Below are 72089 nucleotides of genomic sequence, written 5' to 3'. Positions count from 1 at the left end.
GCATTCATCCAGTTCTTTTAATGAACCTTCATCACACTTCTCAATGAAAAACTTGAAATATCTGTTTCAATTCGTTAGATGTTTTCCAATTCCTTGTAGACTTAGGTAGGGTATGCAGTATCTCTTTTGGGGCACATAAAAGTTCTTGGATGATTACTATCAGTCATTCTAAGATACCAAAATGGACTAGTTTAATTATGTAGAAGTTAATTTGTAGATATCATGTTGCAGTGACAGGAATAAAAAATAATCTCTGTCCATAGAAACCAAATACAACAAGGAAATTCTAACTGTATCACATGTGTTACATGGACATGAGCCACATTGGTTTGATCAGGGATGTTTATTTTCCATCACTTTTGTAAAAATAAAGTATCACATTACAGTGAAATTCCAAAGGTGTTTCTTCCCTGTGAATCAAAAATAAGTAAAATTCATTTTTCTATAGAAACTACTCTGGACTTCTAGACAAACATGTCAAGTTGAAGACACAGGTTTATTATTGCCTCAGCTGAAAGTCCCACACTATGCTATCCTTGAGGGAATACGAAAAAGCATAAAGCAATGAGGATAAAAAGAAGATAAGAGGGGATTCAAATAGATGAGAGATATTGTAGATACTGTAGATGGTTCTGATTTCTCGAGATCAAAAGCCTTGACATTATCCATGACTGTTCTCTCTCTGTAACACTAATGTCCATTCCATTAGGAAGTCCTGTTAGACCCACCCCCAAAATGATTCAGAATTGAGCCATTTCACATCACTTCCACTACTATCACTTCCGCCATATCAGTAGTCATGACCACCATCATCTCTTGCCTAGATTATTGCATCAGTCTCTTTCTTGGCCTCCACTGATCCACTACCGTCCATTCTCAGCATAGCTGCCAAATCACTTCTTATAACAATGTCATGTCTCTTTAAAAAAAAAAATTCTTGTCCGGGCATAGTGGCTCAGGCCTGTAATCCCAGCACTTTGCGAGGCTGAGGCGGGTGGATATCTTGAGGTCAGGAGTTTAAGACCAGCCTGGCCAACGTGCTGAAACACTGTCTCTACCAAAAATACAAAATAGCCAAGTGTGGTGGCGCACGCCTGTAATCCCAGCTACTTGGGAGGATGAGGTAAGAGAATCACTTGAACCCAGGAGGCAGAGGTTGCAGCGAGCTGAGATTACACCACTGCACTCCAGCCTGGGTGACAGAGCAAGACTCTGTAAAAAAAAATAATTCTTAATACTTATTAGAATTCTAAAATATGCTGTTCAGCAATATATATTTATATAATATGGATAACCAAATGGAGACATATAAGAATAAAATGGAAAATGTTTTACTTAAAGGACATATAAGAATAAATTTTCATTGCTCCATGTTGTTGAAGCTGAGGTTATACAAATATAAATTATAGGGTTTACAACTTTTTTAAACAATTATTTTAAGTACAGGGGTACATGTGCAGGTTTGTCTTTTAACAATATCTGTCATATTTAAATACTACCCTTGTGCCTCATTCAAAGAAGCCTAACTTTCACAACAGCCCCCAATGCTCCCTACCTTGTCTGCATTCCTGTTCCCATCCTGAGCTCATCTTACCGTTCCTGCCCTTGCTAATCCACTGGGACCACTAACTGCACTCCTGCCATGAGCACACTAGCTGCATTTCTCCCTCTGGTTACACATGCTGCTCCTTCTTCCTAGAAAACACTTCCCCCACAAACTTATTCAACTAAAGTAGCTGCTGTAATTTCACTCTCACTTTGACATTCTTTCTAACACATCTAAAGAAAAATTCCACTCCATATATATCTGATACTCATTTGCTTACTTCATTTCTTTTTGATAGCATTTATCACTCTCCAACATACTATATGATTTACCTATTATGTGTAATAGCTTGCCCGGTCAAATGTAAGCTCCTGACAGCAGGGATTTTTTAACAATTTTTATCTCCACTGTAGTACCTATACCTGCAACAACAGCTAATCCAATAGACACTCATAATAAGGTTGTCAGATAAAATACAGGAAGGCTAATTAGCTTTGAATTTCAGATAAAGAGTGGACAAATTTTTAGTATAAATATGTTCCACAGTATGTCCCATGCAATATTTGGACCATACTTGTACTAAAAAAAAAAACTATTTGTTGTTTACCTGGAATTCAAATTTAACTGGTGTCGTGTAATTTTACTTGCTAAATCTGTCAATCCTAACTCAAAAACATTTGTCAAATGAATGAATAAAAATTTTGGAGGGTGGAAAGCAGAAGGAATAACGGTAAATAATATGGCAAGTTATAGAAATTAAATACTGATTGTCAACAGAGCTGGGGTAAAGGAGAAGAGGAATGAGGAAGCCAAAAAGGAAAGAGCTGATTCATGACATGGACCGTCAAAACTATCAAGAGTTAAAAGCATTGGCCGTGAGCAGTGGCTCACGCCTGTAATCCCAGCACTTTTGGAGGCCAAGGTGGGCGAATCATGAGGTCAGGAGATCGACACCATCCCAGCCAATATGATGAAACCCCATCTCTACTAAAAATGCAAAAAATTAGCTGGGCTTGGTGGTGCATGCTTGTAATCCCAGCTTACTTGGGAGTCTGAGGCAGGAGCATCGCTTGAATCAGGGAGTTGGAGAGTGCAGTGAACGGAGATCATACCACTTCACTCCAATCTGGCAGCAGACCAAGACTCTGTCTGGGAAAAAAAAAAAAAAAAGGCATCAAATACTCAGAAGTGGCAGTACAAAAATGCATGGGGGCGGGGACCTGGTGCAGCGGCTCCTATGATCCGAGCACCTTGGGAGGCCAAGGCAGGCAGATCACTGGAGTCAGGAGTTCCAGATCAGCCTAGGCAACATGGAGAAACCCCATCTTTACAAAAAATACAGAAACTAGTTGGGCATGGTAGCACACACCTGTAGTCCCAGCTACTCTGGAGGCTGAAGTGGGAGGGTGGCTTGAGCCCAGGAGTCAAGGTTGTGGTGAGCCATGGTAATGTCACTGCATCTCAGCCTGGGCAACAGAGCCAGACCCTGTCTCAAAAAAAAAAAAAATGCATGGGGACGGGGTGTGAGGAATTATAAACAGGAAGATTAGATACAAGTCTTTAAAGGAAATAGTTAGACTAGACAGACATTTAAAACCATCCCCATGTTGACCAGACAGATGACTGCTCCACCTTACTCCAGCACAAGACTACAGTTGTACCATTTGGGTGTAAGGAACAGTAAAGGTACAAAAGACAAAACAATTGAGCAGAAATTTTGATAACATGTAACCACCATCCATTATAAAAGCTCTAAGCAAACTAGCAATAAATGAGGACTTCCTTAAACTGGAAATACTTGTCTAAGAAAAAACCTACAGCAAACATAATGCTTACTGGTGAAACGTTGAAAGCTTACCCCAGATTTTGGAAACAAAACTAAGATGTTTTCTAAAACCAACTATACTCACTACCTTGTTAGTTAATGAAAGGAAACAGAATAAAACACATAAGAACTAGAAAATATGATTGTGAATGTAAAAAATCCAAATATTTACAGATAAAATGATAGAATTAATAAGTGGATTTAACAAAGTTGCAGGATATAAAAATCGTTTGTATTTATATATGCTAGCAAAGCCAGTTGAAAATGTAATTTTAAAAAGATAACATTTATAAGAAATAAAATTGAATACACAAGAATAAATCTAAAAAACATGTATGAGACCTCCATACAATACTACAAAACATTTCTGGGAGAAATTTAAAAGATTTCGATAAATCCTTATGGATTGGAAGAATTGATACTGCAAAAGTTTCAATATCCTTAAATTAATTTACAAATTCAGTAAACTCTTAATAAATAAGTTTGACCTGTGAAAGGAAAATAAGTCTTGGGGCTCCAAAATCACTAAGCTAAAGTGAAAAGTCAAGCTGGGAACGCCTTAGGGCAAACCTGCCTCCCATTTTATTCAGTCATCCCTCTGCTCACTGAGATAGATGCGTATCTGATTGCCTCCTTTGGAAAGGCTAATCAGACACTCAAAATAATGCAACCATTTGTCTGTCACTACCTGTGACCCGGAAGCCCCCTTCCTACTTCAAATTGTCCTGCCTTTCTGGTTGATATGAATGTATATCTTACATATATTGATTGATGTCTTATGTCTCCCTAAAATGTATAAAACCAAGCTATGCCCTGACCATCTTAGCCACATGTCATCAGGACCCCCTGAGGCTGTGTCATGAGCGCCTGTTCTCAACATCAGCAAAATAAACTTTCTAAATTAACTGAGCCCTGTCCCAGATATTCGGGATTCACATGCCCAAAATGAAAATCTGGTACTAAATTTACGTGAAACCACAAAGGGCCAAGAATAGTTAAATAATTCTTGAAGAATAACAAAATAGGAAAACCCAAAATGCCAGATTTCAAGATTTATCTTGAGGTTACAGTAAATAAGACAGTGTGATATTGATGCAGGACCAAGTAGAAACAATGGAACAGAGAGAGAATGTTGAAACAAGTCGGCCAAATATATGATCTCCTGATTTACAACAGTACAGAAAAATCAATTCCATGTGAACTGTGATGTGTAAATACAAAAGGCAAACCAATAATATTCAAGAAGATAACATGAAAGAATACTTTCATAAATTGGGAAGGGACAGATTTCTTAAACAGGACAAAAAAAGCAGTCATCATGAAGAAAAACAATTAAAAAAATAAAACTTCTTTAAAATTAAACTTCATTTATCAATGTACCATTCAAACAGTGAAAAGTCACAGCATGAGAGAAGATACTGGCAATATTTGTTGAAGACCTCACAGCCAGAATAGAAAAAGAACTCCTAAAAAATAAAAAGATAACTCAAATAAGTTTTCTCACTAAACTAGTTATCCTCCACTAAAGAGGATAGTCAAATAGGCAATAAACATAAAGGTACAAAATAACCAATAGGGAGATGCCAATTAAACAGTAAGTTGCCACTGCTCACTCATCAGAATGGCTAATAGTAAAACAAATAAGCAAACACAATGGATAATAAAAAATGTTGATAAGGATGTGGAACAACTCCAGCTTTCCCACATTGTTTATGGGAATTTAAATTAGGACAACTACTATGAAAAACTGCCAAAGATTATATTTATACCCTAGCATTTCCAGTAATAGCTATATACCAAACGGAAACGAATACATAGATTCACTAAGAGACATGATGGAAATGTTCACATTATTTGTGAAAGCCCCAAATTAGAAATAACCCAGTAGTCCACCAACAAATAGAATGGATAAATAAATTATAGTATGTTCATAAAATACAAAGAAAAAAAACCATTACCAAGCACAAAACCATGGCTAAATTTCATAAATAAATGTGATGCCGTGCAGAAAAAAAGTTTGTATTTTGTATATTTTTTCTCTATTTGAATTATATTTAAGTAAACAGTTTCCAATGGAAAAAGAAAGTAAAAAGGAAAATAAGTCTCCAGAGTCCAAGAAGGAAGCAGTTAACAGAAGGATACATGAGGATTGAAATTAAATCTGCCCTGAGGGTATTTTCTGATCCCTGGAACCTAGAGAACTGAGTTTTAACTTAGATACTTGCGAGATGGTGAGTTAAAATGGAGATCTTGTGGATAAAGTTGAATCCTCCAGGACAGGAGGCAGGAGAGAGCATCTAGAAAATATGTAGCTCTTAGAAAAGAGAAGTATCAAGAAAACTTTTTAGTCTTTATTTATCTGGATTTGGGGAGAAGGTATTCAAGGCTACAGGTTTTAAGATCAAACTTTAGATGACCTGTGGAGTCTGAGAAAGCCCAAGATAAGGAATTAAATCATTAGTAGATAAATAATGCCTCAGGATGCTTGCCTGAAACAAACAATATCCTACCTGGAGGAATACACACTCCCAGTTCAGTTGTCACAAAATTATCACAGATTAAGTTCTGAAGACGAGCTCAAAATACAAAATTGCAAAAAATCACAAAGAAACAAGCTACCATAGACTCTCAATGTCATTTTTTTCTACTTAGAATAAACTTTAAGTGAAGAAAATTTGTCTGTGGCTCATGCCTGTAATCCTAGCACTTTGGGAGGCTGAGGCCGGAGGATCATGAGGTCAGGAGATCGAGACCATCTTGGCTAACATGGTGAAACCTAATCTCTACTAAAAATACAAAAAATTAGCTGGGCATGGTGGCAGGCACCTGTAGTCCCAGCTACTCTGGAGGCTGAGGCAGGAGAATGGCATGAACCCGGGAGACAGAGCTTTCAGTGAGCCGAGATCACGCCACTGCACTTCAGCCTGGGTGACAGAGCAAGACTGTCTCAAAATAAAATAAAACAAAATAAAATAAAATAAAATAAAAATAAAATAAAATAAAATAAAATATAAAGTAAATTCCAACTATTGATATACAAATCTTTAGTGATGTAGGTGGTAATTATTGCATGGTATGCTTTTAAGTGATTTATGGGAAATGAATTTCTTTTCATAGCTAGACATGAAAAAGATGAATAAAATATAAAGGAAATTGACACAGTCATAACTGAGAAATTCTAATATATGGATCCTATTTATTAGGTGTGTGAAGTTTGGAAGACCTTGATATGCTATAGCTGACAAGACCAATACCTGGCCAAATGAAAAGGCAAGTTCATTAGGAAAGTGACCCATAAAAGGTAAAACCATGCATTCTTGGTTCCCATAAACATCTTAACTCTGTAGACTATTATAAAGACTTATAAAGGACTTATAAACATAATAAATAATTGTGAATGTCTGTGCAATATCAGTACTCAATATGGAAAGCCACTCTGCATAAGCCTTTTCCCTGTTTTATGCAAATAGGCTTGCAAATATCTGAACTAACAGAATGTAAAAACAAAAAAAAGTACCAGTCAAGTTGCTTAGATGCTAGAAATAAACATATATAAACTGTTCTCTGTTCAGCATGAATAACCATAGATACACACAGTGCAACACACAAAGCTAAAACTGTGCATTATAAAGATAGCAGGACTTTTGAAAAGGTCGAACAGCTGTGAAGTACACTTAGCCACGGGTCAGAGCCTATTTTATACTGGGAGGTCTTCATGTTTTTGTTCCACTAATAATTCAAGACTGGACTTGTCCTATACCCATACTTTGTGTTGTATTAGTAACACATAAAACATAACCAAAAGTAACTCATTCTAAATAAAACAAATGACAATTTTTTTTATTTTCCAAAATTTGAAGATGTTTGAGGCAAAAACTTTCAACTTAGGAATATTATTGGTTTCTATCTAAACTCAAAATTATTCCTGAAAACTCTAATTTCCTTTTGTTTCCAACTTGTAAGTCTTTTCAATGCTTTTAAGTCTATACCAAAAGATTTTATACATAGCAAAGAATATGATATTTAATGCAAAAGTAGGATGAAGGAATTTCTCTTGAAATTCTAATTCTTAAAAACTAAAACTGAAAGTTCATTAAAAAATCCGTTTTCAGGAACTGTCAAACCCAATTCAAACCTTCTCTACTTTGACTTAGTACTAGATTAAGATTATTACATTTTAAGATCAGGTGGCCTCTGCCAAGTTCTTACCCACTGCTTTACAGATTAATGTTAATTTCGTAATTGTAAGACTGGGTAAGTCATGAAGAATTCTATTTCTGGGAATTACTCCAGCAAGACCTGGGGAACATCCACACATTCATGTAGACAAATTATTTTATACTACTTTTTTAGAGACAGTGCACTATTATCTAGGTATATGGACATAATATACAATTGATATATAGATATATATCTTTTGTTTGCTCTCTTATTGGGCCAGAACTCTAACAACCCTCTGCCATCACTATCCAGCCCTGTAGAAGGAGATCCCAGGTAGGTCTCATGCAATCTTGTCCTACACAAGCCAAGCTAATCCCAAACCAAAGATGCATGGTGAATCCTCACACAGAGTTTTGGTGTATGCCCTCCATACAGCTTCCTCTTCTCTGGTACCCTGCTTTGCAAATTCCAGCTACTTCAGGCAGCCTGAATCTCTGATCTCTGCCTCAAAAGTTCATCAAGACTAGGACTCTATTTGGACTTTCCACCCTTGAAAAGGGTTCAAAAATCTGCCCTGGCAGGAGGCAGGTGGAAACTAGGGAAACAGTAGACTTTTGAATGAACTTACCTTTTCGTGGTGTTGCTCTTCTATATTGAGTCTTCTACTCTTATTATTTTCTGTTCTTATCTTTATTGTTTCCTTCATTCTTTATACTTTTGGTTAGTTTTCTGTTTTGCAAGACTATATATAATTCTTAGCAGTTCAGGGTCATTTCTTTGGCTGTATTTGATTGTTTATGTGAAAAGTCATATTGACACCAATTGGATATACTATGCCTTGAATGACAGCAGTGACAACACCTATTTATTTTTGTATTTTTAGTGCCTAACAAGTGCCTAGTACATAAGCCCCCAAATAATGTTTGTGTTTTTAAGGATTTAGAAAAGTACATTTCAGTATGATTAATCTTTGGAAAAATGCAAAGCATTTCGTTCATGTTGCAAAATCTACATACAATATAGTCTTTAAAAAATCACTGGGCACTGGGAGTGGTGGCTTATGCATATAATCCCAGCACTTTGAGAGGCTAAGGCTAGAGGATTGCTTGAAGCCAGGAATTCAAGACCAGCCTGGGCAACGTAGCAAGATCTCATCTCTACAAAATTAAAATTAGAATAAAAAATAAAATTAAGCAATCACCAGGGTTGTCCAAAGGCATGTATGAAATAGAATAAGCATCAGTTTTAGTCAACTTGCAAATCATTGCCCATATCAATAGATAAAAGCAGCAATGTTAAATTTTTCTTTTACAATATCTCCAATTTTCTCTGAAGTATCTGTAGAGTTCTTAAAAAACAAAACAGCTACACAGTGCATTTTAGATATTTTTTTTTCCTCCTAGCCTTCCTCCTGATTTCACTTGGATCTATGGACAATATCTGATAAATTGGCTCTCACAAGTAACTTTAATATCAAGAAATGAAATAGTTTATTTTATAAATAGGTCATTAAATATCTGCCATCATAATAATGTATTATTAAATATTACTAACAACTAGATTTTTATTTTTACAAGAAGCCTTCTGTAAATTTACCCCAAATGTTATCTGTCTATGGCTCAGGTCATCCTTACATAAAGTACAATGTAAAAATAAAATTATTCCATTTTAATTTTTAAAATACTCTGAAGGGAGAAAATTGAAAACATAGACCACAGACCCTAGGTCTCAAATATCTTTTCTTGACAATTTCATTTCCAAGTCCTTTCATCCTTTACCTCTTAATGAACTTTTGGATATCCATGTATGGAGAGGAGTAATCATATGGAGCATTCAAAGTTCTGAATGCTTTGAGAACTGTAAACACTTAAGAGGCAAAGATACAGCTCTTTATTCAACATTCAAGTTAATACATGAGTATTTAGATCTCAATTTTACCTTCCACTTATGTTGTGATTGAAATATACCTGGACTGAATTAAAATCAGTCTGCATTAATTAAATGACAACAAAATGTTGAGGGCCTTTGTCTTGGTGACAGGCATTGTATAGATGCATTTCCTTAAGCACCCAGAATCATGCCTGGTGGCAGACACAAATCATTCTAGGGTCCGTTTACATTTACACAGATTACTCACAAAGAATACAATGCATACATACTTTGGATCAAATAACCTACAGGACTAAAGATGCGTGATTTCAAACTGTATTAGGAAGGGCCACCATGAGGGATCATCAAGTGTGAGTTAAACGTGATTGGTCTTTGGATCTCTTCTGAAGTCTGTAATAAGATTTCACTGATGCTGAAATAATGTTTTAAACCTCATGTTCCACTCAATATAGTTTTCTTGGAAAAGCATTGTAAAAATACCACCTTCCAGTCTTACTTGCTTCTGTGTTTTAAGTAAACTGTTTTTATCCCAGTTTGTAACCAAGGCTGCACATAAAAGAAAGAAGGAACTCCAATATGAGTCTGAAACAGGCAATTCTACATGTGTTCTAAATCATCCAACGGTAGAAACAGCCATATCGTTACTGAGCAGCTACCACGGTAGCCCTGGGAGTGAACAAACATCTCTCTGGGGCCCCGATGCCTCACAGAAGAGACTTAGAGCAGCTCAGAGACGAGTTGCTGAAATTTGAAGATGTAATTGGGTCGTTGTTTTTTTTTTTTTAATTTAGTGGGTTTTAATTTGGTCTGACAAATGTTTCTTTTCCAATGATGAATATGGAATTTGATGAACAAAAGCTCAAGCCAGGTGCGGTGTCTCACGTCTATAATCCCAGCACTTTGGGAGGCCGAGGTAGGCAAATCATGAGGTTGAGAGATCGAGACCATCCTGGCCAATATGGTGAAACCCTGTCTCTACTAAAAATTCAATAGTTAGCTGGGCATGGTGGTGTGTGCCTGTAATCCTAGCTACTCGGGAGGCTGAGGCAGGAGAATCGCTTGAACCTGGGAGGCGGAGGTTGCAGTGAGCTGAGATCACGCCACTGCACTCCAGCCTGGCGACAGAGTGAGACTCCATCAAAAAAAAAAAAAATTATAAATCTTTGTTCAAATATGGTGTTTTTTTATTCTATGATTTTGCTCTTTAAAAATATGTATTTATACGTTTAAATTATAATATTAATATGAAATTGAATAAGGATATAGAAAAATATCCAGTAAAATACTGCTACAGTAGGATTAGCTAATGTAGAAAACAATATTCTTCACAAAGCAAAACAGGTTAAAGATAAAAGAACAATGATCTGAACAGGAATATTAAGTGTTTTTTAAATTAATTTTTTCATCATTCTTTTCTAGATCACCTATAAACAGCATGTATAAACAACACTTAAAAGATTCTAATTAAAATATGATGATCTAGCCCTATTTCCCCTCTAAATTTAGAAAGAAATATTCCACATGACAGCAGCTACCACCAATCAGTCGTCTTCCATCTTTGCAATCCTACCACCCCACCATACAGCAATTTTATAACTTGCGCATGTGACTCCCCTTCAATACCCTTACGCATTCTGTTCCCTACAACTAGATCAGTCATAAATCTCACCTTTCCATCAAGGTCCACCTCAGGTTTGACGTCTCAGTAAGCTCTTATTTCATCTCGGCCTCCCACTCACCAAAACCAAGTGGTAAGTCATTTTCCCATCTAGAAACTCCATGAGCCTTTGTTCTCATCTCTCATCTAGTGTGTTGTGCTTTGCTTTTAAGCAAAGAATGAATTTGACCAAGAAACACAGAAGCTCTACAGGGGTGAATAAGACTACACTAACTCAAGGGTCTACATAAAAAGATCTGGGCTACACTGTCTATGGAAGACCCATATTGACATACAGGTCACTATAAGGAAGGATGGTATAAGGAAGATGGTCAGCTGTTGCCACAATAATTAAGTAGGCTCTGTCTACTATTTTCTATTAAACACTTCACCTCAGCAAAAGCAGCAAGATTGAAGCCTTATTTCTAAATAAGATTAGTTCTAGGCAAAAAAAAAAAAAAAAAAAAAAAAAAAAACAGTGGTCAAAATCGTGGCCTTCTGCCATTTTTTGGTCTGTGTCTCCTTTCTCCAGTCAACCCTTCACCATAATCACACCACCACAAAGGACTCTCACTGGGTACCCCTTGAAGATCATCATATCCAGCCAGGAGTCCACTTCCCCAAACCTTTCCTGCATCCTCCCTACACTCGCTGAACTCTAAACCACTCCCTCATGGGCGACTTGTTTGTTAATTTGATAAAAAGAACTTCAGGTGAACGCTTGCTAAAGATGAGCTCATGTTTTGTCCATTCATAATAACATACCATACCCATTCCCAAGGTGTAACCCAGATGAGTGACTCATTGTATGTGGGCTTCAAATTACATGATAAGAACATGTAGTTTTAGCAATTTAAAGTCTTACTGTAGCATGATCCATAGTTTCTATAATTCAGTCCTTTTAAACAAAAGCCTAAAGGCCATTACTGTTCCTTCTGCTGCTCTCCAAGGAGCAGGAGCATTTAGTATAAAAGGGAGACTTGTTTAGGCTCTACCTACTCAGATGTGGGATAAAGATCAGAACCATAGAGAATGGCTACACAAAGATTTTGCCAATACTTCAGGAAGTGAAAAAATGACAAGGGAAAAAATTGTTAAATCCCAACTCAGTAAGATCTAAAATCTTTAAAATGAGTCTGCAAAACTTCTGTGCAACACATGGAATAATCTATTTCAGAAGACTTCTAGAACAATTAAGAAGGACGGTCAGAAAAAGATTACCTATTGGAGCAACTTTTTAATACCAATAAATTTAGTTTGCCTTAGTAGCAGATGCCTTCACGACCTTAAACGAATTGTGATATTTAAATGAACAAACATACACACCATTTTTATTGCTGTTCCTACAAACTTCTATTTTGTTTAAGCTCTCAGTCTTACCATCTGTAGTTTTATACACCACAGTCCTTTTCACAAGCATGCCACAGCCACACAGGTTTAGGGAAGATTACTTATTTCCAGACAGGTCTACATCCCAGCCCTACCTAGTCACTCCACTCAGCAAATACCTGGACTGACTACGTGAAGTCTAGACGGGCTTCCAAGGCGCAGCTGAGAAAATGCAAAATTGCTCTCAGTTAGCATGCTGCAACTAAACCCACCATCTTCCTCCCTGGCTTATGAAAAAAATGCCCTTTCTCCAACTGTATACCATTCTTTACTCTTAAAATACTTTGTTTTTGGTAAGTAGGAGAAGAAATACAACCTGTTCTTAATAATTAAATGTGAGTATTGTGCTATTACGTTTTCGAGGCAGATCTACAAACATTCCACCCTTTCATTTTTCTGAACAACACTATTAAGTTAGATATTATTCTTATTTTATAAGTGAGCCTTCCATCCCGCAGCTAGAGTTGAGGTTAGGGTCGGGCCTTCGGATTCAGTGCCTTTTCCATTATGTTCTTCCGCTCTCCCTTATTCAAATGTTTGTTGCTCTCTACATATTTTGCTATATGAGTTTTAATTATAACATCTGAATAGTAGGAAGGCACTCTGTTTCTTTTTTGACAGCACATAGCATAGTTTTAACTAATATTTCTAAATAAAATGTGTATTTGCCAAAATCAGTGACATGATATTTCTTTTAGATAAGAAATATTTCTATAGATTAGCCAGTGAAATTCATTAACAAGTTTTCAAGCAAAGGAAGCAAAAAAGGAAGTGGATCTATTCATTGCTATCCAGAGGCAAGGACATGTCTGTCTTAACTCTTTCGATTTTCATGGTAACACCATGAGTGGGTTATTATATTTTATACATGAGAAACCTGAGTTTCAAAGAAGTTAAGTGCCTTACCCAGTTCACGAAATACGTGGTGGAAATGGGATTTAAACTTAAATCTGTCTGACTACAAAGCTCGTAGTCTTCCCACTAAGCCATCATACCTTTCTACAGGGTGGCCTCTCTGGTAAACTCTAGGAGAAGGAAATTTACTTTGCACAAAAAATTCAGTCTAAGCCTATCCTGATTAAAAGGTCATGGTCTGTCCCTGTTCAGACAGTAAATTCCAGACAAAGTGCATGTGCACTGAGCACTAACTGTGTGTTTCATCCTGGAGATTCTCTGCAATAACAAGAGTTCCTTTGGGGAAAGTTCGGTTCTTTAGCCACCCTGGCACAGTCTGGGATGACTCAGGTCAGACTACAAAGGCTCCAAACAATCCCTTCTAAACAAGATCTTAAGAATGTCAGTGACTAAGGTACAATTGTTCTCGGATGACCTTGGGTGGGGGCCATGATCACTCACAGTATGAAAAATTAAGTGATATGAGATGGGGAAAGTTAAGGTGAGTTTTACTGCTTTCAGGATCCAAAAAGAAATTTTTAAAATGTGCCAACAGACTACAGCATAACCTGATAAACAGCAATCCTCTCTCAAATCTTACTTTTTCCTCTTTTTGTGAAGAAAATGGAAGATAAGACTTGAGTGAAGTTACCCTCTGAAGCCCTACAGGAAGTGTTTATTTTGTCTTATGTATAAAACCATAACTAGTATCCAAAAGAACTTGATGTCCCTGTTAAGAATGAAAAAGACCACAGTAAACAGCTGGTGGGAGCTGATAGCACGTTGCACCGTGTGCATTCTTTACCAGCCCCTTGAATTGCTCATTTCAAAAAGGAGAAAACATTTCCTGCCTCAGTGCATAACAGCGAAAGGCGAATGGTCTGGAATGACCTCACAAGATTTAAGCAGTTTGCCAAAGAACTTAAACAGAATTTGCTCAAAGCTTCAATCAACTGAACATTTGCCATACTATTTCAAAAATGTCTGCATTCAGAAGAAAGAAATGTCTGCATTCAGAAGAAAGAAAAATCCTCACCATGAGACATATTCTCAGTAAGAAATCATTACAACCACTGAAAATGTTTTCATTGTTAATATGTACAAGTGATAATATCAGAATTTTTGGTGTTTCTCCAATTTCCCTTACTCCTATCCAACTATAACTTTGTGAAAGCAAAGACTATAATTTACTAACGTATGGGATCTTTGTAGAATTTAACATATTTATGCATTTACTCCCTCAGCAAACAATTGTGCTTAACATTGTACAAACACTGGAGATACAAAGACATTTGATCTATAGATCAAATGTTTCTTGAGCATTTGCTGTGTTTCTGGCACTAAGCTAGAAAATGGGCTTATAACTGTGAACTAGACAGTCAACTGTCCTATCTTCATGGAGCTATCAGTCCGGTCCAGTGGGTCGTAATCCTGGCTGTGACTCAGAATCACCAGGGAGTTTTTTTAAATAGACCACTGACCATGCCTGACCTAATACCAATTAAATCAAAGTCAAAACATGATTACAATATACTGTGATAATCGTAATGATTGAGAAAAATAAAGAGAGATTTCGAGAGCACATAGAAAGTACATACAACCCAGATTCAGGGCTAAGTAGAATGTTTTAAATGATGATTTATCATTTAGCCTAGGAAATAAAGGGAAATAAGGGAGATGGAAGCGTTCTGGACAAAAGGAGTATGAGATTCAAAGGCAGAGAGGCCCATTTCTGGGGTAGTACAGTGATGTCACTGCTTCTGATGTCATATAGCATGCAAGGAGAGAAAGACCACCAAAGAGACAGGATAAGTATGTAGGGACCAGAGCAAGAAAACTCCTGATTCTCATACTGAGGAGGAGGTATTTATTCCTGAAACAATTAAAGCTTTGGAGGAAATTTAAACAAGAAATGTATGTGATATAACCCATTATTTTACTTTCTTTCCTCTCAGGCCATGGATGCATATATTTTGCAGATCCAGAAGCAATAATACAGTAATCCCAAATTGAATCATCTCTTAATCCCTGAAGAAAAATCAATCATTTGATCTGCTAAAGCTATCTGTCATTATTCCACTTAAATTCATGCCCAGCTTTCTCTGTTTCCCTTCCAGCAAAATCAGTCATTTGTCTTGCTCCTAAGACTTTTTCAAGCCCAGTCCCTGAGTGATGCTGGGGACACTCAACACCCTTGTTCCCAGGAAGAGGAGAAAGCACTGGAGTATGGAAAGAATAATTTGAGCTTTGTGCACAGTCCTCCAGTGGAAAGGGAAACTAAGTATCCCAAAGTTGTTTTTAAAGCATTTCATCAGCTTGCTTACCTGATAAGGCAAGAAAGTGGATCATTTATTTTCCTGGGAAATGATGGTAATTAAAACTTTTTCTTCAGAGTGTCCTATAATTGCCTCTGGGTTTCATAAAGCCCAAAACATGTTTTTGTTATTTATATTCCCTTATTTTTCCCCACTATTCATAAAGCAGTGAAAAACAGTTCTTACAAATAAGGGAAAATTCAAGTACAGTACCTGCTTGTTTGACTCAATATTTTGATTTGATTTAAAAATCAATAATTTATTTTAACTAAATGACAGACATTTTATTCCTATGTACAAAGAACTCAGAAATTCCACCCTACCTCCCACATCCCGTTTGGTCACAAGAGAGATAATGGCTGCATTGACAAGAACTATTTCCAGTTCCTGTCAAGGGTCATTTCAGAAAGAAAGCTCAAGCAAAAGCCTCACACTATTATTTTTATTTTAGAACATTTAAAAATAAATAACCAGTTATTGGTCTCAAGGGTCTTCTTGTTTCTACAAATGAAAACTTTGGGAGAAAGTAGTTTTATGCTGGTAAAGCATCAGGTTGGTCAGATTAAAAGGGACCAAAGAGAACAGCCCAAACCCAAATCTTACTCCTCTGGAGCTACAAGTCAGACGCTGGTATTTTTTTCCCATTTGGTTTTCCTAGTGGCCTTATGGGGTTCCTCATATGAGATGAATACTCACATGAGACAAATTTAGGTTTTAATTTCCTTTTAAGAGGAGCCAGATGACAGCATGTCACATCTTTTGACATCAGTACTAACAGCAGATACAAGTTGATGCCTTACTCTGTTCTGGGCACCATGCCAAATGTTTTACATACCTCTTTTTATTTAGCTTATACAATAACCCCATCCCAAGAGCCTTATGTACATCCCTCTGATAGGAAAACAGACACAGCCAATAAATGGCACAAAAGAGATTAGAATCCATTTTTTAGACACAAAATTGAGAGCTCACAACCACTATGTATTTGTTTCTGTCATTAAACTGATTTTCCATGCAAATCATTGTCGTTCAGTATTCATATGATGCATATGTGACAAAGGCCCCAAGTAATGAACTGCTGCTCTCTGACTCATAACATACACATTTGTGGTCTTTAGCTATGTAACATAAAGCTGCGGAACAGTATTTACATCTTCCGTGAGGCTCTAGCAGTTGACCATGAGCCAGCTGCAGGTCACCTGGCCTTACAAAACAATTCAGAGTCATCTGCTCGTGTAGCTCCTTCCAGCCAGGAAATGGAAATAGAGTATTATTGATGATATATTTGTTTTAGATTTGTTAGCCCTGAGATAGATTGTCTGCTGAAATATTTATTCTTTCCTTCCTTGATGGTATCATTCCTGCTACTCTTGATACAGTTAGCATATTACCACTGAAAATTACTTTCTGTTCTCTTAATTCTACCTTCTGCTATTCTAACCCAGTGGTTAATTAAAAAAAAAAAAAAAGAGTAAAAAACAAAACTGTCATGTTTTTCATTCTATTGTCCATTCTCTGACATTTCTAGTTCAAGTCAATGTTGGCAATCATTCTTAATAGCCTCAATAATAACCCTTATTCAAGGATTTGAGAAAACAATGTGTGGAATCAGGGGAGCAATGTGTGGTATAGGGGGAGCAGTCTGTATTTTACAGTAAGACTGGTTTAAACACCGGTGCCTATGCTTAACCTCTGCAGTCCATGAGATTCTTATTTGTAAAACTTGAAAATTAATGCTTACTATGCAGAGTTGTTAAAAGGATTAAATATAAGATACCTGAGGGCCAATAATTTTACATGTTTAAAATAAATGACACTTTATAAATGACAATACTTATAGTCCTATCTTTAAAGGCTATTTTAAAACTATTTTCTTTTAAGAAATAGATTTTTAAAATTAAACAATGTCAAATACATTAGTGTCCAGTACAATAATAAAATCCTTTTAAGCAGGATCCTTAAGTGATAGCTTTATCTCTGCCATATTCATCTGTTCCAGTCCTGATAAACATCACAAGAAATAAGTGGGTAGGGTATAGAGTTTTAAAAATATAATTAAGAGCCTCCTTTTATGCAAATGTTTCTGTGACTACGAATTCCATGAAGATACTTTTTAAAACTTCATTTTTTTCCTGCATCATTTCTATTATGTGTAAAATCTTTTACATCATCGTCATGAGAGTGCCAGCAAATATTCGTGAACATCACGGCAGCCTCGACTATGAACTTCTGGGTGAAGAGGTGTCATGGTATCGTGGTCATGACACATGAATGGAAATCACACTTGAGTCTGAATTCTAGCTCTGACATATAAAGTGGTTTGATCTTCCCGAACTGTTTCCTTATCCATATGCTGTAAATATGATAGCTATAGTTGCCAGTATTAAGGACAATGATGCTGATGAAGGTGTACATACAGTAGGTGCTCAATAAATGTGTTTTTTCCTCTAATCTCTCTATTTGTCTTGGTATATCTATTATTTGCACTTATTAGGTTAATTTGATTGAATCAATATTATAGAAATATATGAGATAGAAACACTTTACAAAATCCAGCTAAACACAATAACCTTTTATTATAAGTAAGAAAATATGCCTCTTCTCACTTCATTTTCCAACTGGTCTATGAGTGCAGATATGCACACATGCATCTGTGGACACACATCACAGACACATGCTGACATGCGAATTGCTTAATCTTGTTCCAGTTAATAACAAAAAGCAGAGCCTGGCAGCAGCACTACAAACACACTTTTGTTTAGTGCTCCCCAGTGCCCCAGATAGCTGAGTGAAATACTTTATGGTTTAGTTGTTGCTGGACAGCAAAGCCATTTCGAGTGTTGCAGTGGGAACTGCAGTTTTCCAGTGGACATATAATCAGCCATGTCAGAAAATAAGAAGCCCTTAACTAACTTACAATTCAAAAGACATTGTGATATCCTCCTGAGGTCATCTGGTTACATGATATCTGGTTACATGATTCCCAACAGAAACATAAAATCCTTATGATTAAGAATAATTAAGAAAGCAATGTACAATGTACAAGAATTGCCAGATTTCATAGGCCACTCCAGACCCATTCTGCTTTCTGTGGGAAAAAACAAAAAAAAAACAAAGTAAATTCTTTTATATCTTTCTCAGACAGGAAACTTCATGATGACAAAGTTAAAAAAAAATTGTAAGGAAAAAGCAAAACAAGAAATTTCAGTGATGCAACTTATTTATTCTTAAATCTATTTCCCTGATCTACTGTTACACTGGAAACCATTAGCAGGTGCCTTAAATTTCCAACAGTTTTGAATGTGTGAATCTTGTTAAGTTGCCAAATAATTAACTTTGTTTATTAATTACCAGTTTCAGGATCCTTAGCAATAAATTTTGCTGGTAATGAAGAACCCCTTACTACACACATGCACACACACACACACACACACCCCTGGGGGACCTTTTACAGCATGAGGCTATTAGTAGGCAGAAGCCTCTGTTTTATGACACTCTGCCACCAAATTCATGATGTTGACCCACTGCTCTTTCAGATTACACTAGTAAATACTTGAAATGGAAATCTTGGGATCACAGATGAAACATCACAAGGTAAAAACATTGCAAGGTTAAAAACTTCATGTGTCTCAATTATTAATTATTCTGCTTGGTTGATATTTTCCATTTGAAACTTTTTTTTAAGGAGTCCTGGTTTCTCTGAGGTTTTGCTCAGGAGGCTAAAATGTTATATCTAACAGAAAGCTGTTTTAACTCTTCTTCCTTTCTGTTTCACAGCTGAAACAGAGAATTTACATTGTGAGGCATATCCAGGTCTTCCCCTAAAGATAAACAAAACGTTGCATCCTCCAAAAGTTGACTATGTGATCTATGCCACTGGAGGCAAACAATAAGTAATACATTACATGTTGAATCCACTTAAGAGAAAACTAAAAGTATAATTAAACAGCTTGAGAGGTTGTTTAAAAATATTGTCTATTCCCTAATGAAAGTTTAGCCCAGGCTATAAGTTATTATTACTCCAAAGATCAAGGACTTGAAGATTAAGCCCCCCTTTTGTTGACAGAGGTCTTCTCATAGCAGGATCGAGAATGTTGGTAGGGAAATCTACACAGTAATTTCCTATACTGCAAAAAACTCAGTAGAGAAACAGTTTGTCCCAACAAGATCACCATTACTTTTTTTAAGAAAAGCAAAAAATATTAATAAAATAGTTAATAAAAATGGAGTGCCTCAAATTATCAAGATTGAGAAACTTGATCATGTAATATTTTACATAAAGAGTCAGTTTGCATTTTGGGGGCCTTTTCAAAGACTGAATTAGTTTTACCTTTATTTCATGTCATGCCACCCTATCTTTATTTAAGGTACTTAACCAATCTTTATCTCATTCATCACTGTAGAGACCAGCAATTGGGGCCGGGCTCAGCTGAGCAGTTCTGGTCAGAGCTAGACTCACTTACGCATCTGCAATCAGTTTCTGGTGATCAAGTGCTGGCTGGTCAAGGATGGCATGGTGGGCAGAGTAGTGACCACTCTTCCCCTCTACACACACACACACACACATACATAGATGCACGCACACACACACACACACACACACACAGAGTCCACATTCTAATCCCTGGAATCTGTGGATATACTACCTTACATGGCAAAGGGCGGTTAAAATTGCAGATGAGATTAAGGTTGCTAATCAGTTGATCTGAAAGTAACATTACTCTGGATTATTTGGGTGGGCTCAATGCAATAATAAGGTCCTTAGAAGTGCCAGAGAGAGTCAGAAGAGGACAGAGTGACATGATTGAGAAAGACTCCACCTGCTTCTGCTGGCTTTGAAGAGAAAGGAAGGGGTTATAAAACCAAGGAATGTGGGCAGCCTGTAGATGCTAGAAAAGGTTAAAAAATAAAAAAGGGATTCTCCCCTAGAACCTCCCTCTGAAAAAGAACACAATCCAGGTGACACATGATTTTAGCCCAGTGAGACCTGTGTTGGACTTCTGCCTTACAGAACTGAAAGATGATAAACTGTAAGATGATAAATTGGTGGTGGTTTTAGTCACTAAATTTGTAGTAGTTTGTTATAGCAGCCATAGAAAACTAACACTGATGATCTCATCTGGGACAGTTCGTCTCTGCTCCACAGGGTCTCTCAACTTCCAGGGCAGTAGGGAGCCTGTTCGCATGAAAAGTGAGCAGATTCCAAAAGAATGAGTAGACAGAATGGAAGATTTGTTGTTATCTAAGTCCAGAATTGGCACACCATCATTTATGCTGTGTTCTATTGGCAGAAATTCACAAGGCCAATCAAGATTTAAGGAGAGGGGAAATAAACCCCACCCCTTACTGAAAGGAACTACTAAGTAGCTCAAATAAAAGAGGGAAGGATTGAGTAGAGTTTTGCAAGAAATCTACCACAAAGACTGAAACATTCACACGCAGTTCACATCTCACTTTTATTAGTTTTTAGGAATTGGGTTTAAAATTTGAACAACAGGATTATCTTGAAGATAAGAATAGTATGCTCTATACTTGGAAAACAATGTATGAATTGCAATGACCTTTCTTTAAAAGTTTAATAGTATTTTTTTCATTTAAATTTACACTATTCAGGTTGTTCAGTTTATCCAGTCATCTAAAGCAGTGTTGTCCAACAGCAATAGAATGGGAGTCACATACGTAATTTTAAAATTTTGGTAGCCACATTTTAGGAAGTAAAAAGAAACATTATTCTACTCTCTAACTCCATGGGTTTATTTGTTTAGCTCTTGCATCTGAGTAAGAACATGCAATATTTGTCTTTCTGTGCCTTGCTTATTTCACTTAATGTCCTCCAGTTCCATCCACGTTTTTGCAAATGACAAGATTTCATTCTTTTTTATGGCTGAGTAATATTTCATTGTGTATATGTACCACACATTTTCTTTATCCCTTCATTCATCAACAGACATTTAGGCTGATTTCACATTTTGGCTATTGTGAATAGTGCTGCAATAAACATAGGAGTTCAGATATCTCTTTGATATACTGAGTTCCTTTCGTTTGTGTATATACCCAGCAATGAGATTGCTAGATCATATGGTAGTTCCATTTTTAGTATTTTGAGGAACCTCCATACTGTTTTCCATAGTAGCCAGTACTAATTTACACTCCTACCAACAGTGTAGAAGCATTCCCATTTCTCAACATACTCACTGGCATCTGTTATTTTTCGATTTTTTGATAAAAGCTGTTTTCACTAGGGTGAGATGATATTTCATCATGATTTTGATTTACATTTCCGTGATGATTAATGTTGTTGAGCATTCTTTCATATGCCTCTTGGCCATTTGCACGTCTTCTTTTAAGAAATATGTGTTTGGATCTTTTGCCTATTTTTTAATCAGATTATTTGGTTTTGCTATTGAGTTGCTTGAGTTCCTTGGGGTTGGTTAATGGCTACAAAAACATAATTAGATAGAAGGAATAAGATCTAGTGTTCAGTGGAACAATAAGGCAGCTACAGTTAAAAATAATATATTGCAAATTTCGAAATAAATATAGGAGGAGTGGAATTTGAATTTCCTAACACAAACAAATGATATATATTTGAGGTGATAGATATCCCAATTACCCTGACTAGATCACTACACTTTATTTGCTTGTATCAAAATATCACATGTACCCCATTAACATATACAACTATTTTGCATCCGTGAAAATTTTTTAAAAATAAAAAGAAATGAAAAATTTATTTAAAAAAAGTAAAAAGAAAGAGGTGAAATAAATTTTAATACCATATTTTTATTTAATCCAAAATATCTAAATAAATATTGTCATTTAACAAGTAATCAGCATGAAAATATTGATGAGATGTTTGACATGGTTTTTTTCATGTTCAGTCTTCAAAATCCAGTATGCATTGTATGCTTCTAGCACATCTCAACTTGCATCAGACTCATTTCATGTGCTCAATAGTCCCATGTGGCTAGTTGCTAGACAGAGTGTAAAAGATTCAAGGAAAGCTGCAGGCAAAATTATAAGTTTGTTCTTAATGCTCTTCTCTCTTTTCTCGATTTAGACACCTTCCTGCTTCCCGTTTCGGGCCCCCCAGTGTTTTGCTGTCCATATGCTGGTTCCAGGAAAGCAGAAGAGCACATGGTGTGGAAGTGCATTCTGATTCAGACAGCACTGGATGTGAAATCCAAAACACCATTTACTAGACTTTGTAACATAATGTAATCTGAGCTTCAGATTGCTCATCAATACCTATCTCACTACTCATCACAGAGTTTTTTTAAAGTCCAAGTGCACTGATAGACAGAAAGGCATTTAGCACAGTGCTTGGCACAATAAAGGCATTGTAAAGAAGCTACTACTAGTTTTGCTTTTTAAATCATGTCGGCCAGATGAAAACAATGCCCAGTATTAAAAACTGGATTGCTTTTGGAGTTTCAGGAACCAGTCACAAGCTCTAGAGGGTATTCATTCAGAGGAGGATAATGAATCAGGGATTTAAACAGATGATGGAGGAAAGGTGTGCTAGAGAGCAAGATTTCCTGTGAGATTCCTGACACTCCTAAATTCTCCTCTCCTGATAGTATAAAAGGAAAATTAAGAAATCATATTTCGCTAGGCATGGTGGCTTACGCCTGTAATCCCAGCAATTTGGGAGGTCAAAGCAGGCAGATTGCTTGAGCCCAGGAGTTTGAGACCAGCCTGGGCAACATGGCAAAACCCTGTCTCTACAAAAAATAAAGAAGTTAATCAGGCATGATGGTGTTTGCTTGTGGTCCCACCTATTTGGGAGGCTGAGGTGGGAGAATCACCTGAACCTGGGAAGGTCAAGGCTGTGATCATGCCGCTGCACTCCAGCCTGGCGACAGAGTGAGAGACTCTGTCTCAAAAAAAAAAAAAAAAAAATCACATTTCAAGACTTCATTCAAGATAAAATCATTTCCAGTTATTCTATTATGATAATATTTTAAAAATCAAAGGATGAATATGGAGTAAACCATAAATTTGGTTTTCATTTTTCTTTCAAGCCAAGAAGCAACTGATTTTCCAAAACTGGACAAACAGTAATCTGCTTAAATATGGAAATGAAAATCGAGACAAAGGACAAATTCATTGATGATTTACAGTTGTTTGGAGCCCTTACAGTTTTTCCCACAAGCTAGACAAATCTAAATACAGTTACATGATACCAGCATACTTCATACTGTCTTAGTGAATCACTGCCCCTCCAAAATGAAGAAAAATATACAATTATTAGCTTCCCAGAAACTTAACAAAATGTTGGCAAATTCAATGAAATATTCACTTTGTGAGTCAGTCAGGGTGTTCTCTGATATTTCCAAGGCGTACAGAAGCAGCAGCAAATATATTATCTTTGGCCTTCAGCCCATGTGACTGGGCACCATGCGGGTATCTGACAAATGAGAGAGGACACAAATGAGGAGCAGGAGAGATGTGTTCATGAGCTAACTGGGTGGTTGGTTGGACACTGGAACATCCTTTAAGCCACCAGGTGTATTAGTCTCCTCAGGATGCTATAACAAAGTACCACAAACTTGGTGGCTTAAAAACAACAGGAATTTATTGTCTTACAGCTTTGGATGCTAGAAGGTACAAAACCAGGGTATCAGCTTGAGTATGTGCACCCTCTGAAACCTACAGGAAAATCATTCCTCGCCTCTTCCTAGCTTCTGGTGGCTTGCAGCTGCATAACTCCAATTTCTGCCTTTGTCATCACACGGCATTCTCCCTGTGTATATTTTCACACGGCCATCTTCTTATAAGGACCCCAGTCATACTGAATTAGGAACCAATCCTACTCAAGTATGGCCTCTTCTAAACTACAGGCATACCTCAAAGACACTGCAGGTTTGGTTCCAGACCATCACAATAAAGTGAATATTGCAATAAAACAAGTCACACAATTTTTTGGGTTTCCTGGTGCATATAAAAGTTATGTTTGCACTATGCTGTAGTCTATTAAGTATGCAATAGCATTATGTCTAAGAAAACCAATGTACATACTTTAATTTAAAAATACTTAATTGCTAAAATGTGCTTATGATCATCCGAGACTTCAGTGAGCAGTAATCTTTTCGCTGGTGGAGGCTCTTACCTCTATGTTGATGGATGCTGACTGATTAGGGTAGTGGTTGCTGAAGGTTGGAGTGACTGTGGTAATTTCTTAAAATAAGACAACAATGAAGCTTGCTTCATCAATAACCTGCACACCAAGTTTGCCACTGTTCATGAAAGACTTCTCTGCAGCATGGGATGCTGTTTGATAGCATTTACCCAGAGTAGAACTTTCAAAATTGCAGTCAGTCCTTTCAAACTCTACCACTGCTTTATCAACTAAGTGTATGTAATATTCTAAATCCCTTGTTGTCATTTCAACAATGTTCACACCATCTTCACCAGGAGTAGATTCCGTCTCAAGAAACCACTTTCTTTGCTCATCCATAAGAAGCAACTCCTCATCCATTAAAGTTTTATCATGAGATTGCAGCAATTCAGTCACATCTTCAGGCTCCACTTCCAATTCCAGTTATCTTGCTATTTCCATTACATCTGCAGTTAGTTACTTCATCTACTGAAGTCTTGAATCTTTCAAAGTCATCTGTGAGGGTTGGAACCAACTTCTTCCAAACTCCTGTTAATGTTGATATTTTGACCTTCCCTCTTGAATCATGAAGGTTCTAAATGGCATCTAAAAGGAATTCATTCCAGAGGTTTGCAATTTACTTTTTCCAGGTCCATCAGAGGAATCACTATGGCAGCTATTGCCTTACAAAATTAATGTCTTAAATATTAAGACTCAAAAGTCAATATTTCTCCTTGATCCATCAGCTGCAAAATGGATGTTGTTAGTAGGCATGAAAACAACATTAATCTCCTTGTACATCTCCATCAGAGCTCTTGGGTGACCAGGTGCATTCTCAATAAGCAGTAATATTTTAAAAGAAATCTTTTTTTCTGGGCAGTAGTTAAAATATTCAGTAAACTATGTTGTGTGAACGTTGCACTATGATCTAAGTTTTATCATTCAAGTTACAGAACACAAGTAGAGTACACTTAGCATAATTCGTAAGGACCCCAGGGTTTTCAGAATGGTAAATGAGTACTGGTTTCAACTTCAAGTCACCAGATGCATTATTCCCTAATGAGAGAGTCAGATTGCCCCTTGACGTTTTGAAGCCAGGCACTGACTTCTCTTCTCTAGCTATGAAAGTACGAGATGGTATCTTCTTCCAATGGAAAGCTGTTTCCTTTACACTGAAAATCCGTTGTCTAGTGTAGCCACCTTCATCAACGATCTTAGCTAGATCTTCTGAATAACTTGCTGCAGCTTCTACATTAGCACTTGCTGCTTCACTTTGCACTTTTATGTTACAGAGACAGCTTCTTTCTTTAAACCTTATGAACCAACCTCTGCTAGTTTCCAATTTTTTTCTGCAGCTTCTTCACCTTTGTCAGCCTTCACAGAATCGAAGAGAGTTAGGACCTTGCTCTGAATTAGGCTTTGGCTTAAAGGAAGGTTGTGGCTGGTTTGAACATCTATCTAGACCACTAAAACTTTCTCCATATCATCAATAAGGCTTTTTCACTGTCTTATCTTTCATGTGTTCACTGGAGTAGCACCTTCAATTTCCTTCAATAATTTTTCTTTTGCTTTCACAACTTAGTTCACTGTTTGGCACAAGAGGCGTAGCTCTTGGCCTCTCTTGGTTTTGTACATGCCTTCCTCACTTAGCTTAATCATTTCTAGCTTTTGGTCGAAAATGAGAGTCATGAGACTCTTCATTTCACTTGAATACTTAGAAGCCACTGTAGTATTACTAATTGGCCTAGTTTTAATATTGTTGTGTCTCAGGGAATCAGGAGGCCCAAGGATAAGGAGAGAGATGGGGAGCTGGTCATTGGAGCAGTCAGAATACACAAGATTTATTGATTAAGTTTGCCATGTTATTTGGGCACGGTTTGTGGCACTCCAAAACAATTACAGTAGTAACATCAAAGGTCACTGATGACAGATCACCATAACAGATATAATAACAATGAAAAAAATTGAAATATTGCAAGAATTACCAAAATGTGACACAGAGACATGAAATGAGCAGATGCAGTTGGAAAAATGGTGCCAATATAGTTGCTTTATCGCAGGGTTGCCACGAACTTTCAATTTGTACAAAATGCACTGTCTGTGAAGTTCAATAAGGCAAAGGTCAATAAAGCAAAGTATGTCTGCAATTATATCTGCAATGTCCCTATCTCCAAATAAGGCCACACTTTGAGGTACTGGGGATTAGAACATACATATATATAGGGGACACAATCCCACCTACAATCCCACAATCCCACTGGGATTTGAGCAAAATGGTTGACAGACAATATTGTATAGTGGTTAAAACATGGACTCTGGAATGCTTATTAGCCTGGATGAACACAGGTGAATTCCAGTCCTAGGTTCGCTGCTTAACTGTGTGACTTCAAGCAAGTTTCACCACGTTGGTCAGGCCGTTATAGAACTCCTGACCTCGTGATCTGCCCACCTCGGCCTCCCAAAGTGCTGGGATTACAGGCGGGAGTCACTGGACCCGGCCCCATCCTTACATTTTTAAACATCCAGTATTTCCCTGAGGGCAAGCCATTCCACGTATTTAGTGAGGACACCGAAGTGCTGAAATATGAAGAAAGAATGGAGCAACTGAAGCTTTGCTGAGTCTGTTTATTAGCTCTAGTGGCCTTGTTATGGATTCTGTAGGAGTTCTACATATAGGATCAAGTCATCTATGAACACAGATAGTTTTACTTCTTCCTTTCCCATTTGAATCCTTTCATTTCTTTTTCTCATCTAATTGCTCTGGCTAGAACTTCCAGAACTACACTGGATAGCAGTGATAACACTAGCGTCCTGTTCTGTTCCTGATTTTATGGGGAAAGTTTTTAAGACTTTTGCTATTGAGTATGATATTAGCTGTGGGGTTTTAAAAAATACCCTTTACCATGTTGAGGAAGTTCCTTTATATTCCTAGTTTTCTGAGAGTTTTTTTTTTTTAATAATAAAAGGGTGTTGCACTTTGACAATGTGAATTACTTCCAGGTCATTAACATTCTGCAAACAGCACCTCGCATTGAGCTTTGCACAGTCAATAATTTAATAAGTGTTTGCTGAGTTAGACTGATTGAAAACAGCAAACACCAAAAACCTGGAATCACATGTTAAGAGACATTCTTTGAATAAATTATCCTTAGAGATTTATTTGGAAAGGTTGGCTTTTTTTTCCATCCAACACCAGCCATAGAATTCCCATAAGAGTAAAAAAAAAAAGAGAGATGACCTCTTACACTAAAATAAATTTTAAAATATGAGAAGCGTTAACTCTAACACCTAGTACCATTAGCAAGTATAATTAAGAACACTCTGAATTTAAACAGACTCAGTCATATGAGGGGAAGCCTATCTCAGGCCTTCTATAGAGAAGAGCATTTGCAGCCTCCGTAGACTATGCCAAATATAAAAGTTTCCTTGACAGCTCGATGTCAAATTTGAATATCTAAGGGTTTCCTCTAATTAGATCACATGACATATATTTTTAAAGTCTATCAACAGCCGAGTAGCATTTTGCAGAGGGACTCTGTGGCTTCCACTAGAAGTCTATATTTTTCCTCCTAGGTGCATCTGTGGTCTCTCTTGCTAGGTATGATGGCCTCAGGTATGCTATTTTCCTTTCGGGCATCCTAACTGGACCTTGCTGATGAAAAACAAAAAAATTCACAGGGAACATGCAGTACAAAATAATATTTGTCACTGATGTGGTAGAAATAGAAAATTACACAAACAATTTGGGAATTATAGGTTCATCACCGCTGGGGTAAAAAGTTATAGACCATTTCTCACCTTCAATTATCCATTGGTTCCCTGTTGTGCCTAAGCCAAATACTTGGTTTCTTTGCATGCTTCTCTAACTTCTACTCGCCAAGATCTAACACTCAAGAAGGCCAGCCAGGAATGACACTGGCCAGGTTCTTGGTGAATACCTTTGAGGGCAATAACATATGTTTACATGTAACTCATAATTAATCACTAAACTTCCTTTTGGAAAAAAAAAACATGTTTAGGGGTATATTTTACTGTCTGAGGGGCAAGAAATAATAGGATGGGAAGAGAGAAGCAGCAAGTAAGGGGGGATGATTGAAAACATTTGACTTGGCTTAAAATAAAAGTACATATTTCACACATATTTTTAAACCAACCCCAAAAGACAGCCTGACTTCGAACATGCTGAACAGGAAGCCATTTACTGTTGGAATGCTTGCTGAGGCCATCCAAAACACACACGTTTTTAATACCCCTGGGCTATCTAAAAAGGGTTAGGATGAAAATATTTAATTTATATGTGCAATCCAGCTTCCTGTTTTATTTTTTTCTTCCTTGCCAACTCTGTTTTTCAAACTTTGTGAAAAATGATAGGAAACCTATTTCATTTTTCTCCCCGCCCTTTATTGACCCAGCTGTAAAGCCTGCCTCAATTTATAGGTCCTACCTGGCTTGAAGACCAAAGAAAGAGAAAGGCAAAGGCGGATGTTAAACTCTTCTGGTTACTGTGGCTAAAAAGGAATCTGGGTGGGGGAAAGCTTGCCATGGTGTCGATATCAAGGGCAGGGGCTGTGGAAAAGGAGCACGCCTTAGCTTTCAAAATGTGTGCATTCAGTAGTATGTGTTCAAAAAGGGTAAAAGGAAGCCTATAAAGAAGGGGAGAAAAGAAACAATTTTCTGAGTATCAGATGAGTGACTGGAAACACCTGAATCCTATTAAATTTCAGAGTCTTGGTTATCAAAAGGAATTTTAAAATATTTGGGAGGAGAAAAAAGATTCAAGTAATTAAGAATTATAATTCAAGCAAAAGATTTCCCAAAACTTCATTTAACTATATTGGAGTGGTTTACACTTGGTTTAACATTGAAAGTATGTTCTTTTAGAATAAAATGAATTCCAGATGCATGTACTTTACATAGAATACCTGTTACATAGTATTATATTTTGATTCCTTAGTATTATATCTTGATTCCTTGAGAATGCTGAGTCAATGTTCAATAAAACACTTGAAAGAAAATCTGAAACCAAATGGAAATCCAGCAAGTCTGAAGTTCAGATTTCAAAATTCTTGAACCCAATCTAATTTTCCCAGAAAGCTGACCACACTCTATGGAAATCCATCATAGGAAGGGTTTTCTAATTGAGCGGGTTCTTTCCAATACTTCAAGAGATGGGGGGAAACCTGTAAACACTTGAACTCAAGTATTTCCACACTGCCTCTTGATGCTGTGGGTTTTTTCTTTTAAAAAATTTTTTTACATTTAGGAGGCATGAGTGCAGTTTTATTATATGGATATATTGCATACTGGTGATGTCTGGGCTCTCAGTGTAGCCATCACTGAATAGTGAACACTGTACTCAGTAAACAATTTTTCAACCCTCATCCTGCTCCCACCTTCCCACGTTTTAGAGTCTCCAATGTCTATTATTCCACTGTATATGTCCATGTTTAGCCCCCATTTACAAGTGAGAACATGCAGTGTTTGAATTTCTGTTTCTGCGTTATTTCACTTGGGATAAAGGCCTCCAGTTCCATCCATGTTACTGTGAAAGACATTATTTCATCCTTTTTGTGGCTGAGTAGTATTCCATGGTGTGTGTGTGTGTGTATCACATATATATATATATATATATACACATATGTATGTATATATATAAATCACTTTTATATTGTCATGAAAATATTCAACTTTATAGTAACACAGCGCCTTATATCTTTATTAAGCCAGCTTTCAAGGCTTATAGTCAATAAATGTGATAGCATCAATTTGTACTTTTGAATTTGGAAAAAAGTCAGACTTTCTATTAACCTACAAATACTGTATGGCCACAGATGCACACTGTAGTCGATGCTGTGCAGTTCCATTTGAGACCACATTACTGATTCTTATCCTTGTAATATATTTTCACCATGGCTTCTTTTAAGGAAGGTGACACAAATGTAAATTTCTGATATATTTTCAAGGTGAACTAAAATGGATTATCAGTCTTGCTGCACAGTCTCAGCTCTGTGCCAGCCATTATTATAATAATAAGACTGCTGCTATGAAACCCCCTGTAACAATTTTTACCATAAAATTATATCTCTTGGAATTATGGCCCATTGCCGTATTGTATCCAATCACCTGTGAATTGTGCCAACCAGTGGTATGCTGCTAAACCAGGTCTCTGGGTGAGACTGATTGTAGCCTTTGCTGATTTCTATGGTATAAGTGCTCCCATTATGGTCAATTTCAAGGTACCAATTTGATGATACCACTGAACACAGGTACAAACTGGATCTAGCATACCATTGAAACCAACTCATCCGAGACCTAACAGCATGTATCAGAAGGGGATACCCTCCCTTTCAGGTACACCTGCATTCTAGACACCTCATGTTCTTTCTTTGTCTGGTGACCAACAAGCCAAAGAATCTTGAAGCCTGAGGCACTGGAATAAAATCTGGGTGGGAAGGTTCTCCACTCTACCTTGGAAAGTTTGGTCAACCTTTCTGACCTGTTCTGCTCCTATTTCTCCCACCCTGGATCTCCTTCTGTCATTGGCTCTGTCATCCAGTGATGCTCTGGTGGACCCCAGAGATGGGTGACAAGGGTCCTGCTTTCTTTCTTCACTTCCATTATACTCTTGGGCACTGGTGTTAAAATCTAACTCAATTTCCCTTATTCTTAAACCACCTTCTCCAGTTAATGACTCCAATTGCAGTTGACTCAGGCTTTGGCTACTGCAAAAAGCCCCCAAACCCTTTCCCCGCCATTCCCCTCAGACAAGCTCCTCTAAACCCAGAGATTGGTGCTTGATTGTGTTAGATTGGCATTTTTGCTATGCTTCTTGAATTTGGTTTTTTATAGGTTGCAATCTCATAGTTGAGACAGAAGGATCTACAGCTTGTCCTGTCTCCATTCTTTCCTTCTGCTAAGCCCAGTCCCTTCGGGCTCCCCGCTATTGCTTCATGGCAGTGTAACCTTCTGGAAGCCAGTCCTAATCAGCACTGAGTAGGACTGAATATTTTTTCCTGCCTAACATATTCACTCCTGATATTTTCAAATATAAAGGTCACTTTAAGGTCAAGAAATTACTCAAACTCTTCCATGTGTAATGATAATTTTAATACGATTTTTATTGGGTAACAAAAATTACCATGATTAGAATTTTATAACTAGTTTATATTTTTGGTTCATGATAGCCCCCTCGTACATTTGAAAAGTAGTCCATTTATAACTAAATTAAACAATGCATCTGTTGCCTAGCATGGTACCAGTATATAACAGTACAGAATATGTCAGCTCTGGTTACTATTGTTGATGTTGTTCTTATTCCAAACATAGGACCTCATATCCAGACCACTAAATGATCTTGTCTCTACTCTTGTCACTCCATAACCCATGCAGCAGCAGGAGTAATCACTCTAAAACCTGAATTGGATCAAATCATAAAACACAAGTTTGTTTAAGCCTTCCAATGTTTTCCTTTAAATAAGTATAAAATACCAACACTTTGCCTAAGCTTACAAAGGCCTGCATAATCTGGCCCTTACCTTTCTAGCTTTCTTTCTCATCCTCAGATCAAGCGTCCAGCTTCCATAGGACCAATGCCCTTAGTCTCTTCCACCTGGCATCCTCCCCCCCAGATCTGCTCATGGAAGTCTCCTCTTTAGTCATCAAATATCGGTTGAAATGATATCACTTCAGAGAGGCCTTCCCTGACCACACGATTTAAACAGCCATCCACTTGCTTTCTATTACTTTATTTTAGTCCTCTGCACAGCGATTTTATCCTTATCTGCTATTTGCTTGTTTATTTATTTATCGAATACCTTCCCAACCAAAACATAAGCAGAGATCCTATCTTATTTACCATTGTATTCTTGTAGCACCGGATTTGTAAAACATCTACTTTATTCAGCCACAAAAAAATATAAATGATATGCATTTATTGTGGCAGATTCTTTGCAATAAATTCTTGAGCTTGCATCATCTTTGACCCACTATATTAAATGATACATTTTCTGAAATCTAACAAATCACGAGCCTCACTCAACTATTTGAAACTGAAGGCAATGATAATATCTATGTTCCACAATTTGCCAGTTAGTTCCTATGGCAAGTCTGATGAATTACTATTTCCCATAGTGAACAGCCATTTGATCTACCTTTACCTAGACCCCAATCTTGAAATAATCAGGAATCACTGGATAAGTGCCTCGTTATACAAAAGAGAAGTTATACACTATTAAACCTGGTTCTCTGAAACCTAGAATTTTAGCATTTTAAGTACTTGTATCACAAAAATAGATGGATTCATTTCCAGTTACTGCAGTAAAAGGAACAGGTTACAATGGAGACTGAAAGCTGCTTTATATAAACAAAGCCTTCTAAGTCATCATGGGAGTCTTCTAAGGGACACTCAACCTAGTAGCATTGAGGCTGAAGTCATGGAAGTTCTTGAGCAAACCATATAAAAAGCCTAGTCATTTTATGGCAAGTATTTTTGCTGAAACTACTTTCACAAAGGAAGCAAGTTCCTCTCCAGCATTATGTCCGTATACAGTTGACCCTTGAACAACACAGATTTGAACTGCATGGGCCCACTTACACATGGATTTTCTTCAATAAATACATTAGAAAAATTTTGGGAGATTTGTGACAATTTGTAAAAGCTTGCAGATGAACTACGTAGCCTAGAAATATCAAAAAAATTAAGAAAAAGTTAAATATTCCATGAACACATAAAAAATATGTAGCTACTATTTTATCATTTGCTACCATAAAATACACAAAAATCTATTATAAAATGTTAAAGCTTATCAAAACGTATGCACAAAAACAGACCGTATAAGGTGCCACTTGCAATTGTGGGAAATGTAAACAAATGCAATATTAAATCATTACTGCATAAAATTAACTGTGGTCTATACTGTACTACTGTAATAATTTCATAGCCACCTTCCATCGCTACTGCAATGAGCTCAAATGTCACATTATACTCTTAAAGCACCATGTGACGTTAATCATCTCTGCACAAGCAATTTGTCTCTCTAGTAAATGGTGAATTGCAGTACGGACAGATCGCTCACAGTCTTTACATATTTGTCATCATGCTTAGTTCAATACCATAATCCTTGACTAACACCATGGGACCCACATGAAGTGATGCTGGAAGTGATGCTGGAAGTGATGCTGGAAGTGCTGCCCAGAAGCAGAGAAAAGTCATGACATCACAAGAAAAGGTTAAATCGCTAGATATGAATTTAGATTGAGGTCTGCGGCTGCGGTTGCTGCCATTTCAGACAGAGGATTCATCTTGTAAACAGATAATGTAACCTTAAGGAATCAATAAATACAGTACAGTGCAATTCTTGCATTGCTATAAAGAAACATCTAAAGCTGTGTTACTTATAAAGAAACGAGGTTTAATTGGCTCACAGTTCTGCAGGCTGTTCAGGAATCATGGCGTGGCATCTGCTTAGCTTCCTGGGAGGCCTCAGGGAGCTTTTACTCCCATTGCAAGGCAAAGGGAGAGCAAACATCTCACATGGCGAACAGGAGTAGGAGAGAGCACAGGGGCTGGAGATCATGTGAACTCAGAGCAAGAGCTCTCTTATCACCAATGGGATGGCCCAAGCCATTCATGAGGGATCCGTTCCCATGATCCAAACACCTCCCACCAGGCCCTATCTCCAGCATTGGGGATTACAATTCAAAAAGAGGTTGGGCAGGGACAAATATCCAAACTATATCAGCTGTATATGTATTTCCTCCACATGATTTTCTTAATAACATTTTCTATTCTCTACCCTACTTTATTGTTAGAATACAGTATAAAATACATATAATATACAAAATGTGCATTAATCAACTGTTTACCAATAAGACTTCTGGTCAACAGTAGGCTATTAGTACTTATGGTTTTGAGGCATCAAAAGTTATACATGGATTTTTGACTGTGTGGGGGTCAATACCTAACTCCCACATTTTTCAAGAGTCAACTGCCATTAGCAGAGAAAATAATTTTTTTTTTCTTTTTGAGATGGAGTCTCATTCTGTCACCAGGCTGGAGCACAGTGGCACCATCTCGGCTTACTGCAACCTCTGACTCCCTGGTTCAAGCGATTCTCCTGCCTCAGCCTCCTGAGTAGGTGGGATTACATGCACATGCCACCATGCCCAGCTAATTTTTGTATTTTTAATAGAGACGTGGTTTCACCATGTTGTCCATGATGGTCTCAATCTCCTGACCTCATGATCCGCCCGCCTCGGCCTCCCAAAGTGCTGGGATTACAGGCATGAGCCACCGCACCCAGCCTGAGAAAAGAAATTTTAACAACTAATAATATCAGTTCATAAATAAATATTAATTATTCCACTGAAGTTTGACTGTTGCAGACATACAGACCAAGAATTTAACCACAGTGACTGCCAAACAGTGACAATCGTGACTGACACTTTGGCAATAATGACTAATCCAGTACGGACTGGCAAGGAATAGAGAAACATGATGGAAACCAGAGTAAAAGAGAGAAGAGGTCCAGACAAAATGAGAGCATGGATGCTTGCGCAGTGTCTAAGTAGTGAAGTAGTGTCGCCAAAATGTGAAACCAACTGTAGCTTTATTCATATATTGTTTGTAATTGCTATATATGTGAAATAACTAATATGGTGTGATAAATATTTACAGAACTCAATATAAGCCATTCCATACATGTGTTTGAATCTTAACTAGTTATTTCATTCTTAAAGACTAATTATTGAGAGGATAACTTGAATTAATTGGAAACATTCTACCTTTCTAGTCATTTATTCAGTGAGATAAAATAGTTTACAATCCTTACAGCAGACTTCCTTATAAGGTGTTCCTCAAATAAAGAAAAGGAAAGAGTGGTTTCGTATGCTCATATGGGTTTTGGAAACACCATATGAAATAATGTTAAAATGTTGGTAATAAGATGCTTTCATAGCTAATGTGCAAACTGTATCTCCAAGGGTAATGGATGCCACTTCCAGATGGCCATGGACTCATTTCTTCACAAAATACCTATTAACACTTGAGAAACATCATATGGGAAATATATGCCTAAAATTGTGCCTAAAAGCCTCATATTTGTCCCTCTATTAGGAAAAAAAGAATAACAATAGGATTCTTAGTCTTCCACCTATGGGAGACTACAATCCATGACAAAACAAGCTAGGATGTACCAGAAAGCTTTTCCAGAAATTCCTCAGACTTCTGCTCGGAGCTCATTAGCCTGAACTTGGGCACATCACCATACACAGGGAATTCTATTTCCCAGCATATACAGTTGAGGAAGGTATAGGGAAAGAAGGTTGAGAACGGGTATGGAGACTTCACAGCTGTAGTTTCTGACATAAAGGGAAGTACCTTGACTTGTACTCACAGATATTGAAGTGCACTACAGAAATTACAATATTAAAACAGTATGGTACCAAAGAAAAATAAACATGCCAGAAACAGAACATAATACATAGTTCAGAAATAACATCTAGAACATTTTAATATATTTAGCATATCACAGAGAAGACTACATTTATATGGAAAGGAAGGGTTATTAAATAGATAGTTCTGTGAAAATGGTTAGCTATTTGAAGGATACATAACATTAGTCCTTACTTCAAATTATAGTCAATATATGTTATACATTCCAGATTGGCTAAAAAGTTTAATGTTCAAAAAAGCCTAGAGGAAAATGTGGGTAAGGAGATACTGTGGTTTTAGACTTACTAAGCATAAAAGCTATAGAAAAAAATACAAAGATAAAAAGATGGTAAATTTGTCCTTAAAAAATAATACATGGATCATAAAAAGCGACCTCCTCTTCCAAAATTTAAAATCAAAAATTTGGAGAAAACAGTTGCCAAAAATATGACAGGTTTCAAGTTGAAATATTAATATATCAATAATTTCTACAAACAAGAGAAAGAAAGTGAATGGACAACTTACAGGGGAAAAATGTATAACAAAATATATTTTTAAAAAACTTCTAAAATCATAGTCAAAGAAATACAAATTTAAATTCAAACATATAGCCTAGTATAAAATGTTTTAAATAAAAATTCTTAGTACTGTCAACAGTGTGGTGAAATAGACAAACTTATAAGTTGGAAGCAGGAAGGTCAAATCTTGCAATCTTTCTCTAATTCTGCTTCTAAGAAAATTATCCTAAGGAAATATTCAGATGGAAAAAAGGACAAATATAAAAGCTTTCATCATGGTTTATTTTTTAATAAGAAAAATCAGAAATAGTCTATTTAACGTCATATTAATCATGGTAATAATGGCCATTGCTTACTCTGTGCCTGGCACTGGGCTAAATGTTTTTAAAAATGACCACACATTAACCCACTTAATCCTTACAACCTTATAAACCTTATTTTCAATCTCATTTTAGAGCTGAGGAAATGACAGTAAGGAGAGGTCAAGTAACTTGCCCAAAGGCACCCAGCTGGCGAGCAGCAGGGCTGGTTTGCAAACCCAGGCCGTGTCACTCCATATTCCAGTCTTAAGCCCTACACATACCACTTCATGCATCTGTCCATATCATGGCACATGATATAGTCATTAAACTGTTTCCAAGCACTAATAATGTGAGAATATACTTACATTATCGTTGGGGAGGGAGAGGAATCATGATATAAAAATATATGTATGGCATTATCCAAATTTTGCTAAGAAGCAAAATACATACAAGTAGAAAAAATTAGAAGGAAATATATATAAAGGTCAAAGTGATTTTCCCTGCTTGATAGGACATTTTTAATTTTCATTTTTTCTTTATATTTTATGTACTTTACAAAGTTATAATGAAGACATGTCACTATTATAACCAGTGAAGAATAATAGGAGTCAATTTAAAAAGAGAATCAAAAAGTATCGATAGAATATTTTTTGTAAGTAGATGTAGCTAAGTAGGTTAAAAGATGAAAGTAGATGAAAAGTAGAAAGATGAAAGTAATATATTTTTTGTAAGTAGATGTAACTAAGTAGGTTAAAGTAAGTTGAAAGTAATGGCAAAAACTGTAATTACATTTGCATCAACCTAATATAACTGGATACAAAATTCTACATGTAACTAGAATAATTTATATCCTCTTGCCTTAATTGCCCTTTTCATTGCATTCTCAAGCTAGTACTAATAGGCCTTAACTATACATACAGCAATATGAGAGCTGCAGCTATGTCTTAAAAGCTGCCTCAGTTACAGAATTCCTTCCCCATTTATGTATCTGAAACATGGCTTTCAGCACATTCTTTGCAGTACTGCTGAAGACTTCTTTCAAGAGCACTGTACTGCCATTGCTGAAACAAAAACCTCCAGAGTTTCAGAACTTTCATTTATTGAGAGAAAGAAAAATTATTTATGAAGAAAATTTCCTTCCTTCCTTCCTTCCTTCCTCCCTCCCTCCCTCACTCCCTCCCCTTCTCTCTCCCCTTCTCTCTCTCTCCCTCTCCTTCCCTTTCTTCCTTTCTTTCTTTCTTTCTTTTTCTTTCTTTCTTTCTCTTTCCTTTTTCTTCTTTCTTTTCTTTCTTTTCTCTCTCCTTTCTTTTTCTTTCTTTATTTCTCTTTCTTTCTTCTTTCTTTCTTTCCTTCTTTCTTTCTTTCTTTCTTCTTTTCTTTTCTTTTCTTTACTTTTCTTTTCTTTCCTCCCTTCCTTCTTGGCAAAGACATTAAAACATTCCTGTCCATAGTTATTGCTACACTTCTTTCAACTATAACCTATCACCATGTTGAAAGAGCCAAGTTGGCTTCTCAGTTTATTCCATAGAATTCAGATTCAGCTTGAGCCTCTAAACCAGTTGAAAATCTTGTTGTGTAGAATTAGCTTTTCTTTGAGGTCCAAAACTGTTAGAGAAAGATGAAACACACACACACATATACATATAAACTACCACTTCCTATATAAAAATTGAACACACTTCTACATATATTATCTAACTTTATCTTCACAATAGCCCTTTGAGGTACTAAAGATGCAAATCCTTAGGCAATTGGGAGGCTTTCAAAATAAAGTTAAATTATGAGATATATATATATATATATATAAATATTTATATATATATATCTCTCTCAAAAGCCCCGAACTATTAAAGCTATTCACATACCACGGAGTTTCAAACGCTAAAAGCTGACCACAAGGAATAAAAAGCAATGCACAAGTAAACAAATGCAGGAATTGCGGTCAAGGAAGATTGCTATTTGGGGTCTGGCTAAAAGATCTGCAATAAAGCTTTGCTATAACGATCTTCTCATCCTACCAGGGGGGGATTTTTTTATACATCCTGAATGCAAATTATTTATTTTTTTCAGAAGATCTTTTTGTCTTTGTCCTTGTCAAACCCCACTTCACTTAAAAATTACCCTCCAGCCCCTGGATCACTGGACAAGAGTTTTTAAATCTGTCAACCAGCTAATCATAGGAGTTGGTCTGTGGGGACCCAGACATGATGGTACCACCAAGGGAGGCTACAAGTGTCAATAACAAAGTTAGCCAGAGATGGCCTGCAGTCTGCCCAGAAGCCAAACAGAAATAACAGTGCTAATTTTAACCTCATCTGATTGGGAATACAGAAAGTGGCTTCAAGTTTCTCTCCTTCCCACCTGGAAAGAAAGAACTAGTTAGGTGCATGAATGAGGAAGCAATGGCACAGGCAGATGATTCCAGTGTTACTGTGAACTCAGATCTAATTCAGCCACTTTCTCCCCACAAATTTCAATGGCTTTTCTATTCCATGAGCAATAAAGTTCAAACCACCTGATCTGTCCTGAAAGACCCTCCACAATCGCCTTTCACTTCTTTCCCAAATTGATCTCCCTACCCTAAGTGCACTCCCTCCTCTTTTATTGGAGGAACATAACAACAGTAATTCTGAACATTAATTGAGCTCCTACTGTATGCTAGGCAACGTACTAAATACTTAACATCTGTTACCTCATCCGAGTCTCACAACAATCCTGTATTGTTCCTCTTATTATCATTCCTATTACAAATAAAAAGTACACAGAAGTAGAAAATTTTACATTTCTTCATCCTCCAGTCTACTACAGCTTTGGTTGTTTTTTGTTTTGTTTCATTTTAGATTATACTCATTTAATTGTTATTTTCTTCTTTTATTTATTGTTTGTAGTTGTTTTGGGCTATCATCACAACCTGCTTTCTATGATAGTTACTTGCTCAGTAGACACTTGAGTGTAGAGAGGGATGTCTCTTAAACTGACATCCAGGCATCTTTGGGGTCCCTAAGTTTCTTTCAGCGGCTCTGTGAGGTCAAAACTATTTTCATAATTCTACTAAGGGTTTATTTGCCTCTACGATGTGCAATACCATAAAAAACTTATTGCAGAAGCAGATAGAATACTATCACCTACCCTTAAACTAGGCATTAAAATATTTTCAGAATATAAAACAATCCCACTTTCTCACTTATTTTTTGTTTTTGAAATTATAGTTATTTCTATAAAGGTTATATATTATATTTGCATTGTAATGAGTTTAATTTTTTTTTTTTTTTTTTAGATGGAGTTTCGCTGTTGTTGCCCAGGCTGGAGTGCAATGGTGTGATCTCGGCTCACTGCAAACTCCACCTCCCGGGTTCAAGCGATTCTCCTGCCTCAGCCTCCCAAGTAGCGGGGATTATAGGCATGTGCCACCATGCCCAGCTAATTTTGTATTTTTAGTAGAGACGGGGTTTCTCCATGTTGGTCAGGCTGGTCTCGAACTCCCAACCTCAGGTGATCCACCCACTTCGGCCTCCCAAAGTGTCGGGATTACAGGCCTGAGCCTCCGCGCCTGGCCAAGTTTATTCTTAAATAGATTAACATAAACATTAAACTTTTGTTCAAATTCAGTCTTTAATATGGTAAATGTAGACATGCATAACTCACGTAAACAAAAGCTCACAAATCCCAAGTTTCACAAATATTTTCCTCCAAAATATCATTTTCATTGACAGTCATAGATTGTCTTTCCCTAAAGTAACCTAAAGAAGCATTTTTCACCCAAAGTTTTTAATAAGATGTATAGCGTATACAACTCTTCAACAAAGTGGCTCCCACACACATCAATCTGCCATTCAAATAGGTGCTTCAGTAAAATTACAGATTAGTACAAATCATGATCCTTCAATCAAACGAATGTGTATGTTCTTGCTTCTCCTACTAATACAGAAAACAGAACCATCATTATTCTTTTTTGTGTCCCCATATGGTATTTAGTTCTGAACCTAGTATGGTACTGAACCATATGGTACCTAGTTCTGAACTGAATAGGTGATGAACGAATGTTTATTAAAAGTATTTTGTCTAAGAGGACAAATTACCTTGAATTATTATAAACCATTTTTAAATGTTCATTTTCTCGTAAATAATTGACATGTTAATTACAAGATTTCCATTTCACATCATTCAAGTAGTTCTGCTATTTGTTACAGTTATCATATGAGTTTATTTCAATGCCATCTCATTTAAAACATATTATAATTCAGACTTCATGATAATGGCCTAATGACCTTGTCACAAACAATAATAATATTTTGATATAACTACATAGTTACATAAACTATAGTTAAATAATAACTAAAAATTACTACAGAGATAATATTATATTATGCCCTGCAATGTCCTTAAAAGGGCAAAATTATTATTTTGGATTGGATGAGTAAAGATCAGGCAAGCCATACTTGAGAAGCAGTGGAGATAAAAATCCAAATGAAGATGTTTATCTGGGCCTCCCGAGTTGTCTAAATTGGTCTGGAAGGGTTCAGAAGTATTTTCTTCTGGGCTGGCCAGAATCCCCATGAGAAGAGCCCACTAATATGAGTTGGTTCTTCTCAGTCTGACCCTAAGGAGTGATGAAATGGAACTCTAGGAAGCAGGGAAGGGAAATCCTGATAATACAAGTGTACTGAACTTGACCCATTTCAAATGTGGCTATTTTCACCAATAAACTTGAACATCTTAGGTTATTATCTAGAAACATCAAAAAATATTTTTTCCTACAGGAAATGTTGCATGAACCAGTTAAAGGAGTACACTGAGAACTAATAACCAAACCAAGATCTTACCTAGCAACTCCTTTTGTTTGACTGCTGTGTTATTTACCATGTGTCAAAAAGTGAGATTTTTATTTTTAAGAATATGAATTTAGATTCAATTGCCTGGTTCTCCTCATGATGTGAATTTGCCTTTGCAAACTTTCCTTGACTTATTTTCTCTCATTAATTCAACAAGTATATATTGGAAAACCAGCTGCATGCCAGGAATTATGGATTCAGAAGTGAACAGGACAGGCAGGGTCCCTGACCTCACAGAGTTTACATATTATAGGGAGAGTTTGAGCCCACACGAATATTCAAATTCAAACTATAATAGGTGTCAACATGGAAAACATCAGCTATTTTAGTAGAGTATAACAGAACTTAATTATAATGGAATAGAAATGATATGTGTATTAATATTAATCCACCACTCTTTTGTTTATCCTATTAATCACTAGATAAATGTCACAAAATAAACAGCATATATAACTTTAATACATATACCACTATTAGATGTGGTCATCCATTTTCATGATCCATCTCATAAAACTGCATACACATACATATATATATATAAAATCTCTTTTTTTGTAGCAGGTATTTACATTACTACCTAAAGATATGGACATAATGTGTAGGTTTTGATGTTGGTGATGCTATGTTAATAATAATTATTATCAATCTATCCTTCTGTCTCCTGCTTGACTTTTTACCTCAAGCACAGATTTCATTATGTTTCACTATTCAAAAAACTTCAGTTGTGAATTCTCTTATTCTTTTGACTGCAATGAAGAGGAATACTATGATATCATTTCTGAAACATACTTTCAAACCCTATCCATTATCAAATCAAATGTTCACCTATTCCACAGGACTTTTCTTAGTATTAAGACCCTTGACTTTCAGAGTTTAGAGAACTTTATTATGGCCTTTCAATGCCAAAAAGTAAGGTTTTATGAAAACTAGTATTAATGACGATTCCACAATACTTAGAATAAAGCCTATAATTGCACTGAACTTTTTTCAAATTAGATGTGTGATTCACTTTCTAACCAAAAGGACTAGACTTGACACATCTGTCTTTACTCTGAAGTTGGCTTTGGGAAGTAAGCCTTATTATTACATAAAAAATTAATTATCTATTTTGATAATTGAATCATGATCTAATATGAAAAAATGATAGCAGTCAACAACAGAAGAAATGACACAACTCAAAAATGAGCAAAGGACTCAAAAAGACATTTCTCTGAAGATACACATATAGCCATTAAGCATATGAAAGGATGCTCAACATCAATAAATATTAGGAAAATGCAAATCAAAACCAGAATGAGATGCCACTTTATACCCATTAGGATGGCTATTATAAAAAAGAAACAGAAAACAAGCATTGGTGTGGATGTGGAGAAATTAGAGCCAGGGTATATTGCAGGTGGGAATGTAAAATGGTGCAGCCTCTGTGGAAAACAGTATGGTGGGTCTGAAAAAATTCAACATAGAATTACCATTTGAGGCCGGACGCAGTGGCTCGCGCCTGTAATCCCAGCACTTTGGGAGGCTGAGGCAGGTGGATCACGAGGTCCAGAGATTGAGACCATCCTGGCCAACATGGTGAAACCCTGCCTCTACTAAAAATACAAAAATTTAGCTGGGCATGGTGGCACACACCGGTAGTCCCAGCTACCTGGGAGGCTGAGGCAGGAGGATCGCTTGAACCCCAGAGGTGGAGGTTGCAGTGAGCTGAGATTGCACCACTGCACTCCAGCCTAGCGACAGAGCAAGAAAGACTCCTTTTCAAAAAAAAAAAAAAAGAATTACCATTTGATACTGCAATTCAATTTCTGGATATATACACAAAAGAACAGTAAGCAGGAACTCAAGCAGATATTTGTGCACCAATGTTCACAGCAGCATTATTCACAGTAGCTAAAAGGTGGAAACAACCCAAATGCCCATCAGTGGATAAGTGAATAAACAAAATGTCATCTGTACCTACAATGAAATATTATTTGGCCTTCGAGGAGAATGAAATTCTAATACATGGCCGGGCGCGGTGGCTCACGCTTGTAATCCCAGCACTTTGGGAGGCCGAGGCGGGCGGATCACGAGGTCAGGAGATCGAGATCACGGTGAAACCCCGTCTCTACTAAAAATACAAAAAATTAGCCGGGCGTGGTGGCGGGCGCCTGTAGTCCCAGCTACTCGGAGACTGAACCGGAGACGGACTTGCATGACCGAGATCCCCACTGCACTCACCTGGTGAAAACGAGACACTCTCACATTCTAATACATGTTACAATATGGATGAACCTTAAAGACATGTGAGCTGAAATACATGAAAGTGAAATGTTTTATGTAACCTTACTTCACGTACGGGCTTCTGTAATAGTAGAGAGAGTATTCCTTTATTATTGTTTTTTTTTGGATTTTTAAATGAGACTTGTGTCTTATTTAAATAAGTGAAATAAGCCAGACACAAAAGGATAAATATTGTTATGTTTTTAGTTATTTGAGGTACCCAGAATAGTCAAATACACAGAGACAGAAAGTAGAACAGTGGTTATTAGGAACTGAGGGGAGGGGGAACTGGGGAGTCATTGTTCAGTGGGTACAGAATTTCAGTTTGAGATGATGAAAAAGTTCTAGACATAGATAGTGGTGATGTTTACACATCAATGTGAATGTACTAAATGCTAATGAAATTCTGGAAATGCAAATCAAAACCACAATTAAATATGATTTTACATCCATTAGGATGGCTAAAAACAGAAAACAAGTGTTAGTATGGATGTGGAGAAACTGGGGCCTTGTATATCAATGTGAGTATACTTAATGCCACTGAACTGTACACTTAAAATGGTTAAAATGGTAAATTTTATGACATTATGTATATTTACTACAATTAAAAAATTTAAATGATAGCAAAATTGATGAAGAACAAGGGGATAAAAGCAAATATGTTAGCTATTTGGAAGCAACCTATTTTCATTCCATTGTTCATCATCAGGCATTAGACACAGCCTCTTCGTGTATGTTATTGATGAGCATAACAGACTCTCTAATAGGTTTTTGTAAGGGCTTTTCTACAATACAGTATTTTAATTGTCAAGAAATTGGAGAGATTTTTTATGTTTAACCAAAGATTACATGGGTCCTTAGACATTAGAACCTACTTTACAGAACAGAAGTAGGACTTCAGAAACTTAATTGCTCAAATCTTTTTTTGCATTTGGAAGTCTCACTCCTTTTGGACAGCCAGATTTTACTGTAGTCTTTTTCATAATTCATCTTGTGTAAAATAAACCATATCTGTTTATCTTAAGTTCTTCCTACTGGGATGAAATGCCAGAAAAACTGTAGACTTTTGAAATAGGCTCAACATTAAATACAATGTGGTTTTTTTCTACATGTTAAAGTACTGGCTTCATAGTAGATATGACCTTACCGAGGAGAAAATATTTTCCATTTGGATAAGCTCTCAAATCGGATGAAAGGGAAATAGTTTTGAATTTCCCAAAAACTAAAGAAAGAGGTCAATTTGTTAAGGAATTTGCAAAAAAATTTAGCTAATCAACACAAATTAACGTATTTTTATTATGAAAGTGTCTACTTATATCTATTTAAAGTAATAATTCAAAATAATGGCAAAAAATGCCACCTTGGTACTAGTAATTGGTTGTTATTAATAATACAGCGGGCATGAGTCTCATTTAAAAACCTAAAAAATAATAATAGAAAAGGAATACTGTCTCTACTTTTAGAGAAGACCATAAGTGGAGTAGGACTGTAGAAAGCATTTCACTTTTTTTTTTTTTTTTGAGACACAGTCTCACTCTGTCACCCAGGCTGGAGTGCAGTGTTGCGCTCTCAGCTCACTGCAACCTCCATCTCCTGAATTCAAGTGATTCTCCCGCCTCAGTCTCCCGAGTAGCTGGAATTACAAGTGTGAGCCCTACCAATTATTGTATTTTTAGTAGAGATGGAATTTTCACCATGCTGGCCAGGCTGGTCTTGAACTCCTGACCTCAAGTGATCTGCTCACCCCAGCCTCCCAAAGTGCTGGGATTACAGGCCTGAGCCACCGCGCCTGGCTGCATTTCACTTTTATGTTTTTCAAGTCACATAGACCTCTCAAGGAGGTCTTAAACCTGTAGGAATAAATAAAGAATCTCTTGGTCAAAATTTGATAGCTCTTGCACCTTAATTTTAAGTGTGACAGAAAAGCATTGAAGCCAAAAGCATTATACATCAATGCCTTCAGAATGAAAATGAGGAAAAAAAGGAATGTCTGACTATGTGAGTGTCAAAGTGGAGAGAGAAGTCCATAGAATTATTGTCAAGGGAAAATATATACATCTTCATCTGGCAGTCCACACTGAGAATGGGACACCTGAGAATCCAATGGGAAAATATATTATTAGCATGTGAAATCTCAAACACAACCCATTCCTTACAAATACCTATATTGCGTAATGTCAGTGTACTTATTCTAGTGCCTGATCCTCAGTAATGCAGAGATCAAAGGAAAAATATTAAAATTTGTTTTATCACATTCCACACAATATGATATGACTTCATTAATGATAACTTCTCTAAAGCCAAAGAGAAATTTTTCCTATATATAGAATGGGACCTAGGACTTATTTTCCCAGATTTGTATGTTCTTTTTTATTTGGGCCAATGAATATAATATAAACTAATTGAGCAAAATTACAGAAATGTAATAACAGTTTTTATTATCAATGGTATTGAAACAGGACTACATTGTTACTCTATACCCAGGTCGCCAGCCGTCTCAGATTGGAAATGACCCATTTTCAGTAATTAAGATAAAAATGAGTTTTGATTTCAAGCATTCACCATGCGTTTATGCAGTCTTAGATTTTGATACAACTTTGGGGAAAATCCTATGAGATTTTTTCTAAATCAGCTCACATTCAAAAGATACGTTTTTTAAAAAGACTATTTTATGCTGATACTCATGATTAGCACATAGCACAGTTATAGACAGAAATGGGGAGGACATAGTTTGATTTTAACGCCTCATAATTATTTCCCTTAAGCCTTAGTCGAAATTAATTTCTTTTTAAAAATAATTCCTACTTTTATTTTAGATTCAGGGGTACATGTACAGGTTTGTTACATAGATGTATTGCGTGAAGCAGAGGTTTGCAATGCAAATGATTCCATCACCTAGGTAGGGAGCATAATGCCCAATAACCCAATAGTTAATTAACCCAATAACCCAATAGTCAACCCTTGCCTCCCTCTCTCCCCTACTATTAGTCTCCAGCGTCTGTTGTTGCCATCTTTATGTCCACAAGTGCCCAATGTTTAGCTCCCACTTATAAGTGAGAACAGGTGGTATTTGGTCTTCTGTTCCTGCATTAATTCACTTAGGATAACAACCTCCAGCTGCATCCATGTTGCCGCAAAGGACATGATTTCATCCTTTTTATGGACGCACAGTATTACATTGTGTATATATACCACATTTTCTTTATCCAATCCACCATTGATGGGCAACTAGGTTGATTCCCTGTCTTTGCTATTGTGATAATGCTGAAATGAACATACAAGTGCATGTGTCTTTTTGGTAGAATTATTTACTTTCTTTTGGATATATACCTAGTAATGGAATTGCTGGGTTGACTGGTAGTTCTAAGTTCTTTGAGAAATCTCCAAACTGCTTTCCACAGTGGCTGAACTAATTTACATTCCCATCAACAGTGTATCAGCATTCCCTTTTCTCCACAGCCTCGCCAGCATCTGTTATTTTTTGACTTAGTCAAAATGAATTTCTAGAACTTAACTTCCAGGCAATTATATTCTGAATGAAAGGGAATCTTCCAGTACCCTTCAGTCAGCTAAGGAACATATTGTTATCTATTCAGATTTCTGGATTGCAGATATTAGGAATATTTTTCATGATATGTATTTGGACCAGAGAGAAAAATCAGAGATATTAATTTATTTATTTAGATCATAGAGCAACCCCAGTACAGACCTTCATTTTCCTTTTGAATGTATGAATCATGACTTAAGCCCCAGTTCTAAACCCAACACGAATACAAAAGGGCTGCCTAAGTCCAATGACCTCTTGGCATCAACATATTAGGACCAACTAACTTGTTTTATCTGTTAAGTTTTTCACTATATGAATGAGAGTGGTTGAAGCAGAATTCACACGAATCATCTCTGGAATCAACATAGTATGATAATTTGCCTGTAGTCAATCACAGCAAGGATGTGAACCGAAAACCCCTAAGGGAAGCAATCACAAAAAAGGACTTTTACTAGCAGGGATGTCCAAGAGAGAGAATACAGTCATGGGTTCTTAGTTTCTGTCTCTGGTTGGGCCAGTAAAGCCCCTTCCTCATCTCTCTCTTCCACTTATCACTAAAGACAGAAACAAATCCATGGCTTCGGGCTGCTAAAAGTCTAAAATAAAACAAAACAGAACAGCAATAACAACAAAATAAAGTGGTTTGGACAAGCTTGCTGCAGGGTATGAAAACTCTGAGCTTTCATCATTAGTGACTATGCTGCTCCCCGCTGCAAGGAACATAATGTGCCGCCATCCTCCTGTAGCTGGAAGATCAAGTTCCTGGCACAAGGTTCTGCATCTCACTTTGAAGGAAGCCTTTTCACAGGATTCAGCCCCCATGATGGTGTAGGCAGGAGAGGGACCAAGAACACCCACATCTACACAGCAAGGCAACTAATGGACTCTTACATGTTCCTACCTACATTCCTTGCCTTTAACCACTACCTAAAAGGGAGCTTTTGTTTAGATAAAGTAAATGAGTTTATGTTGGATAATTCTTTTTATATTGAATAATCCCATAATAACTGTAAGTAATCTGAAAAGGCACTCTCTGTTCAGTTTTTACTTATTATGTGAAAACCAGTGGAATAAATGTAGTATGGCTCATGGTAAATTTTGAGGCTCCTGTAGCTTTGAAAATACCCAGGGTACTTCAATCTGACTTTCCCAATATCACAGGCATAGCAGAGTACATGCTAAAATCCAGGCTATTTACTTTCCAGCTCAGCTCTTTTTCTATTCCATAACATGCATCCCATAAAAATGTTCCCTCATGACCAAACTAAATTACATAAATTACAAACTCATAATTTTTGTTGGAATTCAGTGGGTGAAAATATTTCCTAGAAGACAAAGATTGAGACTTTTCCATGATTCTTTTACACTGGCATCCTAATTTTATTTAAAATATTATGTGAGAAATATAAAAATTAAGTAACATTTTAAATTATTTTCTTGACAGATCCAACCAAAACTTCCTTGGTGAAAAGTACTGAGCTGAAATAGTGAAGAATATTACGTGGGCTTTTACATAAAATCATACATCCTTAATATTGTTATATTTTAATGTCTTGAAATCAGAATTTGTCTTAAAATCAATGTGTTCACTGTCACACTCAAAAATATATTTAAATCAATGATAGCTCTTACAGCCAATGTAAACACAATAATCTGCTAAGCCATTACATTTTGAACCTAACTATAAAATGAATGAAGCCTCCTATCTGAGATCCTAGAAAGTCTATGTAATCGAGATTCTTGTTTTATCCTATAACTGTTGGCACAGAGTTTAAATCTCTCATTTTTCTTTTTATTAATCAATACCCTCTTTGGCAATGTTCTTTCCAGTCATTGAAGAAAGTTGAGGTGGTCAATGCAGAATATATGTCTCCCATGTTTTTCACCACAAGTTTCTTTTCTCTTTTCTGTTATAATTCTAATGTTGATTTACAGAGTTACGGAAAATGTCCCTCAGAGTCCCAGTGGAGAGAAGCTATCAATTTCTCTCCTCAGCACACTCTTGCTTCATCCCCTTTTGCAGTTCAAAGCTAGCCTGGCCCCTAGACATACTCAGAAACTATGAAATATTAGGTTGGTGCAAAAATAATTGTGATTTTTTATTCCTGGCGTTGTTCAATGTCGAAGCCAGCAAGGAACTCCATAAATTCCCCAAGGCTGAGAAAGCAGAAAACACTCATTTTCCTCAGGCAGAAGAGAATTCTCAAGCAATCACCATCACAGTTACGCAAACTGTCTTTTCTCTGGAATAGACTGAAGCCATAAGCCTTACCTGTTTAGTAAGGTATTTCCCTGAATGTAAACAGGACTCTGAAGCCATCCAGCCGTCTTTTTCTAGCTATACTTGCTTTAACCTTTCTACACAGGCCCCATTGTCAAGCCCTTGTTAATAATACCCTGGATTAATCTTAAGTTCTCTACCTCTTTGCGGGGGACACTCTATGTAAAACAGTATTTGTGAAACATTAAAGTTTGTGGGTTCTACCAAAGCTGTTTCTTGGTAAGCAGGGTTTGGATTCTCATCTCCAAATGCCACCTCTCTGAAAGCTGAAGTAAAACCACCCATTCAGCCGGATACAGTCAGTCCCCTTCCCCCACTATAATAGTCCTCAATGCTTTTCTCTGTATCCCAACCCCTTCCTTCCACAATTCTCTCCAGGCATACAGGGAGTGCCCTGCACCTGTAGCTTCTGTAATACCCTCATCTCTCTCTCTCTCTGGGTTGAGTCCATGTGACATGTCTAATGGTAGCACAAAATGAAGAAATGCAAAGAGGGAAGAAGCGTGAGCTCAATGAATTATTTCTCGACCCTTCCCTGCTCCCCATGCTGCCTCTTCTCCAGCTTTGCCATCGGGCCTTCCCTGCTGTGCCCAGGCCAGTCCTTTCTCTCCCCACCTGCCCTGCTCATGAAAAGCAACACCTACACATCAGTCTACTTCTCCATTCCAATTCCACACGCACCCACAACCTGAGCAAGATGCAACCCTATCTCCCCTTCAGGACCTACATAACAAAAGCAAAAACAACCAAAACAGAGATGAGGGGGACTATCGAAGAAACTTTTTTATGTCTGTTTTGTCTCACACAGTTCTAAAGCAAAAACAAAGACAAAAGCAAAATGAACAAAAAATTCAGAATAAGACTGAGGAAATCTTATGAGAACATTTTAACACACACACAAATTGTCCTAAACATCATGATAAGTTTTGTAATTCTATTAGTAGAATATCCCATTTCAGGAGAATGATGTAATTGAAAGGCCCTTCTGCATGACATTGAGGACCTTATTTTAAAACTTCATTTTTCACTTGGCGGAACACCTGGATACACTCTGAAGCCAGGTTCAGCTTAATTCTTGACTCTCCTATTTGCTATCAGTGTGACCTTGGAAAATTTATTTAATCTTCTTATGACTCAGTGTTTAATAATCTGAGAATGATGATACCTACCTAATATGGTTATTAAAGAGGAACAAGTAAATTAATACACATTAAGCACTTAGAACAATACTTGGCACAGTAGGCATGCAGCAAATGTTATTGCTATTATTATTATATAACATTATTTCCTATTTTTAATTTTAATTTTCATTTTAAGTTCTGGGGTAGATGTGCAGGATGTGCAGATTTGTTACATAGGTAAACATGTGCCATGGTGGTTTGCTGCCCTTACCAACCCATCACCTAGGTATTAAGCCCAACACGCATTAGCTATTTTTCCCAATGCTCTCCCTCCTTTCACCCCACCCCATGACAGGCCCCAGTGTGTGTTTTTCCCCTCCCTGTATCCATGTGTTCTCATTGTTAAGTTTCCGCTTATAAGAGAGAACATGCAGTGTTTGGTTTTCTGTTCCTGTGTTACTTTGCTGATAATAATGGCTTCCAGCTCCATCCATGTCCCTGCAAAGGACATGATCTCTTTCTTTTTTATGGCTGCATACTATTCCGTGGTGTGTATGTACCTCATTTTCTTTAACCAATCTATCATTGATGGGCATTTAGGTTGATTCCATGTCTTTGCTATTGTAAATAGTGCTGCAATGAACATACGCCTGCATGTATCTCTGTAATAAAATGATTTATATTCCTTTGTTATATATCCAGTAAAAGGATTGCTGGGTCAAATGGTGTTTCTGGTTCTGGATCTTTGAGGAATCTCCACACTGTCTTGCACAATGGTTGAACTAATTTACATTCCCACCAACAGTGACATATTATTTCTAACTAGGTTGCAAATTTCCAAACATCCTTATGAACTACAATCTGTGTAGAAGTTAGGGACTCTTGTTAATTCCTTTGAGAGGAAATTTTAGGATGATGTTCAAATTTGTATTGAGTGGAATGATAGACTTTCTCTTTATGCACAACTAATAAATAGTAAAAGGAAGCAGTCTGATTGAAAAAGCTGGGATGTAAATTTGACACAAGACATATTTAGGGGCTGAAACATGGAATTGGCACTTGGGAGATTACATGTAGTATTTTCTTCTGGAAATATTAGGAAAGGAACAGCTAATTCTTTTTTCTGGGTGCCTTAAAATTCACCAGCTTAAAGGTAGACTATTAAGTGAATCTTATGAGGTTCCCTTGAGTCCTCTTCCTCCGTTTTGATACAGGTATTCGTGATCAGGCTCTTAGAAGGTATCTTTATGGCCCTTTTTGTTTGAGGCCTCATGAAGGCTTCAATTCGGCTCACCCCTCCCTTTACCTAATATAAGTTTCCAGGGAATTAATGGCATTTCAACACAAGAAATGACGGATAGCTTCCAGGACCTCTTGTGGTTACTATAATGTCATTATAGCGGGACAGGGCCAGGCCTACTGGAGCTAGATGGCAGCGAGGAGACCACTGTAGTATGTTAATTGGGATACAGCAAATAATCCCTTACGTAGCATAGTTTCTGTGTGTGCTAAGGGGCCTTTGTCCCAGCCTGTTAGTTACAAATGGTAGGAGACTGCATTAACTCCATGCAGTTTCATGGCCCCTGTGACTTAATGAGTTCCTGTGGTGGCCGGATTGACTACCACCCACCGCTGGCCCTCTGCTATGCCACATCAGGGAGCATCAAACAGCCAGTCTATTCTCCTGTATCCTTGTCTGTTAAATATCCAATAAAGTGCTGAACTAAAGAGAATAAACTTGAACAAGGGGAAGTTCTTCTAACCCACACTGACTCTTTGTTAGTCTACCCTACTTCGCTTACCATTTGGTGTTAAGAATGAGTTTCACATTATGCCAATCCAACCAGATAGCTTCATGAAAATCTATTTAGGTTTGGAAAATAACATGTATGCCAGGCCCCTTGCCATTTCAATAATACCCAAACAACATTAACATGATGAAAGCTAGCAAAAGCAAGCTATTATGCTTTCATCAACCAGAATCCTAGTGTGATGTGTAGAAACCCTTCTTTTTCTCCAATAACACCAAGATTAAGCAAATGCAAACTCAGTTATCAGAAACCATTCTCCCTTTTTAATTTGAGGACCTCTCTAATTTTTAAAGCTATTTTCTGCATCCAAACAAAAAGCTTTCTCCCTACCCTTAACGTATTGGGTATGAAGCAGTAACGATGTGCCAAATTCTACGAAAGACATAGGATCTTTCAGCATTGCCTACTGAGTTTACAATCTACACTACAGCTGGATGCTAGAAGCTATCACCTGAGATTTTTCTGCATTTGGAGGTGGTCCAATGAGAAAATCCTTCCCATCAAGATTGTTAGGGTCAGCAATACCTCCTTGAGAACACTTGTTCAAGTGACATTTTACCATTCCAGCGATAGCGTTAAGGGGATATAATACAGAAAAAGCAATCCCAAGAATGCCACAGATTCCAAGAGACTCAGAGTGCCTGTCTATTTACCACCTGACAATCATAGCCTGGGAGCCCAGAGCCTGTCCCTTTGGTCATGCCTTGGACCTAATTTAATCTCCTATGTCCTTGAAATTAACCCACGAAAAGGGCATTATGCTCACAATGCACAGAGCAGATCTGAATTAAATTTCTTTGAGACCTAAAGTGGAAAACTCTGAACCCCTTCTCCTTTCCCCACTCCCACTCTTTCCCCTTTTTAAATTGCCAGAACAATGACAAAAACTGCTTTTCTTGGTATTATTTCATGTTGTCCCCCTGCCCTCCCCACATCCCCCCAATCTAAAACACTAGGGTCTCTGGCCTCAAGGGTGCTAGTCTGTCACCTTAGAAACTGTTTGCTTACGAGGCCATGGAGTGGCAGAGGGCATGCCTTCGCTGCATACTTTGGCAACCATGAATTGCTGAGTGCTGCTCTCATGAATGGGAGTCTTTCACTGCCATCTGGACATGCCCACAGGTATAAACATTTTTTTCTTCATGAAGAGGTCCAGGGAATACACATTGCATCAGTAAGCCTCCTGAATGACAAACAAAGCCATCTCATATGTTGGGACAGCTATAATCACATCAGAGTTGATATAACATAGGTCTGTCTCTAATGGCATTGCTTCAGGACAAGGTCAAATTAAATGTTCAATTTAGACATTCTTCAGGTTTGTCAGGCAAGCAATGTGAATTAGAAAGAGGTATGGAGAGGCAGGTAGAAAGAGGCTGTCACTATGATATGGAAGACCACTGAGTTTCACCCAAGTATAAATATACTACCTTAAAGAGTCAAGAAGAGACTGTTCATACCTCACTAGCAATTTTCTAGGTGGAAGACCAAAAGAAAGGATTCTTTCCCTTGGCTTGGCAAAATAAGACTGGGACTTACTTCATTCAAAGGCATTTTTATGGTCTTCATAAACAAACATTACAGATGAAATTCTTTACATATTTATAAGAACATAGACTTTGTACTTGTTTGGGGGTGGCAGAGGGGAGAATGTGACAAGGGCTCTATTACGTTTTCCTGTAAACAAAGTTGCCATGAACTTGGAATTCGATCATATCCAGCTTTAAACTTTATTCTTCAATGTGTCTACTGTTTTGCTTGGATGTATTACTGCCCTTTGGCATAAAACTTTTAAATAATTTACTAAAAATTTTTTAGTAATTTTTCTACTCTTACAGATATAAGTAGTTGACATCTCTGTCAATTTTTTTCAGGTATGAGGTCTTTTACATGTCTCTAGTTCATTCATACACACACAGGGACAGAAACAAAATATAGAATTCCTGCCATACTCAGCTTATATAACAACAACAGAATTCTCCCCATGAACTAAGACTTTTCATTGAAAGAGATGAAGGAGAGAAATCTTAGGAAAAAAAATAACAGATAATAAGCCAGGCGCAGTGGCTCATGCCTGTAAACCCAGCATTTGGAAGGCAGAGGCGGGCAGATCACAAGGTCAAGAGATCAAGACCATGCTGGCCAATATGGTGAAACCCCATCTCTACTAAAAATACAAAAATCAGCTGGGTGTGGTGGTGCACACCTGTAGTCCCAGCTACTTGGGAGGCTGAGGCAGGAGAATCACTTGAACCTGGGAGGGGGAGGTTGCAGTGAGCCGAGATTGCGTCACTGCACTATAGCCTGGCAACAAAGTGAGACTCCGTCTCAAAAACAACAACTACAACAACAACAACAAAAACAGATACTAATATTCCTAATATGACAAAAAGGGCAACATGAAAGAGCCAAGAGCTGTGGGCAGGGAACAAGTAGGTGTCAGTTTTCAGAATTTTGCCATTTATGAAAAAGACGAGTCTTCTAAAAATCTTTACGGACTGATGAAAGGAGCAGGGAGATGGCCAGGTAAATTTTTACAAAAATTATATCACACCTAATACTTCTGCCACAACCACCGATGAATCTGGTCTGGTCTCAAACATGACTTGGAATGGAACTGGGAAGTTTGTAACAATATACCCCCTTGTCATAATAAGAAATGGTATTTTTTCCTTTCTTGATGATAAAGCTTTCCAGTTCAGTAAAAATCTTTGTTGACCAGATATAAAAATGTTCCTTTCCAGCTGTTAAATTGACCCTGGGCTTTTTCCTCTCCCTCCGCCCCTCTGCCTTTTGCCTTTAAAAGTTCAGGATGTCTCAAACAGTAACTGTTACATTCTGTCTAGCAAGCCTGGATTGTGGACAGTGATCTAACCTCCTGGAAAAAACATGGAGTTCACCCAAAAACTGAGAGAGACATTTCTCGCCCCAGCCGCCAGCTCATAGGTTTCAAAGCTCTGGGACAGACCTCATGAACAGCTTGGGGCTTTAACGTGTAAGCTGGCAGCGCCAACTCAAACACAGAAAGCACTTCAGCAGGTATAAACAGCAGCCACACACCAGGCCAGGCTCAGAGGAAGGCGGGTGGAGGAAACCAGTCAGCAGCCCTTGCCTGCATCACTCTCCCTCAGCCTTCTGTGTCTGAGGACACACGGAGAAAAATTGGACACACCCCCTTTGGATGACAAATTAAGAGAATCAGAAGTCTCAGATTAAATGATTAAGTGAATATAAAAATACCTTTCCTCTTGAAAAGCAAGAGATCTTGCTAGTGTGTATACACAGACACACACACACATACACATACACACACAGAGAAGCATCTTTACAGCAGTAACTCACCTATAATCATTTTGAATTGCTTGAAAGCAGCAAAATTAGCCTTTCATAGGAAATGTAGAAAATAAAGACACTTCTTTCTCCTTTGGGGACTTTGCTCCTTTTCTTCTTCTCATATTCTCAGTGTTTGCCCTTTCCTCCGGGCCCACCACACTGTTTTAAGCATGCTTGGCTTTCCATATATTGATATTTATTGTCAGCTTTCAATGCTGACACTGGCACTAAATCTCAGTGCTTCTAGATCACTGTGTCTCATTGTACATTTGGAGAACAAAAGAGAATGTCCCCACCACTGAGGGAGCAGGCCATCAAGCTTATAGGATATAAATTGACTGGACTTAGCTGGGAGCATTCCCTCTGCCCTCTGAGATTTTAAAGCAAGATAATTAACCCTTACAGGTGCTATTCATTTTCATACAAACCATTTTCTAACAAGAAGGAAGTATATTCCCTTCCCCAAGAGAGTTTGTTGACTAATATAGCTTCTTATAAAGAGAATATTTATTTGTAAGCTTATATTTATTTATACTTTTACCCTATTTTGTATTTAGTTGAAGTTCACTTAATAAACTTTTTTTAATAACTTTCAAATTGTTTTTCATTCACTTACTCAACTAGCATTTATTGAGTGCCCACTAAATGCACTACGTTGCTCTTACAGATATAAGTAATTTACATTCCTATTATCAATAAACACAGCCCCTAATTGAAAAACAGTCTTTGAAATTATACATTATAAAGTTTGCCATACAAAACCCCTAAATCACTTGAATATTATATTCACTAATCACCACTCAAATATTTATGGAAGCACATACTGCATTCTGAACTCTTCCCTTAATTTTATGGAGGTACAAGTCACAGAAAGCATGCTCCCTGCTACAAAAGGACTCACAATCTACCTGATCAAAGCATATTTCACTTGTTTCATGCTTTATACGTTAAAACTAAGACATATATGAAATGAACATCTCTCTAAAAGCCACAGACTCACAATATCATAGACTGTTATACCTAATAACAATCAACAGGGTAGGCATATAGATATTTGCCAGCCAAATTCTTAATGATAGAGTGAGAGCTCTCCAAATTTGAAAAACTACGCAGAACAATTCAAAATCATTTTAGTCATAAGCTCTGACTGGAGCTAAGTAGAAGAAATATGTCCAAGTGGTGGTGATTGACTTCTGCTTTTCTAAGTTATCAAAATCCAAAGATGTATAAAGCACTTCATAATGGGTTCATCTGTTTCTATTTTAATTCTTTTTATTAATTTAGTAGAAACTTGACTCTTACATCACTAAGAAGCCATACTTCAAAATAAAGTGACCTTTATATTGGTTTTGAACACTTCTGAATGACTTCTCAAATCTAGATGAAGCTATTTGGCCCTTAAAATAAAAACACTTAGTGTAATGAGATTGTTTCCCTATTCATGGATATATGGAGCTAATTAACTTTATAAAACTATGGAAGAAAGATTTTTTTCTTTTTGATTTATCTGTAAGTTGAGAAAATTTCAAGCTTAATGGAATCACTCATTTGCTGTATCATTGATTTAGTTATATTGTGGATCCAGCTTTAAAAATTCCCTAAGTGTCATTTTAGCAAAATTAAATGCACCATATGAACTACATTTTGCTAACAGATCTTGTGCTCTCAACTAAGAGCAAGAAGATAGGAAGAGTACAACGGGTTCTTGCTATTTTTACTTGACTTTCTGTTGCTCAAGTCCTCTGGGATCTCAGAGGGCAATCTAGATTTATTGAGTCTATACTGCAGCAGACATTTTAGAGCCCATGACACATATCATCTCTTGCATGTGTTATTATCTTCCTATTTCAGATGCAGAAAGAGATTCAAAGAGGTTATGTATCATTCTCAATGTCAAACTGCTAGTTAGGTGATAGAGCCAGGATTCCAACCTGGTTATTCCAAGATCTGATGTCTTTCCAATACATTGTGTTCAGTTCTTTATTCCAGACTTTGATATATCCACGTGTCATGTTTGTACTAAAACATACATAATTTGTACCTTTGTGTAGTATGATAAGAATTCTTGATTGACCATCAACAGAAAAACGCCACATTGAAAATGAAATATTAAAGTCAATCTAATTAACAAGAAAAAGACAGGGACGTATATTATCAAAACCGCTATTCAACATTATTCAGGAGATTGTGGATAAAACAAAAAGTAATAAAAGAAGAACACATACATACACACACTGGAAAGAAAAGATAAGTTGTACATTCATATGTAGACATGATTATACATCAAGGAAATTCATAAGAATCAAATAAAAAATTTATTTTAGAAAGTTATTAATGTTTAAAATAAACACATAACTATCACCATTTATCTTTTTATATCAGCAATAATTGGTTATTTGAGCCACTATCTGGAAAATTCCCATTCACATCATTAAAAACAATTTAAATGGTCTAGAAATAAGTGTAGCATGAATGGGGTAAACTAATATGAAAAAACAAGAACTATAAGACATTAATGACTTATACACAAAAAGACATGAATAAATGGAGATAATCATGTTCTGCATGTGTATATCATGGTAAAACTCCTCACTATTATAACGATGTAAATTACCTCAAAATTAATGTATAAATTGAACGCATCCCCAATAAGATTATAGATGATACTTGACAGATTGATTCTCAACTTCATGTAAAAATGGAATATGTAAGAAAAGTAGAGATTAAAAAAAAATTTTTAATCCATGGTAATGAAAGTAGTATGATACTAACACAGAAGTAGTCAAATAGATTCAGAACAGGATACATACAAATATAGCCATGACTAAAAGATACTTTGATATACGATAAAGAGGATATTTTAGTTCAATGAGAAAAAGGATGGAACTAGCTATTCCAACAACATTTGGGGGAAAATATAGCCTTCATTTGCCAAAAGAAAAATGAGTGAAAAATATGATCAAATAATTCACACACGCTGTAAGACAAATGTTGAAAAATAAAGTTATATAGTAGCTTTAACATGTGCACACAAAACAATTCTAAATATCAAAGAACTTTATGTAAAATTAAAGAATATAAAATTACTAAAAGAAAATGAAGTAAATATATTTTTAACTATAATGTATGGAAGCCTTCTTGCCTAAGACATATTAAAAAGCAATAAAAATAAGATAAATATTAAAAAAGAAAAGAGTGATCAATTTGACTGTATCAACCCTAAAACTTCAAAATATATCCATACAAACAAGGGCACATACCAAGTTAAAAGACAATTGACAGCATGCGGAAAAATATTTTAATTGTATGTGTTTACAGACAAAATATTAATATTTAAACTGCATTGTGAACAGATCATCTGGATCAAATCAGTAAGAAAAAACTAAAACAATGACAAAAATAGAAAAATGAGCAAAGCTTATAAACTGGCTTTTCACAGACATGGAAATACAAATGGCCAAATGAGTAAGTAAAGCTGTTCAACCATCCTGGAACTGTTAAAATACAAATAAAACAATCAGGAGATTTTTTTTTTTTGGCTCCAAATGGGCATAAATTTTAATGATTAACTTTTTGAGTTTGTAGGGAGATAGGAAAATGTCTGTGATTGCCTCTTAGGAATATAAATTGATACTGATTTTCTGGAGGATAATTTGACAATAGCTTTAAATTTTAAATGTGTATATCTTTAAGCCAAGAAATTTGCTTTTGGTAGGTTTTAGAGAAATGTGAACCAAAACAAGTATGTATCAAGAGTTTCATGATGATGTTGTAATGCTGAAAAATAGTAATTCTCTAAGGATCCATCAAAAGGCAAATCATTAGATAAATAAAATGTATCTATGCAATGAAATCCCTCGTAACAAATAAAAAGAATGAAGAGGGTCTACTATGAACATGGATAGATCTCAAAATAGGGACATTAAAAGAAAATATATGCCATTCATCATTCAAGTTTTTACAAAAGGAAATTAAAAATAAGAACATATCAGATCAGTAGTAAAGTGTAAAGAAAGACGTGTATGTGTATATATACACACATATATATACATATCTATGTATATGTGTATGTGTGTATATATACACACATATACATATCTATGTATATGTATGTATATACATGTTTATACATGTGTATGTGTGTATATACATACGTATGTGTATATACAATATATGTGTATATGTATATACATCTCAGATCTGAGAAAAGAACTAGAACTTTTGAAAAAAGGGGCCAATCTTAGTATTATTTGGCTCTTTTATAAAAGGATATATCATATATATAGTGTTAAGAAAGGTTTAATGTTGATTGTCTGCCAATTAACTAAAAGTCCAATGCAATACCAAACAAAATTCCATTTCTTTTTAGAACCTGACAATTGATCATCTAAGGAAAAAGAACTGAAATGTAGCCAATGCCTTTTTGTAATGGAGTAATGAGGGAAAAATAATTAACACAGTATGGTATTAGTATAGAAAAAGGCTGGTAGAGCAAAGGAATACAATAGGAAGTCTGGAAACAGTTACATGCATATTAGTTGAGAACCTCTGGTTACTAAGTCTAATTTGCCTAAGCAAGACAAAAAGGTACATCAAAGAAACAAATAAAAAACAATCCATACACACCCATGTTCATTACGACATTATTCATAATAACCAAAAGCTGAAAGCAACCCAATTGTCCCCTGACAGATGAATGGATAAACAAAAAGTGATACACATGTACAATGAAATGTTATTCAACCTCAGAAAGGAGAGAACTTCTGACACATGCTACAACGTGGATAAACTTTGAAGACATTGCGCTAAGCACAAGTCAGTCACAAAAGGACAAATATTGTATGAATCCAGTGATACGAGGTACCTATAGTAGTCAAATTAATAGAAACAGAAAGTAGAATGGTGGCTGCCAGGGACTACAGGAGGAGAGAAACATGAAATTATTGTTCAATAAGAATGAAGTTTTAGTTTGGGAAGATGAAACAGTTCTTCTGGGATTACTAAATAACTGGAATCAAGATGCACAAGCAGGTTTCTTTCCATTGCATTTCTCTGTAAACCTGTTTTATTTACTTTTACTGTACACTGCATTTTCCCATTTAATAGAAAGTACAGATGTCAAATAGCTCCTGAGTTTTATACTACATGGTCACCTGGTTTACAACAAAGGTGCCACTATAGCATGTTTCAATAAAGGGTGCAGAGTCAATTGGATATCTACATGGAGGAAATTTGAGTAGACCACATAAAATTAAGATGGATTATCAATCAAACAAAAAAAAGTGAAACAATAAAGCTTCTAGTAAAAAACACAACCTTAGGTAGTCCAAAATTTCTTAAGCAAGTCACAAAAGGTAATAATTATAAAGGAAAAGTTTGAAAAAAACAGATTTCTTTAACATTAAGAACTTGTTTATTGTGGCCGGGCGCGGTGGCTCAAGCCTGTAATCCCAGCACTTTGGGAGGCCAAGGCGGGTGGATCACGAGGTCAGGAGATCGAGACCATCCTGGCTAACACGGTGAAACCCCGTCTCTACTAAAAATACAAAAAATTAGCCGGACGTGTTGGCGGGCGCCTGTAGTCCCAGCTACTCGGGAGGCTGAGGCAGGAGAATGGCGTGAACCCGGGAGGTGGAGCTTGCAGTGAGCTGAGATCGCGCCACTGCACTCCAGCCTGGGGGACAGAGCAAGACTCCGTCTCAAAAAAAAAAAAAAAAAGAACTTGTTTATTGAAAGACATGATTAAGAGAAAAAACATTTCTAACTGTAAGTATGAGACATTACATATATCAAGGAACACATACCCAGAAAACGAAAGAACTCCTACAAATAAATAAGGAGAAGACGACCCAATTTTTAAAATAGGCAAAAGACTTGAAAAGGTGTTTCACAAAAGAGAACATCCAAATTATTGATAATCATATGAAAAGGTGCCCAACTTCCCTAATAATCAGGAAAATACATTGCAAACCACGATGATATACCTCCACACAACCATCAGAATGACCAAATTTTTTTAAATAAATAATACCAAGAATTGGCAAGAATATATAACTGGTACTACCCCCCATTGCTGACATAGTGATAAACTGGCACAATTCCTTTGGAAAACTGGCAGTATCTTTTACAGTTGAATGGACACCTATTCTATGAACTAGCAATTCTACTCTGAGTTAAATGTCCAACAGAAATGTGTACATGTGTATACCAAAAGATGTGTGGAAGATCATAATAGTGTTATTTGTAATAAACATATAAAACAAACATACAAAATGCCCATTCACGATGGATAATCTACAATATATTCCTGCAGTATAATACAGGAAGATGAATGAACTATTGATACCTGCAACAAGGATGGTTATAATCATCCAATACATGCAAAATGTTGAGTGAAAGAATCCAGACTATAAATGAATACAAGACTAAACTATGGTGCCATAAGTAGGATAGCACTTAACTTTGGAGTGGAAGAAGCAAATTAGGACAAGGTAGGAACCCAAAGGAGGCCCCCAGAGTGATGGATATGATATGTACTCTGCCTTGATCTGAGTGTTGGTTACACAACTGGTTTCACTTTGTTGAGCCAGTACCTATAATGTGCATGTACTTTTCTATATGTCTGTGATGCTTCTATTGAAAAGTTTAATTTAAATGGTGTCGGAAAACAAATATTCTTTATTCCTTGATGATGGGAGTATAACTTGAGAGGACCTCTTTAGAGGGCAATTTGATATTTAACAACTGAGTAATTTCATTTCTAGAAGTTTGTCATATGGACATATTCACTAGCAACAAAGAAAACAAAGAATAATACATTTATAACATTTTGAAGCACTTGTTGTCATACATTTTTTCAGATATTTTACATGTACTAGTGTATTTATTAATTCCAATAAACCTATGAGACAGGTGATGATGTGTACAGAGATGTAAATAGCAGCATTACTTGCAATAATAAAAACTGGAAATCTTAATAATCCCCAATAATGAAATAAATTAATTATTATCTCATTCATACAGTAAAATGAATAAAGTAAACATACATTAAAATAGGTTGATAATGTATTAATAAAATTTAAAACCCAGGGCTAAAATGATCATTTTAGAGCTCATTTGGTTTTAAAAACTAAAGATGAACACACACACAGAAATAAACCTGCAAAGCTACAAACTAAACTGCTAAGTCTGGTTATCCCTGGGAGGTGGGATTGTGAGGAGGACGTATTCTTTCTAGTTTATACATTTCTCTATTGATAGAATGTTTTACTGTAAGCAATGCATTATATTCATAATTAAGAATAAAAATGTAAAGCTATTTCCCATTTTTTTAAAAGAGTAATGATAATAATGATACACCTTAATTTGTCCATTCTTCAGCTAAAACACCATTCAAGAAACTAGCTTATTTTAAAATATATCCAGAAATATATTTTATATGTTAAAATGAGATTAAATGGAATATATCTCAAAATGCCTGCATCTAAATCCCTTTGCATTTTTTTTTTTTTTTTGGCCAATTCTTAAGAGTGATCTTTAAATCCATTTTATCTTAACACCAGCTAACATCAAAAAAAGTTATGGTAATTAGTAGCTTTATATTCTCTTTATGAGAAAACTATGTCTATATTTCCTGTCTCTTTGTTTTGGTGATACTGAATGGAAACTTTAATTCACAAGATTTGAAAGTAAACTTTGTAAAATGACACAAGTGTAAAAACTATTAGTGGCAACAACATTTGCTAAATACTGACATCTGACCGTGTGATAGATCAAGTTTAGCTGCTTGGGCTATCTAATTAGAAAAATGAAGGTATATGGAAGAAAAATAAGAAGTCCTTGGCACCCAGGTCAATAGAATAACTTGTAATAGAACTGTTTTTCAGCCTTACCTAACTAAGAAAGAATGTTTTCAAGAGTTGGAGTTTAAAATATGTCCGCCAAATTGCAAGGCATAAACAGTGTATTTATATGCACACAAACAACTTAGGAAAATTCATAGCCAGGAGAAATGCATTTTAAACCAAAGTGTTTAAAATCTCTTTTTCTCTTTCTCTTTCATTATGGACTTCTGATTAAATAATTCTCCAAAAAGACAAATTGCAAGCCTTCTAGTATTCATGCCTAAAAGTTGAGAAGACACTGGCAAGAAGGAGGAAAAAAAAAAAAAAAGAAAGAAAGAAACAAAAATAAACAAGGGACCTGAAGGAACTGTGAGCATTCAAAGCTTGGCATTAGATTTGGCAACAGGTGAATTTTCTTTGGAAGGTATTAATTTTGTAAGTCAAAGCTATTAAAATCCAACTTCCCTTTCAGGTCTGGAAGGCATAATGCACAGATCTCTTGCTCCAGCTCTCCCTAGGGACTGCATTTTATCCAATTAGTCCCACCCCCTTCACTGGCTCATATTTTAAGTACAAAGTCTGCTGGCCAAGATCATTCATTTAGTCTTGCCACATACTGTGAGGAAGTCTATGTCAATGTTAATCTGGCCTTCCCGGATAAGGATACACGCCCTTACCAAATGCACAAACCTACAGTTTCCAAAAATGCCTCATGATACTTTTAAATCTCGGGAAAAAGTAAAACCTTTAAAAAGGGTTTAATACCCTTTTTCTTCACAATTCTGTTGGAAACAGATTGTTATTCATTTATAAGTTATTCACTACCCTTTATTTTCAGCTTACTCTTTCAAGATGTCTGACACCAAGAATTCTTTGACCACGCTGGATTCAGTCCATCACATTTCCTTCATATATAGATTCTCCTATTTTTTCTCTAAAGGATTGTTCCATACATTCTCCATTTTTCCTCTTAAATTTCTATTCATCCTATAATCTCTGCTGTCAGTCCCATTGAAATGGGTGACTCTATGAGCCTGTCTGATGTCAGCTTTTACTTTTGCCCCAGCTTCCATCCTTTCTTGCTCAAGTCTGTCGTCTCTCTTCTGTATTGTTCATTTTTCCCATTCTACCTGCTATTATTTAAAGGCAAACATCCCATTCTCTCCATGTCACTTCAAAGAGACTTCACCTCACCTCTTCACAGAAGCTGCCTTGGTAAAGAGCCCTAAGAACCTCCACGTTGCCAAATCCAATGGTCATTCCTCAATCCTCAATTAGTTGGTCAGTTGTCAGTGTTTGACACAATCCCTGCCTCCTCCTGGAAACATTTTTTCTCACTTTCAGTAGCCGTAAGGCAGAGCTACTTTTCTGATTTTCCTCCTACCTGATTTTCCACTTCTCAGTGTCCTTTTCAGGTTCTGTCACCTCTCCTAACTAGTAGTTCCCCACAACACAGTCCTTGGTCTTCTTCTCTGAGTTTACTCACTCTGTGGTTAATCTCACCCAGACTCATGGCTTTAAATATCTATTTGCTGAGCTCTCCCAGATTTATATTTTCAACTGAACTCTTCTTTGATCTCTGGACTTAAATATCCAGCCATGCATTCAACACCTCCAGTGGGGTATCTAATAGGCATCACAAATTTAACTGGTATAAACTAAGCTCCTCCCCACCTTGCAAAGAACTGCTCTTCCCGTCATCTTTTTCACTACAATACATGACAACTCCATCTGTCCACTGGCTCAGGCCAATAAATCCTAGAGTCTCCCTTTGCTCCTCCTTCCATCACCTTCTCTCCACCCTATTTTGAACTCATCAGAAAGCCTTACTGACTGTAGTTTCAAAATATATGCAGAATCTAACCAGTGTTTATCACCTCCACTGCTACTACCCCGGTCCACACCACTATCACTTTCATTTGGATTGCAACAAACACTTAACTGGTCTTCCTATTTCCACTATTGTTTCTTCACTCATTTTATTCTCAACACAGCTGACAGACTGATCCTTTTAAAACATACCATGTCATGTCACTTCTCTGCTCAAATTGGCTACTTTTGTCATTCAAAATGAATGACAAAGTCCTTACAATGATCTCAAGAGTTTCTTCTTTGTCCTGCCCCTTTCAACACCCAAGTTTCCTCTCTTACCTCCTCTTCTACTATTTCACCCTTCCCTGACTCTGCTCCAGCCACATTGGGCTACTTGCTGTTTCTGGAATAAGCCAGGCTTATTCCCACTTCAGGCTATTACCTCTGCCAGGAGTACTCTTTATCAAAGATAGAAACATGACTCACAGCCAGGCACAGTGGCTCATGTCTATAACCCCAGCACTTGTGAGGCTGAGGCGGGCAGATTGCCTGAGGTCAGGAGTTTGAGACCAGGACGGCTAACATGGTGAAACCCCGTCTCTACTAAAAATACAAAACTTAGCCAGGCATGGTGGTACACACCTGTAGTCCCAGTTACTCAGGAGGCTGAGGCAGGAGACTCACTTGAACCTGGGAGATAGAGGTTACAGTGAGTCAAGATTGCACCCCTGCACTCCAGCCTGGGTGACAGAGCAAGACTCTGTCTACACACACACACACACACACACACACACACACACAAATCAAATCGTCACTCAGTGAGACCACTCGTTACTGAAGTAACTCAGCCCTCCAAACTCTCCTACCTGCCCTTCTCAGCTTTTCTTTACAACATTTATCATCACATATGTTTTATAGTTTATGTACAATGTTAAGTTCCATGAAGACAGGAATATTTGTTCATTTTATTCACTGCTGCATTCCCAGCACTTGAAATAGTGCCTGAGACACAGTAAATACAGTCAGCTTGCGGCCAGGAAATGTGCTAGTTGCTAGATACAGTACTGTTTTACTCCTGTAACCACATTGTCTTAGTCCTTTTTCTGCTGCTATAACAGAATACCACAGACTGGGTAATTTACAAAGAAAGAAGCTTATTTCTCACTGTTCTGGATGCAGGAAAGTCCAAGAGCATGGCAATAGCATCTGGCAAAGGTCATCCCATAGAGCATGGGTGAAAGGCAGGAGTACAGGAGAGAGAGGAGATGGGGCAGAACCTCACCCTTTTATCAGAAATCCACTGCTGTGATAACTAACTCTCTCCTGAGATAATGGCAATTAATCCATTCATAAGGCAGATCCTGCATGAGATTAACCCCTTTTAAAGGCCCCACTGCCCAATACTGTTACATTGGCAATTCCATTTCAATATGACTGTTCAAGGGGACATTCAAATCATTGCACACATCATCATTTCCCTGAAGTCAAAAATTCCCACTCAGATATCTCTGAAAAAAAAAAAAATATTTCAGAAAACATACCAAATAAAATATTTATTATTACCACACTTATGTCCCAGAAACATCCCAGGTTAACTCCTTTTGCTGATATCCTCATAAATCTGCCTGACAGTACAAACCTTAGCATCTTTTCTTAAAAGTGTATTTCCTAATAAAACTCAGTAGAAGAAAACAAGTTCTCTGCCTACTTTAAAATTAAGTCATGCCTGATGCAGTGGCTCACGCCTGTAATCCTAGCACTTTGGGAGGCCGAGGCGGGTGGATCACGAGGTCAGGAGATCGAGACCATCCTGGCTAACATGGTGAAACCCAGTCTCTACTAAAAATACAAAAAAATTAGCCAGGTGTGGTGGTGGGCACCTGTAGTCCTAGCTACTCGGGAGGCTGAGGCAGGAGAATGGCGTGAACCTGGGAGGCAGAGCTTGCAGTGAGCCGAGATCGTGCCACTGCACTCCAGCCTGGGTGACAGAGTGAGACTCCATCTCAAAAAAATAAAATAAAATAAATAAAATAAAATAAAAAAACATTAAGTCAAAGAGGTACTCTATAAACAAACTCAATAATAATGCCACTTTATTAATTTTTCACTGTGTATTAGACCTGTTCCTAGAATCCTCATCCTTGTAAACTCAGCCTTAGTCTAAGAAGCACCTAGGTTGGAGTATAGTTCAATAGCCACAACCATAGGTAATGTCTGTCTAGAAATGTCAAGACTGGAGTGTTCAGGAGGATTTTTTCTGATTTTTGGCACCAGGATTCCTGTATTCCGTGAACTTCTTGGCAAAAATTACATGTGCTTTTTAGAGAGAATTCATTACATGCACTAGACTTGTCTGATTAACTTTTAAAATTTGATGAAAAAATCATTTGTAATGAAAGCAGAAGAAATTTAAGGGAACCAACAGCAAAGAATTATTTAATAAGTACTTTTTATTTTTTCTCATTCTAGTCTCATCTCTTTAAATAAAGCACTGTTAAAACTATCTGTTGTTGAAACAACAGGATTTGGCTGGTGACTTCCAGACCACCTTGTGGCTGAAACAGCAATGTGTTCATCAAGCTATTTTCTTCTACTTCTTCTATGTCTATGTCAACAATAGATGACACTGGCATTCCCTTTGCACTTGGGTGTGGCCATATGACTGGATCATCATGTGTGATTTTGTCCTATGATTCAGGATGAAGCATTAAGAAAACTCTTATGTGATTCTCTCTGTTCACTCATTTTTTAGCTGAATGTGAAGGAAGCTTGAGTCCTTGAAGGACCACAAGGTAGACTGATCACTGATCAGGAACATCTACTTTGGATCTGGTGTATCAACAATAAATATACTTTTATTGTGTTAAGCCGTTAGGATTTGGGAGTTTATTGTGGCAATCATTGTTACTTATTTTAAGTAAAATACTACTAGAAATTGGGCCCCCAGAGGTAACTGGTTCATAGTCCTATCATAGGTATATCCTCCAGATGTCTGGCAGGAGCACATGTAAAATAAACATACCACATAGCATCAACAAAAGCTGCCTTTCATCTGTTTTATGCAATGACTACCACAGCATGGCAGAAGTAAATTAAGGCTTCCCAGAACCAAGAAATGTTCTTAAATATAAGTTGAAATGATTGGAATGCAGTTCAGTGAATAAGAACCTTTCTTTATTCTTTAAATCAAAGTTAAGCTTAATTTCTGCCCCCCGCCCTTTGCTCTCAATAGTAATGAATTTAATAAGAATTTTTGAACCTATTTTCCCCAGTCAGAAAAATCTTCCAAAGAGTTCTCTAAACATCCCTAACATACCATGACCTATTTCCCCTTAAAACTATAAAATAAATCTATTCATATATATTTTTTGAATGTCTACTAGACCCAAAGCACTGAGATAATCCTGTGGAGAAAGAAAAGTACAATATATGATGCCTACTCCTATTCCTAAGCTTAACTTTCCTATTTCAATCCCTCCATAATTCCAACAGTGCTTTATAAAATATGAACATATGTGTCTATGATGATCAAGAAAGAATAGTTGGGATTATACTTGGAAGTAGGAGACTACAGATGAGACAGAAATCAACAATGGAGAAGTGAGAACAGAAGGAGTGGACTAACGAGGACAGGGAGGTAGGACCAGCTATTAACCAGATTTTGTTTTCTGGTTTTGAGAGGTAGAGGTTTTCCCACAATTATACAGGTGTTGCCTAGTGCCATGGCTCCTGAACACTCCAGTCTTGACATTTCTAGACAGATACTACCTATGGTTGTGGCTATTGAACTATACTCCAACCTAGGCGCTTCTTAGACTAAGGCTGAGTTTACAAGGATGAGGATTCTAGGAACAGGTCTAAGGGACAAGAGCAGCCCTGGACCAGGGCCTAGAGGTGGCCTGGGTTAGAAAATGGCCTGTAAAGTAATTGAGGCCCAAGTGTTCTTAGAAGACAGACATGGAGCCCAGCTTCTGAATCTTTTGTGACTGCCAACGGCACTAAACAAATAGAGGTTTGCACTCTTGTTCTGCCGCTTGTGAGCTGGTAATGTTATTTGTATATCATTTTGCTTCTCCGAACCTCCAGTTTCCTCACCTGTAAGATGAGAATGCTCACAGGACATATTTCATAGGATTATTACAGGAATTGAGATGACATATGTAAAGGACTCAGCACAGTGTTTGGCACATAGTAAGCACTCCACAAATGGTTATTATTTAAATGCCTCATATGCATAATATCCAGGGTTCTAAGAGAAGATCTTTTAATTTCATCCATCCTTTCAACCAACCAGAAAATTTTAAAAACCACCACCACAACAACAAAAACACTCGATTATCTGAATGACCTGATACTAGACACATATGAAGAATGCTCTGAAAATATATATATAATTTTTTTTGAGACAGAGTGTCACTCTGTCACCCGGGCTGGAGTGCAATGGCACAATCTCGGCTCACTGCAACCTCCACTTCCTGGGTTCAAGTGATTCTCTCACCTTAGCCTCCCGAGTAGCTGGGACTACAGGTGAGCACCACCACACCCAGCTAATTTTAGTATTTTTAGTAGCGACAGGGTTTCACCATGTTGGCCAAGCTGGCCTTGAACTCCTCACCTCAAGTAATTCACCTGCCTCAGCCTCCCAAAGTGCTAGGATTATAGGCATGAGCCCGCCCTGAAAATATTTTTTAATACAATAAGACAGGCTTTAAAGATTTAACAAAAGATCTTCATGAAGATTTCCCCAAACTGTATGGCAGACTGAAGAAAAAATTGTTTTCCTACCACTTTATGGTCATTACCAAATAACCTGACTGATATGGTTTGAATGTTTGTCCCCTCCAAATCTTATGTTGAAATATGATCCCCTGTGTTGGAGGTGAAGACCAGTAAGAGATGTTGGATTATGGGGGCAAATCCCTCATGAATGGCTTAGCGCCATCTTGGTGAAGAGTGAGTTCTTTCTCTGGTAGTTCAAGTGAGAGCTGTTTTTTCTTTGTTGGTTTGTTTGTTTGTTTATTTTTAAGTGTGGCACCCCGCCATCTCTTTCCTGCTCCTGTTCTCATCGTGTGACATGTCTGCTCCTCCACCTTCTTGAGGCCCTCTCCAAAAGCAGATACCAGTACTACGCTTCCTCTACAGCCTGCAGAACCGTGAGCCAAAATAAATCACTCTTCTTTATAAATTATCCAGTCTCAGGTATTCCTTTACAGCAATGCAAGAACAAACTAACACACTGACTCTGAATATCAGCCCTGCTTATCTTGCCACACATCCAACAAGGAATGGCTGATAACAAAAGGAAGTGAATTTAGAACTCTTAGTACTTACTTCTCATTTGCAACCTAATGCTGACCTTCCCTTTTGCTTTTACTATAGAATACTTACATTATAAAGCCTATGAGAAACATTCTCATTGCTATAAATGTACATGGCTTTAAAAAAATAAATAAATAGAAGCTTAAAGTACAGTTAGTTCTCAATTATTCATGTACAAAATAGAGTCTTTGCAAGTTAAACACATCAGATAAGCCTGAGATAAAAGACTTTCTACATTCAGTTGGCACCCAGTTTCTCCCACACCACAAAGGCAGACTGAGATCACTCAAAATACAGTTGCATTTTACTGGATTCTAAATAAAACCACAAAGATAGCCTTCTGTCAAACAAATCCCCTAAAACACTTTGGCTATTTAACCTTGGATGAGATATTTGCATTCTCTGGTCTCATTTTCCTTCTCTGAACAGTAAGGAAATGCGACTAAGCAGTTTCTGAAGTTCTTTTCAGATGCAATATTCTGACATTCGGTCTTGAAGCTGATATCCCCCATTAGCAGTGACTCGTAGAGACTTCCAAGATAGTCTAGCCAAACCTTATCCAATGCTGGAAGCCCCACTACAACATCTGATTGACCATCTCCATTGACAAGAAATTTACTACCTCCTAAGATAGTCTAATCAAACTTCCAGCAGCTATTTTCAATAGTAGGTTCTTCCTTAGACTAAGCTAAAATCTACCTGTATTAGGCAGGGTTCTCCAGAGAAAGAAAATCAAAAATACATATACTATGAAAAACCAGCTCATGTGATTATGGAGGCTCAGAAATCTCAGTCTGCAGTCTGCAAACTGAAAACTCAGGAAAGCCAATGGTGTAATTCTAGTCTGAGTGTTACAGGAAAGGGGTCCCAATCCAGACCTCAAGAGAGGGTTGTTGGAT

The sequence above is a fragment of the Hylobates moloch genome, unplaced genomic scaffold, assembly GCF_009828535.3.
Source record: "Hylobates moloch isolate HMO894 unplaced genomic scaffold, HMol_V3 SCAFFOLD_2, whole genome shotgun sequence".
Lineage (NCBI taxonomy): Eukaryota > Metazoa > Chordata > Mammalia > Primates > Hylobatidae > Hylobates > Hylobates moloch.
Note: the sequence above shows the minus strand (reverse complement) of the source record.